This window comes from Dermacentor andersoni, chromosome 10 (genome assembly GCF_023375885.2).
Source record: "Dermacentor andersoni chromosome 10, qqDerAnde1_hic_scaffold, whole genome shotgun sequence".
NCBI classification, from domain to species: domain Eukaryota; kingdom Metazoa; phylum Arthropoda; class Arachnida; order Ixodida; family Ixodidae; genus Dermacentor; species Dermacentor andersoni.
In genome coordinates this window covers 60,293,635-60,364,426 of record NC_092823.1, presented here as the reverse complement: position 1 = coordinate 60,364,426, position 70,792 = coordinate 60,293,635, and the positions used below count along the sequence as shown (strand labels likewise).

General features: G+C 47.2%; 3 protein-coding genes and 1 pseudogene across 4 annotated transcripts; 2 read left to right on the top strand and 2 right to left on the bottom strand.

Annotated features, from left to right (window-relative positions):
* Nucleotides 1-30,901: 30,901 nt before the first annotated feature.
* On the bottom strand, nucleotides 30,902-32,433 carry LOC140213456 (putative nuclease HARBI1). Its single transcript, XM_072284692.1, has 3 exons — nucleotides 31,978-32,433; nucleotides 31,746-31,887; nucleotides 30,902-31,234 (listed from the first exon to the last, which is right to left on the bottom strand). Exons 1-3 carry the CDS (start codon nucleotides 32,431-32,433, stop codon nucleotides 31,152-31,154), a joined length of 681 nt encoding a protein of 226 aa, XP_072140793.1. The 3' UTR covers nucleotides 30,902-31,151.
* A 4,135-nt stretch (nucleotides 32,434-36,568) lies between these two features.
* Nucleotides 36,569-40,651, bottom strand: LOC129388301 (uncharacterized). Its single transcript, XM_055078448.2, has 2 exons — nucleotides 40,354-40,651; nucleotides 36,569-37,011 (listed from the first exon to the last, which is right to left on the bottom strand). The coding sequence occupies exons 1-2, from the start codon at nucleotides 40,618-40,620 to the stop codon at nucleotides 36,724-36,726; spliced, it is 555 nt and encodes a 184-aa protein (XP_054934423.1). The 5' UTR covers nucleotides 40,621-40,651; the 3' UTR covers nucleotides 36,569-36,723.
* A 438-nt stretch (nucleotides 40,652-41,089) lies between these two features.
* On the top strand, nucleotides 41,090-57,349 carry LOC126543848 (zinc finger Y-chromosomal protein 2-like). 2 transcript variants are annotated; one of them, XM_055062383.2, is made up of 5 exons: nucleotides 41,090-41,448; nucleotides 44,920-45,021; nucleotides 49,304-49,374; nucleotides 52,629-52,768; nucleotides 56,927-57,349. In XM_055062383.2, the coding sequence occupies exons 2-5, from the start codon at nucleotides 44,931-44,933 to the stop codon at nucleotides 57,228-57,230; spliced, it is 606 nt and encodes a 201-aa protein (XP_054918358.2). In that variant the 5' UTR covers nucleotides 41,090-41,448; nucleotides 44,920-44,930; the 3' UTR covers nucleotides 57,231-57,349. The 2 variants fall into 2 exon arrangements, with proteins under 2 accessions (XP_054918358.2, XP_054918357.2); XM_055062382.2 differs by having other exon boundaries at nucleotides 41,095-41,448; nucleotides 44,917-45,021.
* A 9,208-nt stretch (nucleotides 57,350-66,557) lies between these two features.
* On the top strand, nucleotides 66,558-66,737 carry LOC126546490 (U2 spliceosomal RNA; annotated as a pseudogene).
* Nucleotides 66,738-70,792: the final 4,055 nt, after the last annotated feature.

Below are 70,792 nucleotides of genomic sequence, written 5' to 3'. Positions count from 1 at the left end.
CGCACTGACATGAGACTTTTTACACTAAACGCAACGGCCCCATTTAGCTTTCCTTTAACGACATCTTGTAGGGATCCAGGCATGGTCTCACACTCTTCTCCGTAGCCCTAGCTTTATCTCTGATATAGCTGGTGGATCAGACTGGATCATACTAGATCAACTGGATCAGACTGGATCAAAAGACTGGATCATACATACAGTGTTCGTTCATGTTGCTCATGACGAGTTCCTACTCAACGTCTTATTCAATTCCTCAGATGACCCCACTGGGCTAGTACCTAGGATTTCCCGTTACAGCGTGACCCTGCCCGTATTTCCCGAACACATTGACCATCTAGAGGAATTCGAGCGTGCTCTTCTTGAAGAGCGTGTGGCTCCCGGTGTGGCCAAAGACACGTTCCACTTGGTTTGCGCTGCTACAATGAGGGAACCGGGTTCTAAGCCAATTCTAGGGCCTCCTCGGTCACGGTTGTGTGACATCAGCATATGTACTGCTCAGCAGTTAACCAGTTTTAAGCCAACTTGTTCCTCGGTATGTGCCACTAATGAGCCCCCTTTCAATGAACCTCATTCACCCCAACTTGGTTCACTGGATACGTGAAACTAGGCATGTGGCACACTTCAACAAATGTATTTCATGTCAATCTGTGTCACTGGGCATGTCCCACTTTTCAATAAACCTATTTCACGCCAACGGAGATCAATGGGTGTGTGTTATTTGGTATGTGCCACCCTTAAATGAACGTCTTTTATGGCGACTTTTGCCACTAGCGATGTGGTAGTGGTCATGCGGCGCTCTTCAAGAACGTTGTTTACGCCATTTTGGGTCACTAAGGATGTAACACTGCGTATGTGCCACTTTTCGGTCACAAAAAATTATTCAAATATTTTTAGTGGTGAGCGAGTCGAACCTGCGTCATATATATTAAGGTAATCTCATTTCAATATGTATTCACACACTCGCCACGTGGGGACGTTGCTTCGACGGTTGTAGACGGCACAACCTATCCAAAGGCTGCATACAGGTCTGATACGCGGCGCGCTTCGGCATTTGCAATACGGTGTGTCAATACCTTGCTTAATGATAATCGTAGTGACATAGATGTTCCTGATGAGCTGGGTTGTGTCAGAATTTTAATGCATTAGCAATCTTAGGGTACTTCACGCACTTTACCTGGGCTATCTATCTATCTGTGTATCTATCTTTTATTTCTTACTATCTATCTCTGTTTCTATCTAACTGTTTACCCGCATACCTGGGTCACCGGGTTGTTCGTGGTCGAATGGGTGCCCCATCGGTCTCCTGTGCTGAGGTAACGGCGTTATAAATCCACCATCTTACCAACTTAGGTCACTACTTATCTGGCAAGGTGTGCATACTTGTCGCCCTTAAACGGAATTCTTTCGCGTCGATATGGGTCACAGTGAGCATCGGGACTGGATAGGGCACTTCAACATTCAGCATACAGAACTAGAATGAAATGGCGCTATGTTGGGGAAGGCACGCAATTTTGAGGTCAGTGTGAATTTTTTTTTTTTTATGCAGGCACGGTCGTTGTCGGAAACAACAGTAAAACTATAATACAATGGCGCTCCGTGACGGTAAGCAGATGATTTTGAGGTCTGTATAGATTTTATTTCCCGTCTAGAGAAGAGCGTCGTCCGGAAGAACAGTACGACTACAATCCAATGGCGCTTACTTGTGGTAGGCACACGATCTCGAACCCAGTGTGGATTGTTCTTTGCCGTGAAGAGAACACCGGCGTCCGAAACAACAGCCCTCTGACTGCCGTTCAATACCATTGTGGTAAGTCTAAGTAGGGAGTATTGCCATGACAGAAGATCCTACGACATGGCGATGCGGTTATTTTTTGTGAAATAATTCCATAAGGCTAAGTTTACAATACCAGTTAGGCGAGCGTGGTAGAATGCACACTCACGATAATAATAACTGTACAAGCGTGAGGCGGCGGACTCCAAACAATATAAATGTACTTGTTCTCTTTAGTTGACGCCCATAAGCAAATACACAATTATTTAGATTTTGCCTCAAATGACCCCCCCCCCTATATTACTTCATTGGAGGGAAATTCGAATTTATATAGAAACTTACCACTTCAGCTGCCACAGGATGGGATAATGTTCAAGCCAAAATTATCAAAGCTACAAAACAAATTGCTGGTGAAATACTACAAATTATCTTAGCGCAATCTCCCGCTAGCAGCGCCGTTTCTAACGACTGCAGTCTAAGCAGAGTTGTTGCAGATTGAAAATCAGGAAACCAGTCTGACGTTTGAAATTACCGGCCTGCATCTGTGACGGGCATCGCTTGCAAATAACGGAGCACATAATGTACTGGCATCTACTGAGTCACCCTTGTCCTTCACTGTTTCTTTCCTCAAGTACAGCATGACATTTTCGCACGCCTGGCATTGCGCAACGCTGCTATTTAAATGGACTACGAACTGGCTTTTGAACTCGGATTCCCGTCTTCAGGCTGACATCCCATATTCTGACTGCTCGAAAGCCGGGGGTCGGGTTTCGCATTATCGTTTAATGAGTAAACCTATATGCCTTGCACTCAACGCCGCATCAAATAGTCGCGTTGCTTCTTTCGCAGTTCCGCATCTTCGATTCCTTTTCGACGCTTAGTTGAGGCTCCGCGCGCTCGTATACGATGTCTGACTGGCGGCAACGGCGTTTCTCCTCCACTTTACGTTGCATTCTCTCACCGGGGTTTTAAAACGTATGCTGCTCTGTGTGCTGTGTGGGTTATTTCAACAAATGTATGCACTATTTCGCTTCGCATTGCTGAGCGCTTGTAGCCTCAGCCGTACGGGGGGTCATAGTATTTTTTTCCTTACTTACGAGGGTATGAGCCATTGAGAAGGTCCCGTGGTATTTTCTTTTTTTTTTTTCATACCACTCGACTAGACGCCGCGTTTCTGTATACATTGTATGCGTGATTCCAATGAATGTATACGTCGTACGCTTCACTTTGCTGAGTGTTCGTAGCCTCTGCATTGAAATCAAAACACGCTTGACGTGTGTTGATTTGTCCTTGCCGAGGCACGGTTAGGTCGTGGGCGACAGCCGCGGACAAGGAACGCGGTGATAACACAGGATTCCGAGAGCGAGAGAGAGGGTGGCTTGGCGCCGGGCCGTGCTCCTACCTCCTATCCACCCGCTCTGCTCCACCGAGACCTGAGCCAGCAAGCGCGAGCAAGCGTCACGAGCGTGCGAGCTGGTCGCAGGTTATGGGAAATTTTGCTGCGAAAGACGCCGCCGGCTTTGTCTCTCGATGGGCCAGGTGACGCCTTCACATTGTCGAGAACCTCTTTCGGCCGACTTAGGTCAAACCCTTCTGGCGAGAGCTCTCAAAAAGGACAGAAAGTAGGGTACGTGCCATGCGTTGTTCTAGAAGCCGGCTACGCTGGTCTTCTTGGTCGGGCACATCGCGACGGGAACCCATCGGTTTTTGACAGCACCAAATATTTGGTATCCCCTGATCCTGTGCAAGCGCACTGATTGTCGAAAGCGCGGAATTATTATAGGGGAGTTTCTGCTTTGACACCTTGATGCAAACGGACGTCGTCGGTAGGTGATCGCCGTAAAAGGCAGGCCAGTGTAAACTACACATACCGACAAGTGCTGGAGGAGAGTCAAAAGATTTTATTGCAGAAGCGACCGCCACAACAATGTGTACACACAGTGGTTTATTGGAGAAATATGCTCACTATATGAATGCACAGAAAACTCCAACAATGTACGATACATATAGAAATGCATGTAACAAGTGCATAAGAGAGCTCAAACGTGTCAATCGTTGGTTCAAAAAACGGCGCATGTGGGCTGGGATTCCGTTTTTACAATAATGAAATTGTGCGCAGTTTGATTATTGGAAAAATGCAATCGTAACGCACATAGAGGAAGATTTTGAATTTGTGTGCCCCCAGAAAATTGTTTTTTTAGCGTGCATTAACCAACATTTAAAAAGGGATTAAAACGTAAAAAACTCCCGCGTGCTTGAAGCTGTCCAAACATTTAAATACGTAGTCTCAAGAGGACTTGATATTTGAAAACCTGATATCAGCATCACTTCACTTTAAGCACACAACAAAGAAAACAATAATAGTTTCATTATCCTTCCTCGGAAATAAACCAGAGTTCTAAAAGCAAACGTGCTTGAGAGACAAAAAGAAAACGTGCCACTTTCACCGAAAATTACATGTTTCACCTTGCACGACAGCTGGAAGAGTATTACGTGCAGCGGGTCTTTGATTTGTCCGGTATCGGTTGAAGCGAGTATTCTCAGGTGGGCGAGAACGTTATCCTCCCGTGAAAAAAAAGCAAAAGAAAGCTTTATTTAGTGCGGACTACAGTTGGACTCATCTTCGTTTATGGTGGTGGCGTTACATCGTGGGGGCGATACTTGCTTTTTGCGTCTCCTTCGTGTCCAACTTTTCATTTCCTGTCGCTCGCTTCGTTAAAAAAGACGAATATCGGGTTTTACGTGCCAAAATCACGATATGATTATGTGGCACGCCCTAGTGGTGGACTCCGGAAATAAGGACCACCTTGGGTTCTTTAACGCGCACCCTAATATATAAGTTCACGGGTGATCTCGCAGTTTGCCCCACCGAAATGCGACCACCGTAGTCGGGATTTGACCCCGCGACCTCATGCTAAGCAGCTCAACACCCAAGCCACTAAGCCACCGTGGCGGGTGTGGCTTCTTTCGTTGAAATTACACAAAGTCGGTCCAAGTTCAGGCTTAAGGGGCAAAGCGTGACTTGAACCCTTTTTTTCGCGAGTAGTAAAGAGGCCTTGCCCCATGTTCTTCTACGAAACTGTTCGTATTACTTCAATACGGATGGACAACTGAGAGGTAGCATCTTCTACACACTCTCTGAATGCGCTCTTGAAATACTCACGGGAATCTGTGACATCTTCTGCCATAAAACGTTTGCAAAGTACATTTGGCTAACATTGACGCATACTGGCAACATCGGCAGCCATCGAAATAACATTGATTGTTGATTTCTGAAAGACGTTAGTTTGAAAACACATCCCTTGGTTTTCATGCTCTATTTAATCTGCCCAGCAGAAACAGCAAAATTGCTTTGTTTTCCAGTTATCCACACTATAGCCACTACAAATTTTCAGAAACACTTTGGGATTAATTAGAGCTCCACCGAACGTGCATATAAAATGGGTCAGGATCCCAAAACAAAGCATAAGGTGTACTTGTGAATTCGTGGATGTTGCCTAAGCGGTCACATAGGCGCACGCTGTGGCAGTCTAATACTACTCAGTACATATTGCTATAGCAAACATTAGGTGCAAATATATGCATGATATTGATGTCGTTATGACATATTACGGCAGATTTCACACAATTAACACTAGAAAAATGATAGATAAACCACAAGAGAGCATATCTTTTCTCTAGTGCCTCATATATTCAAGCACTATGCGATACAGAGTTCGCGTTGTCAAAGAATGCTTTTTGTCTTAGCGGGCGAAGGTTACATTAGTTTGTTGGCAGCGTTAACTTCCTTACTTGTTATGAAGAAGGTCAGCCATGACATGGAGACAATACTCTAATGACAGGCCGCATTATGACTCCTCGGTCACTACAGCTGTCAGTTCCTACTATTATCCACTTTTTTAATGACAATTTCCAAAACACAAACAACTGCAGCGATAGCTAATAACGCCACGAACAGAACGAGAAAAGAGGCCAGCTCTTCAAAATGGAGTGGACTCAATTCAGGCAAAATTTCCTCATCATAATTAAGAAGGACAGCTTCTTTTAATATCCTTTCTGGTGGCCGCAACAACCCCCCTTCGATAACCCTTCTGACCAGCTCGCGCAGACCAGCTTGATGCGGGTAGTTCTTGCGAACCGCGAAGGTCCAAAAAACGCGACTGAGATGCTCCCGAGATTCCACAAGTCTCCGCTTGTAGGGATTATAGAACCACCAAGGGATCGAATATGCGTAGCAAATCCGGTCTTCTTTGAGAGAGCACTTTAGGCATCGCAACCACGTTGGTTTCACGAGATTGTCTCGGTCCTCATGCGTTTTAAATGCTAAGCTAAGCTTTTTCTGAATGCTGTACACTGAAATCTTTCCCGTTAAACGCTCGTGAAGGAACGTGTCTTTGACTACGCAGGGAGCCACTAGCTTGTCCTCCAGAGCGCGTTCGAATTCTTCGAGAGTGTCTATGTGCTCGGGAAATGCCCGTAGGGTCACTCGCGATGTGAGCTCCCCTCGGAAGTAAGTAGAAAAAGGATGCATTGCCGTGAGACTCAAGCCACAGGCGAACACGCCCACCTGCGGCCTATCCTAGGAATCAAATTAGACGTGTAGTAGAAAGAAGCCAGGAGGAACATGAACGAATTGGCGACCGCATTCATGCTGGAGTATCTGACGCTGTTGACGTCTACAAACACCAAGAGCAGTAGAGATAAAGCGAAAGCTATGGCGACCAGTGTGAGACAAAGTTTGGATTAATCCAAGATGTCCTTGAAAGACAGCATAGTCGCGCCTTGCCGTTTGGCGTAAAGGCTTTCATGCCAGTACGCTATGAGTGCCGGAATGTTGAAATGTTTCACACCCACCGGATGAGATGCGGCTAAATTTCGGTGAACGTCAACGAGACCATCAAACATGTCTCTTGCAAGGAGTGTCGGGTCGTCGTAAAACGTTTGAACTACTGTGGAGTTGTAAAATTTGATGGCATTAAATATGAGCTCAGTCTCCCAAGAATTGCAGTTCGGTGTGTTCCCGGCAGGTCTGAAATGTGGTATGTCGACGCAGCTGGCACGGATAACCGTATTCCTCAGCTCCGAGTGGTTACCGAATATCGGCATTTTTTCCTGATTGTCACAACCTCTCGAGAACAGCGACGGAGTCAACGTAGCGTTGAGATGACGCCTGCTATATATATATATGTGTGTGTGTGTGTGTTCAGAATCATATATCTCAAAAGTAATACGTAATCATCAGCTATTCTCATACATACCGCACTAGGACCCCATGTACACCTAAAGGGCGCATCGTTAAACTCATCGCAGGCATAACTATTCTAGGCTAGTAGCCACAAGATGTTCATGCAACGAAAACGGCGCGCCTTTTCCAGCGTGTATTCACGTAACACTTGTAAGTCCCATTTTAATAAAATATGGCTATGCTCAAACTTACAAGAGTCATCTTTTCTAGCAACACTAAAAAAACGTAATAATATTCAAAGGTAAGCGCAATACACAGCAAAGAGAGCAATATGAAACAACAAGAGCGCCCACCGCCCCGTGTATTACGCTAATTTCTTATGGACAGGGACAGAGAGAGAGAAAACATTTATTTGTAATGAGATTGGATGACTTCATTGTAGGGTGGAGCCCTTAGTTCAGGACTCCATTGGTTCGCGCGACCCCGCGTGCCCGCTGGATCAGCCGTCGCTGCTCTTGTGCGTCTGACCTGGTCAGCGCACTCTCCCGCAATCAAGAAAAAGAAATGGGCATGGGCAGGACATGTAATGAGGAGGGAAGATAACCGATGGTCATTAAGGGTTACGGACTGGATTCCCAGGGAAGGGAAGCGTAGCAGGGGGCGACAGAAAGTTAGGTGGGCAGATGAGATTAGGAAATTTGGAGGGTCAACATGGCCACGATTAGTACATGACCGGGGCAGTTGGAGAAGTATGGGAGAGGCCTTTTCCCTGCAGTGGGCGTAACCAGGCTGATAATGATGATGATGAACCCGGAGGGTGTGGGCACTCCCAGGTGCAATGAGATACTGTGGGCTTTGCTCCACAATAGGGACAGTATGAGGGATACATGAGGGAAGAGGTGAATATAAAAGAGGCAGGGAAATTAATTAGTTTGAAGCTGTCGCCACGAGACGGCATCTTCTAGGTTAAGGGAATTATGTGGTGGAGAGAAGTGTCTCCAGGTATCTCTGTAATATTGTAGAGTTTGAGTGTAGTTCAGTGGTACTGTCGGTACGTCGTCTGGGTTGGGCAGCTCTTCCAATGGCGCCCGGTTAGCGAGCTCTCGGTTTACCGCAAAAGCGCGTTCATTACTTTGGAGAGAGGCGTGTCCAGGTGTCAAGACGATACGCACCCTGTGTAGCGCTGTGGGGTGTAATGATGTAAGGATGCGGTGTGTGTAGGGTGTCACCCTCCCTTGTGCCAAAGTACTGCAGGCGGTCCGTGAATCCGTGACCACTGTTATGGGTCCATCCGGTGCCGGCATGGTTCAAGCGTGTACGATGGCTAGGGCGATAGCAGCCTCTTCCGCCGCGCCCCTGCCCACAGTGTTGAGCATGGCCGAAGACCTAAAAATGCCTGTACTGTCTAGTACGACTATACATAGGGCGCGCTTCTGTGGGCAGCGGGCCACGTCGGTGTATAGGACTGATGTGTTCGATGTGTCAACGCCAAAGAGTCGAGCCAGGGCCTGTGCTCTTGCCTTTCTTCGGCCTTTATGACGGTCAGGGTGCTTATTCCGGGGAATTGAGGCCACGTGAATTTTGTTGCGAATGCTACGCGCAAGAAGTTTGCATGCTACACCAACTGGCCTATACTTCGAGCGACTTGAAACGTAAGCACTATGCAGAAAGGTCAATAGAAATTCATAGATATACGGGAGTTGCGGAAACGATGCACCAAAAATATAATAAGGACGTTCTATCTCGCTAATCATTCTATCTGACGTTCTAATCATTCTTTAAATCGGTGCAGATCGGATGATTAGAACGAAAGAGAGAATGATAAGATAGATAGCTCGGTGCAGGTAGAATTATTTTGAAGGAGAAAAAAAATAATAAGACAACTGCACTCTGCGGTGAATATAAATTTATTTATTTGTTTATTTAGTTCAGCATACTGTCAACCCTTTGACAGGATTATTACAGGAGGGGGAGTACTAAAAGAGAAAGAGGAAGTAATTACACTGAAGCAGTTACAGTAAGCGTAATTCTCAGAGGCGAATTTGCTAAACAAGTACAAAATAAGAAAGAAGAAATATAGGTAAAATGGTGCGCCTAAATACGGATATTGAGAAGTATGCCAATAAAAAAGGAAATAATCATATCGAGAATACAAACAAATGCTATGATATCAGGCTTGATGAGTACGAATCAGGTGAGGTATGCAACACTTCGTGGAAATCATCAATTCTTCACTGTTCTATACAAGCCAGTCAAGACGATGCGGTTCTCAAATTAATGTAGGGAAAAAAGAATAATAGATCGTATTCTTGTTGCACGAATATTCTCGGAGTGTGAGATCATGTATGTGGCGCCGGTGCTTTGTCTTCTTTTTTTTGTTTTTTTTTAGTTTCGACGTATCTTGTGTGGTAAGTCTTTATGTTGTTCTGCAGTAGCATACATAAGAACTTCGGACGGTCAAATTGTAGCTCGACTTTCGAGTGAGGGTAAACCTGCACGCTGTAGCAATTCTGTCAGGGAATCAAGGCGTAGAAAGTGGTTGAAAAATAAATTCATTCCCTTTATGCTGCAGAAATAAGGTTATTGGCGACGAGGAATAAAGGCGGTAAAAGTGAAATTCTATTCCTGACACCGTAACTTTGCTCCTTTTCTTGACGTTGAATGCCACTGAGAGGTTCTTCGAGTTATGAGGTCCTCGTGGGCAACCCAGCGCGCCGAGACGCTCGGCGAGGGTTTATTTTACCTGGCCTAGGCACAGTTAGGACGTAGGCGAGAGCTTGCGCGGACAAGGAAAGCGCAGATAACACAGGATTCCGAGAGCGAGAGCGTATGTCACGTGGCGCCGCGGCCATGCCCCTTGCCCTCACGCAATTTTGCCGACTACAGGTTTCGCCCGTTCTTCTCCCTCCAGGCTCGAGCCAGCAAGCACGAGCCAGCGTCACATTGCGCCCTGGTGACGTGGCGTCGCACCTAATGGGAAGTATCGCTGCTATAGATTCCGCCAGTTATTTCGCTCAATGGGCCATTTGACGGCTTGACATTGTCGAGAACCTGCTTCGGCCGACTTGCCGTCGAACCCTTCTGGCGACAGCTCTGACATACGAACCATACATTGGAGGCCCAAGGAGGGCACGCGCAGTGTGTAGTTCTAGAAGCCGACTATGCTGCTCCTTCTGGTCGGGCACGGCGCGAAGACGGCCTCTCGGTCCTCGGCAACATAAATGTTTGGAATCCCCTCCTCCTATGCAAACGTCTAAACTACGGATTTCATATGGAGGAGTTTCCCGCTTGACACCTTGCTGGAAACGGCTGTCATCAGTGGCAATGGCCGTAAACATCAGGCCAGTATAAATAATGAACAGCGACAAGTGTTAGTGGAGGGTCCAACCATTTTATTGCAGAAATCACCACCACAGCAATGTGCACACACAGCAATGGATAGTTATGTTCACGGGATCACGACACAGAACACCAAGAATCTACGATACATATAGAAATACACGCAACAAGTGCGTTAGAAAGCTTAAACACGGAAATCCTTGCTTCAAAAAACTGTGCACGGTTTGAGTATTCTAAATGCACAATCACAGCACCCACAGATGGAATTTCTGAATTTGTCTGCTGCAAGAAAATTGTATTTTCTTGTCACGCGCTTCACTCAACATTCATGAAGTAACTAAAGCGTGAAAAGCTCCCCAGTGATCTGAATCTCTCTATCCACCTAAATACGTAGTCTCGCGGGGACTTGACATTTGTAAACCTGAGAGTAGCGTCAATTCAGTTCTAAACGCTAACATGTTCGGCAGACAGAAACAAATCTTGCAGTTTCACATATTATTGCATTTGCCCCTTACGAGCAAGCTGGAACAGCATTACGCGCAAGACGCCTTTGGTATGTGCGGTGTCGGTTGAAGCAAATATTTTCAGATGGGCGAGAAGACTCTCCTCTGGAGAAGAAGCAAAAGAAAACTTTATTCAGTGTCGACTACAGTAAGATTCGCGTTTGTTCGTGGTGGTGGCATACCATGGTTGTTTCAATTTGGAGGGATACTTGTGTTTTGCGCCTCTTTCGTATCCAACTTTTTTATTTCGTATCGATTCCTTCGTGCATATTACTCGGACTCGGTCCTTGGTTATCCTTAAATGGTGGAGCACCGCTTGAACAATCAATTTAGCCAGTGGTCAGGAGGCCTTACGCCAAGTTCTTCTAACAAATTATTCGCATTGCTGAAACATGGATGGACACTTGTGAGGTGGAATTTTCGACAAGTAATCTCTGGATGCGGCTTTGGAACGCTCCAGGGGAACTGCGATATTTTCTGTTATAAAATATTTGCAAAGCACATTCACATTACATTGACGCATACCGGCGTCATCGGCAGCCATGAAAATAATTTGTATAGTTAACTTACAAAAGACATTTCTTTGAAGACACTTCTCCTTGGTTTTTGGAATCAATTTAACGTGCACATCATAAATAGCAATATTCCATTGTTTTCATGTTATCCAGACCGTACCGCTACAATACCTTAGAAGCATCTTGGAATTTGTTAGAGCTTCACCGAAATTGCCCGTACAAAGGGTCAGAATCCCGAAAGAAGGAAAACATACTTGTACTTGTGAATTCATGGATGTTGCGTATAGGCTTATTTAGAAGCACGCAGTGGCAGTCTAATGCAACTCCGTAGAAATTTCTATAGCAGACATTTGGTGCAACTCTGTACAGCTCTTAAAGTATCACATTGATTCCGTTACGATATATTACGCCACGCTTCATTTAATTGATACTAAATATTACTGTAGAAAAAGTGCAAGAGCCTGTCGTTTCTCTAGTTCCTCATATATGCAAGCACAATGCAATGCTGAGTTCGCGTCGTCACAGAAGATTGTGAGTGCTAGCGAGAAAAAGTTTCCTTAGTTTGCTACTTCCGTTAAATTTGTGACTTGTTATCATAAGGAAAGGCCCGCCATGCCATGAAGACGATTCCGAGACAATACGCCAATGACAGGCTGCTTTATTACTTATCGGCCACTGCAGCTATCAATTCGTAGTATTCTCGATCTTGTTTATGACAATTTCCAAAACACAAACAGCTGCAGCGATAGCCAATAACGCCATGAACAGAAAGAAAAAAGAGGCCAGCTCTTCGAAATGGAGTGGACTCAATTCAAACAAAATTTGCTCATCATAATTTCCGAGGACACCTGGTTTTATTATTTTTTCTGGGGGCCGCATCAGCCCCCCTTCGATAATTCTTCTGACCAGCTCGCGCAGACCAGCTTGATGTGGGTAGTTCTTGCGAACAGCGAAAGTCAGAAAAACGGGACTGAGATGCTCCTGAGATTCCACGAGTCTCCGCTTGTAGGGATTAAGGAACCACCAAGGCAGCGAATAGGCGTAGCAGATCCGGTCTTCTTTGAGAGCGCACTTTAGACATTGCAACCACGATCGCTGCACGAGTTTGGCTCGGTCCTTCTGCGCTTGAAATGCCGAGCGAAGCTTTTTCTGAATGCTGTCGGCCGAAATCTTTCCCGTTAAACGCTCGTGAAGGAACGTGTCCTTGACTACGCAGGGAGCCACTAGCTTGTCGTCCAGCGCGCGTTCGAGTTCTTCGAGAGTGTCCATGTGCTCGGGAAATGCCCGTAGGGTCACTCGAGATGTGAGCTCCCCTCGAAAGTAGTTAGAAAACGGAAGCATTGCCACGAGCCACAAGCCGCATGTGAAGGCGCCCAAGCCAGTCCTGAGACCTACCCTAGGAACGGAATAAGACGTGGAGTAGAAAGACGCCAGGAGAAACATTAACGAATTGGCCACAGCATTCATGCTGTAGTGCCTTACGTGCTTTACGTCAGCGAACACCAAGAATAGTAGAGATACAGCGAGAGCTATTACGACCAGTGTTAGACAAAGCTTCGATTCGTCCAAGATGTCGCCGATAGAGAGCATCGTGGAACCTTGCCGTTTGGCGTAAAAGCTTTCATGCCAGTAGGCTATGAGTCCCGGAATGCTGACATCTTTCACACCTGCCGGATGAGCTGCGGCTAAATTTCGGTGGACGTCAACGAGGCCATCAAACATGTCTCTAGCAAGTTTTGTCGCGTTGTTGTAAAACTTCTGAACTACTGTAGAGTTGTAAGATTCCATAGCATTAAATATGAGATCAGTCTCCCAAGAATTACAGTTGGGTATGTTGTCTGCAGGTCTGAAATGTGGTATATCGATGCACCCGGCGTGAATAACCGTATTTCTTAGCTCGGAATGTTTCCCGACCATCGGCTTCTTATCCTGATTGGCACAACCTCTCGAGAACAGTGGCGGAGTCACAAAGGTTGACAATGCCGACATATTGCTTATGTAACGCCTGCTTACACTTAACTGACAGGTGAAATTTCGCAAAGGAGTCTGTGAAACATATCGACTGAGTGCTTCGCTGGATTTCGAGTTGGCCTCCAGTAGAATCCAGTCCACTGTGTAAACGAAAAGCTGGTCTTTAAATATTGGTGCTAGGCACCTTGAACTGTTGTCGCTGAGGCTCGGTACCAGGACATTTGTCTTGATAGTGGCATGCATGTTACTCGCTACATATCTTCTGAACTTTTCGTTCTCGAGCAGCTTCCACGTAGTCACCGCCCACGGCAGCCGTTTCAGCCAGAAATGGTCATTGGCATCCCAGTGCTACTTGCATGTCGCTAGCACAACTTGGTCATGTCGCCTTATGTGGGAACGCAAGCTACTTGTGACGTGGAAAGTGTTTTCTTCCCGCTGGGTCACGCCCGCCGTGATAACGTTAAGTAGTTGTATTACAATTACTACTGTTTCAGCCAAGTTAGGTATGTATTGGGGGTACCTCCTCATCGGCACTGTTATTATGCACGCAAAAACAGACGAGGGCAATAAAAGGAGCAACAATGCAGAGCGATTAACTATATTGTAGTTAGTCATTGCTTCCATGAAGTGAGAATGTCAGTTTCAAGAATGTCTCCTTACGTAAGCAGCGACTACGTAGCAAGCAAAATTAAAGCTCGTCTGCTTCCCAGGATACTATTTAGGCGAATTTCTCAAAACTTCTTGGCTACAGTAGCGTCTGCGGTTTAATATGTTAAGCTCACTAGAAGTTTGATTTTTATACGGTTAGTGCTAACTTGTTGAACTTTACAACAGCGATATATAGAATTTCAGAGCCAAAACAAGCCTAAACTATCCGTCCGTTGATCTGCGGCGATTAGTTTTGCTTCTTGTTTACTTGAGCACGGTGGTGACAAAACAAGGTACAGAATCAATTATAGCCTATGAAAAAGCTTTTTCTTCAGAGAGCAAAGTCCGTGCTTAACGCATTCATAAGTATTGCACACCTACACTTTAACATCTTTCACTGAACACATGGCCTACATGCAGTTGAACAAGCACAAGCACTTCCAAACGAACAAGTAGGTAAGCGTTACATGAAGTATCAAATTTACCATTCGCCATGAAATGATGTAGCCAAGACCAAATACGGCGGAGCCACTAAATGTACTCTAGGAATGCTATTATACAAAGGGCAAGATGCAGCCAAGCACTGCCACTAGCAATGTGAAGGCTGGTTTGTCTGACTGTCTCACAATACCAGTTACTTACGTTGAGTAACACGAAAACAGCAGCGAGTCATCCAGTATTAACAATAAATTTAAGTCACCTCCGGGCTCTTCAGCGAACGGGCACAGAAGTACGACTTCGGCAACGGTTTCTTTAGCTATTTGACGGGCAAGTAAACACCTGTTCAGTTTCTCCACACAAGATCTTGATGCTGGATTCACGTTCACCACGGGTGGATGAAATTTTCTATGTTTACGATCTTAAGGGTTGTGAATGTTCCGCAGTGGCGAGAAAGGCACTGGAGACGTCAGCATCGCCAGCAGTGCCACGACGCTCTTATTTATATTCGCCCTGCTCAGAGGAATTATAGCGCCTGCCTAAACAACTGTCCAGGATGTCGGTGTCGTAAAATGAAAGCGGACACGTTGTCCGGCTCTGAAACTTAACGCGTTAGACGAGCCTTCTTTTTCGCATAAGCTAAATTACAATAGCAGTTGAGCGAGTGGCAGCAAAGCGTAGCTGCGTTGAGCTTTAATTACAATAAAGAAGCACTAGGCTACGTGCGCTAAACAGAGGTAAATTTACATCTCATTTAAAACTCATGTCTAGCAGCGGACACAAACAATTTTAACTCTAAACAGTGGTAATCACTGCGTGTACGAATATTTTTTATGTAGGTGCGGGGCGTGCGATGAAAAACAGTCTCTGGAAAGTACACTGCAACTGCCACGGTTTGTTGTCAAGTCTGAAAGAGTGATGTGTTTTCGAGTTTCGCGGGCCGACTTTGAAATTTCAAACGGAACGAGCTTCGTACCTTTCTCGTCGCTTAAAAGTTTATTGTCGCACATCATTACAAGCATTTAATGGTTTTTTTACATATTTAACGTTTAAACAATATGATGTACCTTGCAATAACACTTTAACAATACGTCGTACAGAATGAGATGAAAGTCCCGTAATTATGCCTTCCTTGTTCTACAAAGCATGCCACCTTATTGTGTTGCCAAAGGCCTATGTGCGAAGCTTCACACAGAGCTAGCCAACACAGATCTGCTTCGTGTATTCGTCCGTGGCAGCCTCGAAAAAAAAGCAAGCTCCGTATGCCTGCGCGAGTTGCTATGTGTCACTCCTGTAACGCCGGTAGTCACAACAGTTGGCTACACCAGACTAGTTAATTAGAAAGTTTCCGATGTAAAAATAAGGGATAGAAAGAAAAGCTCATTTGTTTCCATCGAACATTTGGCTTACGTTTTATTCCTGAGGGTGCTAGCCACTGCACTAAAGAAAGCACCGTTGATACTCCCATAAAGGTGCCAAAATCTTTATAGCACGTTGAAAAAATATGCGTGTTACACGCGCTGTAGTACATTGAGGTGGTATATTGAAAAGAAAATAACAAAAACGAAACTGCGAAGGGATGACCAGGCTCCACCCTCATAGGGTGGAGCCTTTAGTTCAGGGCTCCATTGGATTGCGCCAATCAGCGTGCCCGTCTGATCTGCCGTCGCTGCTCTTGCGGGCCTAAGCTGGTTAGCGCAATCTCTCTGGAGCAAGGTGAACGAATAGAGTAGTAACCTAGAGGGTGTGCACATTCCCAGGTGCAATGATATGCTGTGGGCTTAGATCCATAGTAGGGGCAGTATAAGAGAAATTGTGGGGGGTATACGAGGTGAAGCTAAAAGAGACATGAAAATGAATTAGTTTGAAGCTGTCGCCACGCCACGGCACCTCCTCCGTTAAGGGAATTATGTGTTGTGGGGATTTTCCGCATCCACCGCCAAGGTTTGTGAGTGATGACGCTGGCTAACTCTCCCGGGTTACTTCTAGTGGCAATACATAAATACCTCGGAAAGTGGATGGAAAAACGGCGCCTCGGTAGCTGAATGGGTAGATCATCGCACGCGTAATGCGAAGATGTGGGATCGTTCCCCACCTGGGGAAAGTTTTTTCATCCACTTCCGTTTCCATTATTCTATCATTCGTTTAATTTAATTAGTAAGTACAAGTAATTCCCCCTGTGTTATTCTTCGTGTCATTGTCATCGTCCTATGATAGGATTAATGAATTCGGATCCTTCTGTTAACCCTTTTCTTGTTATGGGGGAAGTGTCTCTTGCTATCTCCGGACATGCCTTCTTCAAAGCCAATGGAGCAATGTGCGTTCTAATCATGTGTTTCATCAGTTCATAACATCGTGTAGGTTATTGCAAAGAGAACTGTGCACCATACCGAAGAAAAACGAGGTGTAAATTGTTTGCCCTAAGCACAATTTATTTCAATAATTTAGCATCTCTGCAATAAATCAGTTCATCTTTCGCCGTCCGTCTGCTGCTGGCACTTCTGACGCTTTGTTGTCGACGTAGCCTGCAAGGCCATCTGCTGAGAAATATAAACGTGCAGCTGCTGATGTGACAGTTGCTGATGTGACAGATATCAAAACAAATTATTACATGAATGAAAATGTGCAATATTGTCGACTTACAGTTTCTCGGCTTTTAGACATTGTTTTAGGCACAAAAGATAAGACACGGACACCAGAATAAAATACCCGGACAGGCACGTGTCTTTGATTCTGTTGTCCGTGTCTAATTTTTTGCCCCTAAAACCATTTGTAAAAGCCATGGACCAATGAGCCCGGTAGCAGACGTTAGTAAGAAGTCTTACAGTTTCAAAATCACGAAATGCAACAAAATATGGGGATGTTTTGCTGCACAGAAAGTGTCGGTCATGTGGTCAGCACACAACATTTAAGACAAAATAAGTAAGCAAGAATATTTAAGAATTATTTGGCTAGGTTTTTGACCATGCCCCTTTCCCTTATTAAGTGTGCACTTTTCGATCAAACCAGTGCGACATGTGCATCACAGTTTTCTACACCCTAATGGCACAGTGAATCGCTTGCTGTCAGACTCCCCTGGTATTTAGATAGTGGTAGCTTGTTACAGTCACCTTCCATTAATTCCACTCCTCTTAGTTTTGACATTTCAGTTAATTCGATCCCAATGAAGCCGGTACATTTATTGGCAGCAAACTTTCGTTATATTGTTCGTGAAATTAGCGCTCACCGGATAATTTGAACATGGCTGGTCATTAAGCACGCGCCTGGCCATAGTAGTGACTGCAATGGTGATGCCAATACTGACAGCATCCGTCTCGGCGGTGGTTATGGTACAGGGAATGCATCAAACAGGCATCATCTCCCTATGAATACACCTATTTTTGGCCTGACTCTTCAGTTGCCTGAAGCTAGTTGGAACAGGCAAATTTCTTATTACAGGAGGTAGCGGAGAATTCAGCAAACATATTGTGGCCCATTTTTTGTGTGGTATTCCTCACTGATTTTGTTGGTCAATTGGTCGCCGTAGGTAAACAAAACAGACGAACAGTCTACATCCGGTACAAAGCCCCAGTCACTTCAATGTACGGTCTAGTGGGGCCGACATACTAGTCTCCTGAGTGAATTATGGTGCTCTCCTAGGCACATGTTGAGGAACCGGCCGGTCTTGCCTATGTACATTTCACCATATGTAGACATCGTCACAGGAATAGACTGAATTACATTATGTGGTTTTACCTGGCAAAACCAGCACTTGATTATGAGGCGCACCGCAGTGCTATGAATAGGCTCGCCGCAGTGCTCGAATAATTTTGACCAGCTAGGGTTCTTTAACGTGCACCTAAATATAAGGGCATGGGTGTTTTTGCATTTTGCCTCCATCAAATGGAGCCACCGTGGCTAGGATTCGATCGCGCGACCTCATGCTTAGCAGCACTATACCAAAGCCACTGAGCAACCATGGTGGGTACAGGAATAGCGTACAATACACCTGAGAGGCATAAAACAAATTTAGTGGCATCTTTAAATAAGCAAGCCTTCCTTGCCAGGGTGCCTTCAATTCATATTGTCACAGACAAGGCCACAAAAAACCTTAGTCGATGCTATAGATCTTTTATAAAGCGGTCCTGGCACCTTCGTCGTTGTCTTCTTCTGGGAGCCACCCAACATGCCTAGCATGTGGCGCCGAATTGCACCGAGTGGCTGTCAGTTGTGTCAAGGTCGTGGCATTACCCCCCTCCCTAGGAGCATCGCCTTGATGCGGAACATTGGTGCACTGGAGAGTACCACGGTGATACTGTTAAGGAAGACGTAGCTGGTGAGAGAGGGGCAGAGCTTTGCAGTCAGCGGGAGTGGTGTAGCTTCAACCTAGAGACGTGAACGACACCGGGCAGACGTGGGCGTCAGGGACGGCGAGGTCGTTGAACGATCCTATAAGGTCCAAAGTAGTGGCACAAACGTTTCTCCGACTGACCACGCTCGCGGACCGGTGCCTACATCTATACTTTGTCACCGGGTTGATAAGTGACGTCGCGGTGACGAAGATTGTGTCAGTCGGCGTCGTTGTGTTGTTGGTAGCTGATACACATTCGTGCGAGCTGGCGCGCCTCTTTGGCGCATCGAGCGAATTCGGCAGCATCAGTGACAACATTACAACAGTGGGTGGGTAAAAGCATTGTATCCAACGTTGTGACAGCTTCCCGGCCATGCACCAAGTGAAAAGGGGTGAAGCCGGTAGGTTCTTGAACAGCAGTTTTATGTGCAAACGTAACATATGGGAAAGAAAGGCGTCAGGCAGGGAGATGCGATCTCTCCAATGGAATTCACAGCATGTTTACAGGAGGTATTTGGAGACCTGAATTGGGAAGAATTGAGGACAAGAGTTAATGGAGAATACCTTAGTAACTTGCGATTCTCTGATGATATTGTCTTGCTTAGTAACTCAGGGGACCAATTGCAATGCATGTTCACTGACCTGGACAGGGAAAGCAGAAGGGTGGGTCTAAAAATTAATCTGCTGAAAACTAAAGTAATGTTTAACAGTCTCGGAAGAGAACAGCAGTTTACGATAGTAGCGAGGAACTGGAAGTGGTAAGGGAATACATCTACTTAGGGCAGGTAGTGACCGCTGATCCGGATCATGAGACTGAAATAATCAGAATAAGAATGGGCTGGTGTTTCGGCAGGCATTCTCAGATCATGAACAGCAGGTTGCCATTATTCCTCAAAAGAAAAGTGTATAACAGCTGTGTCTTACCAGTACTCACGTACGGGGCAGAAACCTGGAGGCTTACGAAAAGGGTTCTCTTAAATTGAGGACGACGCAACCAGCTATGGGGAATGGGGAATGGTCCCAGCAAATCTATGCTAACCTGCTGAAAAGCGATCCGTGCAGGATCCATGGGATGGAGAAGTCCAGGGGGACGCACGGGTGGTGCCTTGCGTCTCTGGCAGTCGCAGCATGTGGTCACGTATTGCTTTACGTCATGGCGAAAGTTAGGCCAGAAGTACTTTTGGCCTATGCGTGAAAACGTCCGTGCAAATCCCAAGTGGCCCGAAGATGGCTCGTCGTAAGAGGCCCGCAGGATGTCGTCACGTGGTCAAGACAGCACTACAATGAGGCAGGCGGTTGCGGTCGAGTGAAAACCCGATTTGTAGATGACGCCATTGCGGAGAAAAAACGATGATAACTTGCGGACGAGCATACGAGGCGGCTCTGGTAAACGGCTCTCATTGTAGTCGATGAGAGGCCGGAGTACTGAATCGTCGCGCTGTTGCTTGCTGATATCTGATACTGTGATAATGGAAAGAAATGCTTCCTCTTCATCAACGTCGCATGGCGATGGTTGAAGTGCAGCGCGCGACAGGCAGTCGGCGTCGGTGTGTTTACGCGCGGACTTGAACACTATCGTCATATCGCATTCTTGCAAGCGAAGGCTCCAGCGTGCAAGACGGCCAGATGGATTCTTCACATTGGCGAGTCAGCACAATGAATGGTGATCTGTCACAACTCGAAACGATTGGCCGTACAAATATGGTCGGAACTTAGTCATTTCCCACACAACGGCCAAGCATTCCATCTCCGTAGTGGAATAGTTCCTTTCAGCTGGAGATAAAGTGCGGCTTGCGTACGCAATGACGAGCTCGGCTCCATCTTGCCACTGTTCGAGGAAGGCACCAAGGCCAACGTTGCTGGCATCCGTGTGCAACTCGGTGTCACTGTCGTCGTCAAAGTGTCCTAGAACTGTAGGTGTGTGCATACGTTTCTGGAGTTCACAGAAGGCCTCTTGTTGGTCCTGCTCCCAGACAAACGGAACATTATCCTTTGTTAACCGTTGCAAAGGTTCGGCAATCCGTGAAAAGTTAGCCACGAAGCGTCGATAATATGCGTAAATCCCTAGAAAACAGCGGAGTTCGTGTTTGTTCGAAGGCGTTGGAAACGAATCAACAGCAATGGTTTTGTCGTGGTCTGGTGGAATGCCTTCGTATCTGACGACTTGGCCTAAATATTTTAGTTCGTCATACCCGAAATGGCATTTCTCAGCCTTTAAAGACAGCCCAGCAGTACGAATTGCGTCGAGAACTGCTTGTAAGCGCTGGAGGTGCTGCTGAAAAGTTTCTGAAAACACAATGATATCACCTAAACAGACAAGGCATGACTGCCACTTGAGACCTGATAGAACCGCCTCCATCATGCGCTGAAAAGTAGCAGGCGCAGAGCACAATCCGAAAGGAAGGAGCTTGAATTCGTAGAATCCGTCAGGCGTAATAAATGCGGTTTTCTCACGGTCCCGGTCATCAACCTTTATTTGCAAGTAGCCGCTGCGAAGGTCCATCGATCAGAAGTATCGAGCATATCGAAGGCGGTCCAAAGATTCGTCGATGCCGGGAAGGGGATAAGCGTCCTTCTCGTAACGTTAAGCTTGCGACAGTCAACGCAAAAATGCAGTGTACCGTCTTTCTTTTTCACCAGAACCACAGGTGACGCCCATGGTCTGGTGGACGGCTGTATGATATCGTCGGTAAGCACTTGTTGGACTTGATTTTGGATGACGTCTTGCTCTTTACAAGAAACACGGTAGGCACATTGGCGCATGGGTCTTTCATTGGGATTTGTAATAATTCTGTCTTTCGCAATAGGCGTTTGGATGACCTTCGATGTTGAAGCAAAACAGTCCACAAAAGACTGTAAAAGGCTTCGAATGCTAGCTTGTTGTTCACCTGATAATTTAGAATTCACATCAATTTTGATGTTGGCTGGTATGTCACAGTTAAAATCTCCATCAGTGTGCCCTACAGTTCAACAAGGAGGAGAGTCATGACTGGCTCCAAATAGGTGATGGCAGTTCATGGGGTGACGTGCTGTTATTCACGACTGAAATTGGTCCCGAAGATCTGAGCAGTCCGTGACGACACCTGCAAGATGCCGCGGGCTACACAAACCTGTCGAGCCAACAAGACTGACGGATTCCCTTCAGCGATTCCGAGATGGGGAGGATTATTGTCTATTTCTACGGTGATCAACGCAGTACTCCGGGGTGGTAAAGTAGCGCAGTCACCCGAAACGCGTAACACCGTGGACTGTGGGTGTTAGTGGTCCGAATGAGTTGCGTGTTCCCTGGAAAAAGTGACAAGCAACTCGCGAAGGTTTATGATTGCGCCGTACTCCCGAAGAAAGTCCATGCCGAGTATGACCTGCCTAGAGTAATCTGCCAGTATAAAAAATGAACCGTATAAATGAATTTGTACCCTCGCAGTGCATTTGCCGATCGGCGTGAGAACATGACCGTTGGCTGTACGGAGCTGAGGTCCTGGCCGCGGTGTCGTCACCTTGCGAAGTGCAGTCACCAGTTCCCGCTCACCAGTTGTCCGCTCATGACAAAATATTCGGCACCAGTATCGACAAGAACGGTTACCGGGTGGTTATCTACAGAAACGGGTATATCGGCTGAAACATATTCACGGTTATCGAAGGAAGGTGCCGAACGTACGCAGTCGTCGTTGTCGTCGCCGTTATCGTCGTCGTCGTCGACGTCGTCATCGGGGTGTCGCAGCGGCGGATCTTTCAAAGTGCGTTGGACAGCGGCCCCACCCCCGGAGGTCACTGTTCTCAGTTTCCCCGACTTGGGCTCGTGGGCCGGTTACCCACGAACGCGCAGAATGCAGTGTAGCGGCTAGGTGACGCCGATGGTCCAGGAGGTGGTGATCGTGACTGCCGCCTGTGCTGAGACGGATATCGGGTCGTTGGCAGGGTCTGTTCAACCGGTGGGAACTGCGCGCACGGCGACGAAGGTTGACTGGCAAGATATTGCTGGATTTCTCTCGGGCGCTATCCCTCACGTGTGCGAAGAGCGCCGGGGTGATAGCCCTGGAGTCCAATTCTTCGGTAGTAGCAGGCACGGTACAAGTGGCCCGCTTCGCCAAAGTGGAAGCAGAGTGGCTGATAGTCAGGGGTACGCCACACGTCTGGCTTTCGCTTATTGATTCGGGGGCTCGTGGACCCGTACATATTTGTACGTGACGCTTGGCCCTGGAGGTGGCACAGCGGTTCTTCAGAAGAAGGCGGGTTACGATGGTTCCCGGGTTGCACAGGTAGCCTCACTGCTTGCACATAAGTCAGTACGGGGGTGGCTTCAGGTCGGGTTTGCACGAATGGCTGCGCCGCCTGGTGGACTTCTTCGCGGGCGATATCTGTGAGGGATGTTACGGTCGGTGGAAATCGCACTCCCTGTAGTCAATCGAGCTCCTCACGCACGACACTACTAACAAGCTCTCGAAGCACAGCGGAGTCACAGGGCAACGAGAGAGGAAATACTGATCCCAGGCTAATTTGGCGATCGTAAACCGAGAAGCGTTGCTGAAGGGCTCGCTCTATTGTTGTCGCCTCACTGACGAAGTCAGCTACTGTACCTGGAGGACTTCGCATCCGTCCAGCAAACAGCTGCTCTTTTACTGCACGCGTCAGCAGGCGGGCCTTCTTCGCTTCTGTCATGCCAGGGTCAGCACGCTTGAAAAGCCGCCACATGTCCTCTACGAACATGGCTACGCTTTCGTTCGGCTTTTGAACCCTTCTCTGAAGGGCTTCCTCTGCCCCAAACGCACCCCAGGCCATTCGTATTCTTCTGATTATTTCAGTCTCATGATCCGGATCCGCGGTCACTACCTGTCCTAAGTAGATGTATTCCCATACCACTTCCAGTGCCTCGCTACCTATCGTGAGCTGCTGTTCTCTTCCTAGACTATTAAACATTATAGTTTTCTCCAGATTAATTTTTAGACCCACCCTTCTGCTTTGCCTCTCCAGGTCAGTGAACATGCATTGCAATTGGTCCCCTGAGTTACTAAGCAAGGCAATATCATCAGCGAATGGCAAGTTACTAAGGTATTCTCCATTAACTCTTACCCCGAATTCTTCCCAATCCAGGTCTCTGAATACCTCCTGTAAACACGCTGTGAATAGCATTGGAGAGATCGCATCTCCCTGCCTGACGCCTTTCTTTATTGGGGCTTTGTTGCTTTCTTTGCGGAGGACTACGGTGGCTGTGGAGGCATTATAGATATCTTTCAGTATATTTACATATGGCTCGTCTACACGCTGACTTCGTAATGTCTCCATGACTGCTGAGGTTTCGACTAAATCAAACGCTTTCTCGTAATCAATGAAAGCTATATATAAGGGTTGGTTATATTCCGCACATTTCTCTATCGCCTGATTGATAGTGTGAATATGGTCAATTGTTGAGTTAGCCTTTACGGAATCCTGCCTGGTCCTTTCGTTGACAGACGTCTAAGGTGTTCCTGATTCTATTTGCGATTACCTTAGTAAATACTTTGTAGGCAACGGACAGTAAGCTGAACGGTCTATAATTTTTCAAGTCTTTGGCGTCCCCTTTCTTATGGATTGGGATTATGTTAGCGTTCTTCGAAGATTCTCTTACGCTTGAAGTCATGAGGCATTGCGTGTACAGGGTGGCCATATTTTCTAGAACAATGTGCCCACCATCCTTCAAGAAAGCTGCTGTTACCTCATCCTCCCCAGCTGCCTTCCCCCTTTGCATATCTCCCGAGGCTTTCTTTACTCCTTCCAGCGTTACTTGTGGGATTTCAAATTCCTCTAGACTATTCTAAGCCCCGGTCGCACAGGACGTGCCCGCTTTTTAGCACTGTATATGCTTCACTTGCCCTCCTAACTTCACTGAGCCCTATTGTATCCCATTTAATGCCCGCTAATTCCTCCAATAGCACAGCCAGATTCGCCTCACTAGCTAACATTCTAGCGTTAAACGTTGCCAGGTTCCGATTCCAATGGCGGCCTGTCCGGAACCAGGGATTCTTAGCACCCTCTGCTGCGTCGCAGGTCTGACCACCACCATGATCTTTTGCTTCGCAGCTGCTGGGGACTGAGGGGCCAGGGTTTTATTGTTGTATTCATATAGGAGGTTGTGGCCAAGTACTGCACCAGGGTGCCCAATCCTGCTCTGGTGAGGGAGTAGGTTACAGGTTCTGGTCACCGGGATCAGGCCGCATTCCAGGCTTGTTTATGCAATTTTTTCAACACGCGGATTTTTTTATTCAGGTGGAAAATTGCGCGGCACCGGGTTTCGAACCACGGTCCTCTTGCGCGCGAGGCGGAGGCTCTACCTCTACGCCACCACTGCATTCTGATAGGTTTAAGCGCTTACAAAACAAGGAGATTTTAACACGCAACTTCTGTTTATATAAGGCTCCATATCGGGGTTAGCTTTCACGTTGGCTGACTTGACACCGTGGTTCGTGAATCTAGCGACACTTGCCTATATTCCGCATGTTGTGCTTTTACTTGCGAAAATTTCGACTTTAGAAAAAAAACTTTTACCAGCGCACTTAACTACGCCGGTATGTAACACAAGCATCACCGACGCACCAACGAAGATACAAGAGCATAGTAACTGACGTAACCCTTTCACAGTGGAGCTGTTAGAGCCTCGCTGGGTTTCTCTTTACGTCCGGAGCTTCCCCGAGATGGGGGAGAGAGAGCTGAGCGAGAGTGAAAGCAGAGTATAAAAATAGCATCGCGCAGCATAGCGACGCAGCGAGGGTGAATGCAGCCTAGCGGGAGAGAAGGAGCGGCGCGCCCGCGAGCGAGGAAAGCGAGCGACCATAGGTAACCTTTCCGCTGTACCTTTCCTCGCACGCGAGCGAGGAAGGGTACAGCGGGGCGTGGCTTTTCTCGCGGCGCTCCGCGTTTCTGTGCAGGCGCGAGTAAGAACACATGCGAGAGAGAAAAATGTGGGGTCCTTTGCTCCTTGTATAGACGACCGCACGCCAAGTTTCATCCTAGACGCCAGGGGTGCGATTTTGTAGAAATGACTTTTTTCATGCCAATGCCTTCTCGCGTGACGTCACCGATTTTGGAAATTGTGTGTACGTAGGCACGACGTTTTCTTGGATCGTCCAATCAGAAGCTCCCTTCATTGGCCGGATGTTTCTTTCGTATTCTCTTCTCTTTTTCCGGGACTGTATAGCAAATTTGTTTTGTAAAACGGCACTTAATAAAAGCGGACTTCCATGCTGCGTAAAGCAAATTCATTTTGTTACAGTACAACGCAAAAGCTGCCGCAGTCCAAAGAAATGCAAACGCAAGTGCTCTATTTTTGAAGTCGTAGCCACATAGTAGTCGGATGTGCATCCAATCCATGCCGTTGAGCGCAAGCAAAATGGCAGCCTTTGTTTACCTGTGAACAGCTGACAGCCCCTAGCGTGTCTGTCTGAACAGCTGACAGCCCCTTGCGTGCCCGTAATTGCGGCCCCGCCCCCGTCAGATACTGATTGAGGTGAGTAATTATTGCTCGTGTAGTGCTTGCATTGTCGTGTGGTTTTCGCTGCATGTCTGACGTGTGATAATTTCTTCTTTAGGAAGAGCCAAGAAGAATTATCCGTAGCCCCCGAGGGGAAACTTTGCAACATAGTGGATCGAGAACTGTCAAGGCATTTTCCATAGGGCACCGCCATGACATAACGATAGCTTCCTTAAAGTTATCGCTGCATCGGTAATACTTCCTGCACTGATACGCTCCGAGAAAGAAGCTGCTACAACATTAAATGTGAGTAGTGACTTCACCTTTTTTTACATTAGTGGTATAAAAAGGCAGAAATAAGTCGTAGTGAGCACTTTATGCAGGCGCTTAGCTTAGACAGAATGTTTGCCTCTAAATTTCTTACTGTGCTGCGGGCCGGCTGAAATTCCCAATTTGACAAAGAGAAAATGGCAGCAAAAGGGCCGCGGGTGTCCAAAGAGCAGGCGGCTATTCTCGTGCAGTTCATCGAGCAGCACCCATACCTGGCGAGAGCTTCTACAGAGTTCTCGCCACGTATGACTGCTGCTCGAAAAAACGAACTGTGGGAGGAGGTGGCGGCGGTGCTTAACGCACAGGGGCCAGCCGTAAAGGCCACCAGCCGTTGGCGGAACCATTGGGCCAAGATGGCCCATAAAGCGAAAAAAGAAGCGGCCAGGGCCGCGAGCGAGAAGAGGTGAGCTTCTAATGATGCTGACAGTAACGTAGTTTCACGTTGTCGTTGCTGCCGTGTTTGCAGGGCTACTGGAGGTGGCAAAGTGGGTGGCGTGGACGGCCGCGTCCTCGACGTCCTTATGAGGACAGGAGGGGTCCTTGTTTCGCCCCCTGAGTACTTCCCCGATAGCGAGGTGCGTACATTGGATTTAAAAAAGTGTTGTTTGTGTGACCTGCTGTGACCTCACAAATTTTCAGCATTACATTGTAACACAATATTGCAAAATTTTTAAGCCCTTTTTTTTTGTGCAAGTGACAATATAGGTTATGTACTCTGAGCAGCAACTTGTGTACATGATGCGCATTGCACACACTGCTCGCAATGTCTGAACACTACTCTGATTGCAGGACGAGGCAAGTTCAGAGGAAGCTGCAGGGCCCAGCGGTTCCCGCAGAAATCTACCAGCGACAACTGCTTTCGTGGTGTCGGGCCCTGCAGCTGTTGCTGGGCCAAGTGGCCTTACACGTAAGGCAGTGACCTAGCTTTTGTAGTAGCATTGTTGTTTGCAGTTGCTGTATGATCTTGCTATGAAGTAAAGTACGTCACTCTGCTGTTATTACCGTTGTGTCGAACATCCAGCTCTCATTCATGGAGGAGAAATGCAACACTACAAATGACATCATGTTGTAATAGAGATTCCTTGTGCTTCTTAAGGGTTACTGCTACCAGCAACTTTCTGTGGCATCTTTTGCTCTAACTACCTGTTTTGTGAATCATTTTTGTAGCTATGCAGCTATAATGACATTTCAAAGTGACTGGTTAGGACAATCAATCTGTGTAGGTCGGATAACAGTGAATGAGCAGTCTTTGCTTTTGCTTTGCATGAAGAGCCACCGGCTACGCCCCAGGTGCTGCGGCCTACCACCCAGGTGCCTCAGCCAACCCCGCAGGTGCCGCAGCCAACCCCGCAGGTGCCGCAGCCAACCCCGCAGCTGCCGCAGCCAACCCCGCAGGTGCCGCAACCAACCCCGCAGGTGCCACAGCCTACCCCCCAGGTGCCGCAGCCTACCCCTCGAGAGCCACGGGCACCCCGTAGACAGCCCAGGCAGCAGGAACTTGATGGTGCTGTGATGACGGCTACTGCCGCATACGTTCGCCAGAGCCAGTTGGAGGAAGCCAGAGTTCAAGAGGACACTCGCTTCCGCCAACAACTGCTGGAGCAAAACCGGCAGGTATGTGCAAGGCCACAGATGTATATTTTTCTGCGTATGAAATTGATGAGCATATGACCTCTCTAGAAATTATATTAATCAGTGAACAAGCATAATGTATACGTGTAGTCCTGTGGTGATATCTTGTACACATTCGCGTGATATAACATGTGTAAATATCTACGCAATTATGTGGCAAAAAGAAAAAAGTGGCGTTGAATTCAAGGAAGCAGGTATAGCAATGTAACACATCTTAATGGAATGCGACGGCACAAGTTTGATGGGCCAGAAAGATATTTCCAGTGTTTGAATATACAATGACAAGACAATAGCCTGCAAATGGGGATGAATGCAACACACAAAGGCCCTGTTACTGAGCTTCTGTAATTAAACTAATTACACATCTTTGCTAACAGCACCACGAGGCCCACCTGCAGAGCCTGCGGCAGCACCACGAGGCCCACATGGAGAGCCTGCGGCACCTCGGGGAGGAGGTGGCGGCAATGCGGGAAGTGGAGTCTCAGCGCCTTGAAGTGCAGCGGCAACGCCTCGAAGTGGCGCGTCGGTCGCACGAGACCAACGAGCGCCTGCTTCAGCTGCTGCTGGCTGCACTGGGGCATGGTGGCAGCCAAGCCCCTCCCCCCTCTCAGGCCCCACATAATTAAAGGATGCAAAGGTAGCATAGGCAAGGAATTTGTAACTTATCTTAAAATTTGCTGATGTATTAATGATATGAAGGGCAAATATTGCTAGTTTGCAAATAAATAATTGCTGAAGTCACCCTTTAATGCAACCATAAGTAGCATAGCCGTTGCAGCATGAATTTTTTCTTCAAGGTTTACTTCAGCCATAAGAGCGTGCACACCATCAGGCTCACCTGCAAAAGTGCCTGTAGGCCTGGTGTGTGCGGGCATTCCGACTGTGGCGCTGCAATTTTGAGGTGCCTAGTTATTGTCATGTCAATTTAAGCACGACGCCACACTGCAAGTGTTCTACAATTTAATCCTTGTCATCGAATGGTGAAATTTTCAGGCCTTACTATAATGTCGAAAGCAACCTGTCAATATACACAGCAAAAAAGAAAAAAGTTATGAAAATTCCTTGCCTATGCTCCTTCTTTTTATTTGTAATGTTTATTTTTTGTTTGTTGCATATGCATATTTGTTTGTGTCACTACGTACTGAGCTGGAATGTCTCTTTTCTTGCACATCTGTCTCATTATCAAACAATTTGTTGTCATTCAGTAATCTTTCAGGTTGTGATACATTGTATTTTAGCCCTTGTGGTGCAATTTGTGTGTAATATTTATGCAGTTTGTCTTACTGAATATCATAATATGGTGCTATGGCTCTTTCAGTTTGAGCGCCACAACAGCATGCTCCTTTCACATGTAGTGATGTACCTATACATTTCGCTGTGATAAATATTCGGTTGGCATGTGATTTAAGCACCTGCTCATTTCTGTTTCTGGTGCAGTTTAAGCCAGTTGTTATTACTGTGTACTTGTGCAGTGTACAACAGTTTTCTTAAACGATGCATGCCGTTACCTGTGATATATTACGATGCAAGAACAATGTGATCCGATATTTATTCCAACGTGTCTGTGATATGTTGCATAATGTCTCTACTACTGAGTACTCATGATTCTCACACTTCTTCAATGTAGAGACTGTCGCATGTGATGTGTGCATAAACAAGTGTATGTTGAAAACTGAAATACAGAAAGGTGCAGTTTTCCTCTAGTGCTTTTATTTACACATCGCAACCACATTTCTAGTGCTAGCTTGCACTGTACAAATATTACTGATTAACATTGCTGAGTTCTGCTATATACAAGTGAGGTCACTTTGTTAAAATCTATCAACTGCTCGTGCGTGCACACACTTCACGGGAGCCACAGGGTTTGACATGTCGGATGACCAGTTGGACGGCATTTTCGTCACTCGAAAGGAACTTTGCCGTTGTTGCGAGACAAAATGGTGGAGGACCTAGAAGCTGCGCGTGCAACAGCACGTTCCATGGAGCGGAAGGTGTGACGTGCACTGTACATCTTGGCTTCTGTGAGCTTCTCTGTGCTAGTAGAAAGTGAGGAGGCAGGTGCTTATGTCCATCAATGCGTAAGGGGATACGAGTAAGAATCGGGCTACATGCATCTAGATGACGACAGCAGCAGCAAGCAAATTGTGGCAGACACTTTGAATATGCACTTATTTTTAGCTTGCTTTCAATCTCATATGTCACCTCTAACGATACTGTTTTACTTACTATAAGTGCAGGCTTTACATAACCCTTCACTACACAACTTTTATGTACCCACCGTGGTTGCTCAGTGGCTATGGTGTTAGGCTGCTGAGCACGAGGGATCGAATCCCGGCCACGGCGGCTGCATTGCGAAAACACCCGTGTACTTAGATTTAGGTGCACGTCAAAGAACCCCAGGTGGTCGAAATTTCCGGAGCCCTCCACTACGGCGTGCCTCATAATCGGAAAGTGGTTTTGGCACGTAAAACCCCATAATTTAATTTTTTTAACAACTTTTACATTTCTCAACAAATCATGAATGCTTTGCATTACGCAGACATCAACTACAACTTAGCACGGGAAATGTATCTGCAATTTCACAGCATGAAATGCACAATGCAATTACTTAAAACTGTGTGCATGCACCTAACGATGCTGACGCTGCTGTTGACGTCGCAGCTGCCGCCGCACGCTCCTCAAATAACGCATGTGCTGCGCACGGGTTGTTCCAAACATGCCAATGACATTGTCGCGAACAGCCCGCCCTCTCAAGTAATGCATTCTAGAGCCCGTGTTACGGGGCATACTGTGTGGCATGGGGTCGCCGTTATTGTCAAGCTCACTACTACTACTGCCGCTGCTGCTGTCGTCATCACTGTCATCGCCTGACTCGTCGCCTTCAGAAAGGCGAAGGTTGTGCAACACAGCACATGCCGCGACAATGTTGGCTGCACGTTCCGGCTCGTAGAGGAGGGTGCGATATCGCTGAAGACAGCGGAAACGGCTCTTTAAGAGCCCAATGCACCTCTCCACTACGGAACGCATGGCGGCATGTGCTGTGTTTTACTGCCCCTCGGCTGTGTGCACTGGAGGATGGCCAGGAACCGGGGTAAGGAGCCACGGCTCCAAGGGGTAGCCACTGTCACCTGCACAAAGATGGAAATAGTACATTGAGTACTCCGCTGACGAGAGGCAAGTTGTCAACTGAGGAAAGCTACAGCATCATTCAACAAAGGTAGACTTCAGGGTTGCAAGTCCCAAGTAAAAGCATGAGTTGAGCATGTCCATACCCGTCACAAACTCTTAACCAATTTACAAGTGTACGCGGTGCCTGCCACAAACAAGAAATCAACACTTGTTGGTGCTATCAATGACAGTAGTAGCAGTAATGTGTGTTCATTTCTTCTGCTTCTGGCAGCCACTGGGTGCAGAAAGCACTAATACGTGTTGCTTTCGTCAGCTCCTCGCAGACACATAATGTGCTTGTAACTTAACACTTCGAACATTGCCAATGGTGGCAGTCAATGTCTTAATTTTCTTTTTTTACTCCGGAATTACTGATGTTCTTGTGGTTTGGTTAAAAGTTTGGGTTGGAGCGGACACGGCGTTCTGCGCTGCTGAAGCGTGACTGCGCCAAAAAAAATGTTTTTTTCTCACCGAGGAGGTATTCCCCGGCATTCACGATGCGCCCCGCTTGGAACCGCCGGCGCAACCATGTCGTCCGCCAGACAAAAGCGTCGTGGTCCGACCCCGGTCGCATAGGGTCCAAGGCCAAGATTTTCATGTCCGCGTCGCAGATCTGAGGTAAAACGTAAACCAGAGAAAGTGCCCGTTGGCAAGAGCAACGTAACTTTCAAAAAGGATCGCAGAAAACGTGAGTTTTACTTACGAACATGCAGTTGAGGGCGTAGTATCCCTTGCGGCACATGAACACAGCCTTGCGCTCACCCTTGGGTGCGATGATGGCTATGAGGCTGCCGTCTACGCATCCGATGACGCCGGGGATAACGCCGCGCCGAAGGAAACCCTCCTTCACGGCTGCCTTTTCCTCGGCTGTCTTTGGAAAATGGACCCACTTGTTGCGGGCCCCTGCGTTCACGACAGCCTCTGCCACACGTCGCACGCACTCGCTCACCGTCGACTGCGACACACGGATCGTCTCCTCGCTCCCAACGGACGCTTGGAAGCTCCCGGTAGCAAAGAAGCGCAGCGCACACAACACTTTCCGCTCCACCGACAGTCCCGTCGCTCGCTCAGCTTCTAGTTCCCCCGCCAGTTCCTCGCACAACAACCGCACCGTTCCCTTCGAGAGGCGAAAACGCCGTTGAAAATGGTCATCCGGCATGTCAAACGCGTCGTCTGGCTCTCCCTGTTCACGTCGGCGACGGCGAAGAGCCACGGCCATAGCGATCAGAGGGGCGGCCATTTTTTTCATGCCTTCGGAAACGACCCTGCCTCTGGCCGTTCCAAAAATCCGTGCCTTTTGCTCCGCATAATGAGTGCCTCAACGTCACGATGACGATTACAGTTTTTGCGGGTTCCTGACGTCGCGTGATTGACAGACAAAATGGGCGCGGCCCGGTCATTTTCGACCAATGGCTGCTCAGTGATGGCGGCAAAAGGCATGGAAAAAGTAATAGAATTGCTACAAAATCGCACCCCAGCGCTCGTTTCTCCCCTGGCGGAACGATTTCACCTCCAACGGGGGTAGGTTTCCGCCGCCGCTTCCCTTCACGATCGCGCCCGCGTTCAGTTCGCGCTGCGGGCGAAACGTTTCTTGTTTGCGACGGCGCCTCTTCGGATGACCGGAAATTATTATTGTGTTGTTAACTGTCACGACAGCAATGCAAACATGAAAGGGTTGATGCCACCAGTGAAATTCTGCCGATTCACAAGAAAATCGTACGAAAAAAGCAGACGACAGACATGGATTACTGCGGTGCGCCGAGCGAAGTAAACAACTGGCAAACGAAGCGAGCTCGTTCATTGATCACTCCTAACTGTATGACGGTTTTAATATGTAACCCACATGAATTTAAGAATTACTCGGTACATAATCCTTTTATTCATATAAAAACGTTCAGTTGTTCGACGAGCGCTTGTCCTGTCTTCTTTCTCGCGTTTCGTTTGTGTGTGCGCTGCCCAAGAATGGAAACCACTTTTGTTGTATGCGCTAGCAGTGGCCGAAGTTCACGCGTGCCTAGGAATTGAATATGTGCACGATGCATTGAACATGACCGGAGTTCATTCCTGCTTCACCACTGCACCGATCGATCGAGTTACTGGACGATACACGCCCGCGTCTTGGTCGCGCCGGCATTGCTGAAGCGGGAATGATTACTAATACTTTCAACTTCCGCCTCTTGAGCACTGTTAAAAAATGGCCAAGCTGTCTACATTGCTGCCTCTATTCCATATTGTAGGGGACGTACTAGTTGAAGTTGTGTGCGCATGTCGTTTCCGCACAGTGTCGATGGAAATCCGTTGTCGCCATCAGAGCACGGATTTGTAGCAAACACATTGTGAGAAACTGCAAAAATGACTTTAGCTCGTATGTGCCGTATGCATGTGCCGCATCGTATGTGCTGACGATTTTTCCGGCGGCACATACGATGTCGTTTCCAATTACCTGCTCAGCGTCACTTAAATGTTTAAGCAGACGCTGCCCTTTCGCCGCATTGCAGCCATAAAAATAATCGTCAAGCGTACCGATCTTCCTAAAGGCAAATAGAAGCGTGTACAGTCTGTTTCACACTTAGGGGAAAACTCGGAACGTATTGCATTGCGATGCGGCAAGCAATGGAGTCGTGCGGCGGCAGCAGCTCGAGCAGGCGCAGGCGCTCGAGGGGCGGAGTCGTGATCTCCGTCGTCTGCTACGGCGGCGCGCGCTGGCCGCATTGTCGGGAAGCGTGCTACTGTCAGGGGCAGAGTACCGATTTCATCGGCACTGCGGGAGCTGAGCTGATATTGTTTACTAAAGGTTGTGTGGCGCCAAACTCTGAGCCTTCGTTAGCGATAATGGAGTTCCACAAACTTCTTTTAACAGCATGCTTCGTTTGTTCTTTCGAAAGGGTGGGGTACTGAGCGCGTGCACGTATATTTCTTCACTGTGTGTGCTACCGTAATAAGCAGCGACAAGACGCACCAAGATGTGCGCGCAACGTGCTCAGTCTTTGTTTGACTCGAAAGGAAAACAAAGCACTCAACAATGATTACTATGGGGGTCGAACACGATGAAACAAACGGGTACGATTAAAGGAATGCTTTAGGTTAAGACAATGAGCTGTAAGTGATTTTTCTCGACAATCAATCACTACACTAGACAGACCCTGCCCGCCGGCGGGGAATTGGACACGTCACGCTCGGAACTTCGGTTAGTATCTCGTCATGTCCCCAGCGGCAGCGATGACAGCGCTCATCCTGAAGGCAGTGAAGTGTAGAATGACTTGATCAGGGATGTGTTCATTCGCAGCACGTCTCAGTCGCTGACGATGGTGGACCGAAGCCTATCTTCGGGCGACTGATAGAGGGGATGGTGCGGCAGCGATACTTTCAACGAGCCCCAGACATTTTAAATGATGTTGGCGCCCACGGATTGAGGCGACCACCCCAAGAGAGTGACTGCGCGCTCTTCCAGCAGTTCTTGCACAACGCGAGCAGTGTGGATCGGCGACCTATCGCGTTAGAATATATAGTCGCCTTCCAGAAACGGGCCGTCAAGAATGTATGGATCAGTACGTCGTCTATTACTGCCCTGCAGCGATGAACTTGCCTTCGAGGCGTATCAGTGGGCGTCGCACAACGCTTAGTGAAGAATACCGGCTCATTTCACGCAGTAACGATGAGATGGGCGCCCTGCAACTGACAGTAGACGGTTTCCCGACAGTGCGGCCAGCGCGCGCCGCCGTAGCAGACGACGCCGTTCAAGATCCCGCCCCTCGAGCACCTGCGCGAGCTGCTGCCGTCGCCTGACTCAAGCGCTCGCTGCATCGCGATGCAATGCGCTCCGAGTTTCTCCCTAAATGTGAAACAGACTGTACATCGCTCTTCGAATGAAATGTCCACGCGCACACCCGTAGGCACACACCGCGCGCGGCACGAAACGTGCCCAAACACGCGCAGTGCAGGAGGCAATCAAGGCGGTGCGAACGAGAGATGGGAGAGGGGTACCACCCGCTAAAACAATTTTGCTTCGCATGCGGCGCTCTCAACGCCGGCGCAGCAGCGCCGCTCTCGGTGCCGTTCTTGTCTATATATGACTGGAGGAGGTTTCTTAGCGCGTGTTGTACGCGTTTGTCCCCTAGACATGCCGCATTGCGGTGTACGGTAGAGTTTGTTTACGCTCCGCCCCTGGCTGCCCGCGCGGTGAGGCAGTGGGCACGGACGCCCCATTTGGCGATCGCTGTGTCTGAAGGTGCAAGCTTCTGACTGGTGTTGTATAAGTCGCGGGTCGCTTTCTTCGTCGCGAAGATGGATTGCATATTTTACAACCACGGCTCCAGGAGGGCACATGTAACCGGCGAATGGAGGCCTCAGGAGAGCACCTGAGGTTATAATAAATCATGCGGCGCAGGTTCTCCAGGGCACCCAAGGGGTAGCGGGGGAGATCAAATCTGGAAGCAGGGCGGCCTGTCGGTTGAGGCCGCGGAGGCCGAAGCGTGCGAGGAAGTGTTCGCAGAAAAACTTGGCTGTCCGATCGCGGACAACCGGTCTTATACACCCCTGGCACGCGCAGGCCTCGGCGAGCCCCAACCCACGGACTAGTCCGGGTTCTAGCTTTGGTGTCCGGTTGCCGCTTTGGTGTCCTTAAGGCTCCACTAATATTGCGAAATATTGACACGTTGTTTCAATTAGTAAAATATACGATTGAATAAATATAATTAAGTCCAGCCGCCAACTTGCGACGCTAAGTTCAGTACTACCACGCCCCGCGACTTCTGCCGTCACGCATTTCCACATTTCCCACATTTCCTCTCTCGCACCCGCTCTTACTCGCGCATGCACGCAAACATCCGGTGTCTCCGCAAGTTCCACGCCCCGCTGTACCTACTAGCAATCGTAAATACGCGCCCGGGCGCGTGCCGATTCCTGTGGCGTGCGAGGCAGGGGGGTCATGTGAGGGAGGAGGGGCGTTCTTCTCCGGCGGCTGCTAGGGTGCCTCGATGTCCTCCTCGCCCACCGCTCCGCAGAGTGGAGACAACTGCGGCGTCCACTACGGCGCTGGCCACGCGAATCGTGGACGCCGTAGTAGACGCCTTTGGCGGATGCCGTAGGGACGCGATCTTGGTCGTGTGTCTGGGCTTTTGTGTCTTGTGTGCAGTTTGGCACTGCTTTACTGGTCTTCCACCAGCTCCACAAGTCTCTGGTATTTACGATAGCAGAGACACCCATAATCTTTTATAAGAGTGTGTTAAATGACAAGGGCATGGGGGCTATTCGCAGTATTCAACGAAATGCCGAAAAAACCTGCAAGCAAGGAATGGAGAAAGAACAATAATTATTGGTACGCACGTAATGCTGCTCTACAGAGCGGTCGCGCGCGAATAGCTCGGTTACACGAGCCAGCCTCGGTAACACAAATGGGCGTCATCAAGTAGGTGAGGGCATGTGGAACCCAAGTTCGATTCAATTGGTTTCAGCTGCTGTAGTCGTCGGTGCTGGCAGAGCCCCCACTGTTCTGCTCGCCGGCATCCGGTGTGTCGATCCCCGCGCCACCGTAATCGCTGTGGAGTTGCCCTTGCGAAATTGTGACGTTGTGGTCCACATACACAGCTGTCTGTTTCGGGGTCAGCTGAGTCGCTCTCGACGGTGACTCGGTTGCTTCGAAGTTTTGGTTGAGCGTGTATATAATCAGCGCTAGCGTGCCAACGACGGACAGCAATGCCATGGTCAGTATCACCAGTGGGTTGACGCCCTGGGGACGCTGCAAAAACAAGCGGAAGAAAGGTTTCGGTTTTGTATTTATTATTATTACATGATTATTCCTATTATTTTACATTTGAAACTCGATTTGTCGAAGTGATGACAACGCTCGAATTATTTCGTGAAATCGGGAAGTTTGTAAAATCCAGAAAGGAATCTTTCGGTCCTTCTAAATGTAATATTGTAACGTAGCAACACGCAAATGCTACCACGGCATTATATTTGCCGCTAATCCAGCCTTCTGTCGCATAAACCATGAAATAACGAAAGCAACCACCGCCCGTACCGAGGCGGTGTTCTGTTCCATGCATGGAAGTGGCGTGTAGCCTCGTCAAAATAAAGCTAGGGATGTGACCATGCGGCCTAGATGTTCGAACGTGATAGCTTTAGGGTGCACGCTCGAAGGAGAACCCATCTGTCTCATAAGTAGAAAGAAATCGCTGCTTTCTTTACTCATTTATTTCAGGAAAAACTTCTTCATATTGAGATCGGCCAAGCTTGTTTCGTTAACTCAGGTTGATGATAACATTGAACCATATGTATACCTGTTGAGGAATGCAAATTTCTTGGTTAGATCGGGAAAATCGTAAAATTGGGCCTCGTTTGATGGTGTTTTAACTGTGCATCGCAATAATGTGTATTTATAACAATATTATATCACGTATTATTATAAAGCGCTACTTGCTTTATTCCGGGCACAGTGCTGAATGTTTATTTCCCGTGTCACCTCAATTCAGGCGTTTTAAATGAATGAGCCCACTTGCATCCTATGGTGGGATCGAACCTCGGTGTACCAATTCGACAGCCCCGTAGCTCTATCCTCTAACCATTAGGCCACAATATCTTTCGTTTACTATAACAAACACACAGGGGACGTAGATATCCTTCTATGCGGTGCGATATATACGTGCCAACCATCTCAAACTTCTGAGGTGGCTTGCACGAACATTTAATAACGAAAAGAATATGCAAAGCATATCTTTGCATAACCGGAGCTAAGTTCAAACGCAAGACAGCCCAAGGTCACAGAGTTTGTCGCCGATAGGCGGGTACCCCCATACACCCCTATGCTCGCTGGTCGCTTAGAGTTACTGTGTATAGCACCCAGATATGACTCCCTGCGGGAGCCATATAGAGTAAACCAATATCCGCTATTCGTTTGGCGCCTCCTATCCTTGCTGCACTCAGCGGTACGGCTGTGCGCGCTACAAATAGACACGGCTCGGCAGCGCTACCTGAGTTAGATTATCGCAAGGAGCGTAATAGAGCAAACGTCCTGCAGAGACTGTAGAGGTTTGCGGAGGCGTACCGAAGTGGCAATGCCGGATGTGAAGTGACTGGCCGACGGGACACTCGCGTCTACCGAGCGGGAGCAAGAACAAACGCGACGCTGGGCCGAAGAACAGCGACACGCGAACATAAAGGCCGCTGAAATGTCTGCCGACCTAGGCGGCGCCGATCGGAGGGTCGCCGCTTGTGGGACACATAAGCGTACTTTCAAAACCACATTGTGGAAGACCAGTTTGGTGCGGCACGTAGCGTCTGCGACCGCCCCGGATTCCGATCGCACTTGGGTCAGGGTGTCGCGGCCCGGGCGATGTCGACGTCGCGGTCCTCGAGCGAGCGCTTCCCCGAGAGGGCGCGAGATCGTTTCGGGCTTGAAGCCACGTGCGTGGGACAAGTGCTTTGCATTGACTTATATAATCATCGATTATTGTTTCGGTCGCAATTCGTTTACCTCTCATATCCGTAATGCTTCTTTGTCACCTTTAGCTCTCTTTGTACGACTGCCACTGTGAAAGCTGACGAGGTCGTGCTGCAACACATCCTGCGTGGTTGCCGTCATTCTGAAGAGCCAACCGCGAACGCGCTCAACCAGCAGCGGCACCTGATGCTGCAACAGCAGTACTTCCAAAGGGTGTCACTCTCTTTGATGCATCGCTTGTCAAATTTGCATTTATCTATGAAGGGGCATGAAGGGTTCTTTCCTAATGCTGTTAGCACTTTTTGGTAGCTTCACGCACTTCTATGGGACTTTCTGCCTACGCGCGAATGTCTCTAACCATTTTGTCGCCAACATGACTCACTGTGTGGTCCATGATTTAATGTACACCGTCGTGTTGCTGTGCTGCGGGAACGGGGTTCAAACCCAACCGTCAGAGCTAATTAGGTCACTGGGTGCGTGATACTGAGCATGTGCGGCCCCTGAGTTTGATAAAAAATCCCTTAAAATTTATTCTGTGCTCGGTGGAAATGAAGCTCATTGATACGGTCTTGTCTGAATGCATATTGACGAAAGCGGCACGCATGGATTTTCCGGTGGCACTAATAGATGACGCAGCAGTTGGGGGGGGAAGTCCGAGAAAAGAAACAGCCGTACGTGACGCCTTTCTGTAGCGGCAGCACGCTGTGTCGCTACATTGCTTCAATCATCGCATTCTAGGTGACATTCATTGTGATATGCGTTCTTCCGTATTGTTATTTTATTGCAGTTAGCTTTGTTTTTGGTAGTTCATGCACTTTTCAGAGACTGTCTATGCCTGCTAGTTTTTTTTTTTCTGCCAACCAGGGTCACGGCTAGTCCGTGGTCGAACGGGTATAGCGCATCGGGCTGCTGCACTGTAAACACTTTTACGCCCCTAAGAGGAAGCTTTAGCTTGAGTGCTCCTATCTAAATACATGCAAAAGGTGAATTCGTTTTTCTTGGCAACCACTGCACCATATTTGACGAGGCTTGCTGCATTTAAAAGAAAACCTTAACATCTAGTGACTGCTGGTTTCGGATTTTTCAATTACGCCATCAATTTTTTATGAGAATGTGGCAAAAATCGCACATTTTTAGAAAACGAAACTATCAAGTTTGCAACTCCGTGACATAGCAATGACAAATGCTATCACAAGTCCGTGAGTTGCATATATTAGTACATCGAAAGCGGACAAAACTGATATGTCACACATGATTCTCGAAAAACATTTGTAATATGGAAATACAGCTTCTGCCGGACCCTTGTACACAACGTAACAAATTCATGTAAGATGTAAATTGACATATCGAATTTGTTCCCTTTGAATGATCTAATGAATGCCGTTTACAGAACCGCGATATCTATTCTTGATGCAGAGGTATTAATGTGTAAACTTCGTGCTTCTATATTTTTCGAACTTTCGAATTTTTGGAAACTCTTCCATTACAACAAAATTCAGGCCCTAAACCGAAATTCCGCTTCTAACAGTCGCTTCTAACAGCTTTGAGAAGTGAAACATTAGACTCGTACGAGGAATTCGCTCGATTACAGACGTCCCTGATTCGCTCCGTGTGAGCCACAGCCGGGAATTGACTTACCTGTGCTGGAGGCGGTGGTCGGAAGAGCTCCTCGACCTCGCCCTCGTCTTCCACGTAGACCTTGGCCGGTGGAATGTGCGCTGGTGGAATGTGCGCTGGCGCAGCGGCGGCCACAGGCGTTGCAGCGTCCAGCGGCGCTACGGAGGCACGACGAACGTCTGCGGGGTCGTCATCCACCGGCGCTACGGAGGCACGACGAAAATCTGCGGGGTTGTCATCCACCGGTGCTACAGAGGAACGACGAAAGTCTGCGGGGGCGTCCACCATCTTGCTGCTCTTCTTCTTTTCAGACGTGGCAGCATTGGTGATGTGGACTGTTTCCATTGTGACGCACACCGCCGAGGAAGACTGTCCACACAAGTAAAATTGAAATCCCTAGCAATATTTTCACATCTTCGTTTTTTGTTATATTTATACCTATAAGGATAATCGAAATATGTATGCGTATTTCGCCTAGTATTTTGCCACTAAGTTTGTTGCCTATTCCCCGCAGTGAGTTTGTGCCATTGTGCACGGAATAATCATTATCATCATCACCAACCGGTACTCTTCCTCCTAGAACGTAACAAACGCGAAAAACCATTTGACAGCTAGGCGCCCCCGTGCAGGTACACAGCAGAAGTTGCCCTGCGCGCTGCTTCGAGCCATGTCACACCCGTATATACTTACAGCACATCTGAGGGGTTCAAGCGTAATCTTAACCCTTGCTATTGCTGTCGATGCTTCGCCCTTCGGGCGAAGCTACCGCCTTTCTTTCTTCTTTTAGGTAGTGGAACAATTTCACGAAATGACGTTGCAGGCCGTGCGCAGAAGAAAAAGAAGACGACGGAAACGGTGCGGCGACTTGTCGAGCTTCGTGCTTTAACTGGCGTCCGCCCGCAGGGCCACGGAGTTCCAGAACCCTGGCCAACGGCCCGGAGACGCATTCCCGGGTGGAACGGACGCCATGGTCTTACCTGTGAGCATGGTTTTCGTCTACATCCTGTGAACGCCCAAGGGCGACTGCCAATATCAACGTTGGGTCCCACAGAGTCTCCATCTTCAGCTTTTAAAGCCTTCGGAACGTGCCTCCGACATCATAGCCACGACTAAAAGGTGAATTTCGCAACTTTTAAACTCGAAGTAAGATCGAGAGTGCCATCTGTAGTGATCCTTGCACTTGAACACTTGAACTTGCAAATCTCACAGTGGCGCTCCCATCCCCCACCTCCCGCCTCCCTCCCTCTATGTGAGATAGAAACATAAAAATGGCAACGTATTGCGGTTTGGAATAAAGTGCGGGACATATTCGTCGGTGAAGTAGGCGTCCACTATCTCGTTGGGCCTCTCCACGGAGATGGTATCAGAAATGTGTCAACTTCGTCGCCTGCAGTTTAGCTCACATAGAAGCATTTCGAAGTGCCCTTCAAGGGTACTTATTCCGCCAACAAATTACAAAACAGGTTAGAGTGCGCAAGTCAAGCAGCTTTTTCTCGCGCTTCTAACATTTGGTGTTGCACAGCCGATTTTTTTATATTAGATGTATGATTGCACGTGAGTTGAACGCTACGGCGTGACAAGACTACGATTTATTTATTTCCTTCCTTCATTTTTCCGTGGTTTTGGGGAGGCAAACTCCAAAACCCCAGCATGCTTAGTAACTTTCTCTTTAAGCCAAACCATTATGAAACAATAGGAACAAGTGAGCTAAGGGAATTGTCTTTCACATAGAGTCACAAAGCAATGGGGAATTGTGCTTTCTTTGGCGAGCTCGCTAGCTCTATCGCGCGAAATGTGTATTGCCTTGTATCTGTGCAAAAATGCATAATTCGTAAAGTTGAGACATTTAATCGCTATGATCGTGTAAATGTAGGTGATTGGTGGCTTCTTTAAGCGATAAGGAACAATTTAAAGCAAGATAGTATGAAGAGAATACCCATATGGATACATACAGCTCCTTAGAAAATGCATGGGCAAGCTGACAGTAGGGTTCGGCCAACTGAAATTGGGGGTTGGGTCAACATGAAATTTTGAGGTGGGCCAACCTAAATTTGGGTGTGTACTAACTTAAATTTCAATGTGAGCCAACTTGCAATTTGTGGGTGGGCCAGCTTGAACTTTGGGGGAGCACCAACTTTAAATGTAGGGTGGCCGTACTTAACTTAGAGGGTGGGCCAAGTTAAACATTGGTGGTGGGCCAACCTGAAATTTGGGCACGGGCCATATATATTTTTGAGGGTGGGCCAAGTTGAAATCTAGAGGCGGGAGCAACTAAAATTTGAGGGTGGGCCAAATAAGGGAGTGTGTCAACTTGAAATTTGAGGGTGGCCCAACTTCCATTTAGAGGTGCGCCAAGGGGAAAGTCGAACCTGGGCCAACTGAAGTTCGGGGGTAAGCCAACATAAATTTGGGTGTGGGCCAACTTAAGTTTGCGGGTGGACCAAATTCAAATTTGGGGGTAGGCCAACTTTATTTTCGGGATGGGCCAACTTTAAATTTTGGTGTGGGCCTTCTTGAACTTTTCGGGTGGCCCAATGCCCAACTGAACGCTGCTGAGCGTCTTTCGAGTTATGAAAACCTCGCAGGCATGCAAGCGCTTTGAGACGCTTGGCACGTTTTCATTGGGCCTTACCGAGGCGCAGTTATAACGCAAGCGAGAGCTTGCGTGGACAAGGAACACGCGCATAAACTAGGCTTATGAGAGCGACACAGCGTGACATGGCATCGCCGTATTGCACTGTCCCCTCACGTAACGCCTCATGTGTCACTGCGGTGTGCTCGTGCCTGGCCCTCCGGCTCAGTCGGTGCAATTCCATTGGAGGGGTCCGATTCAGCGAGAAAATCTGACAATTGTCTGCTAAAGCATAAGCACTCTTTGCCACCGAAAAGGCCATGGGTAGACGCGCAATAGCTAGGAAATGAAAGTAAGCGAAACTAAGCAAAAGTCACAGCCGAGCCAAACAATACTAGCGCTGTAGTAGGGAATTCTGAGAATTTGTGTAGCCTGTTACACCTGAATTGTCACTATGCTATTACTATGGGCTATCCGGATTGAATAGCACGCATTTCATTTGATTGTGACTGCAATTAAATAGATGCTGCCGAGGCAGAACAACATCACTGGCAGTACCGTCGTCGTCGCCGCCATTGTCGTGCATTCCCGTTAGATGGCGCATGCGCGCCTCGTGGGCGTAACGTCATAGGGCATCCAGAAACACCCGAAGCGAAGTGTGCAGCAGGTGTTTAGTGTACTCACCAGCAGCAGCGTACGCTTACACGCCTCAGTGTAAGTGTGCTTATACTGAGGCGTGTAAGCGTATGCTCATGCGTGTAAGCGTATGCTCATGCGTGTAAGCGTATGCTCAGTGTAAGCGTATGCTCAGTCCAGGCACCGCCTCGGAAGACCGAGCGGTGCCCAGGCACCGCTCGGCCTTCCGCGGCTGCTTAGCAACTGCTGGCGCCAAAGTTGTGCCGCGCAGCTGCTGTGCGCATGCACTTGCTATGAGCGGCGCAACAGGCAGTTAAGCGTCAAACTCACGTTATCTAATAGTTCACTCGGTGCTGATTCATAATACCAACACTTGCCAGTCGGGCTTGTTTCATGCATCGCCGAAGTGTGTAGCTTGCAACGCCATTGGCAGCGATGCTTATCACGTCCCAGTCCTGAGGCGCCTGGAAGCTGCCACAGGGTTGTTTGTTCTACCTGACACCAATAGTGAGCGCGAAAAAAAAAACACGTATAGCACAAAAGAAAAAAGGGGTGGACGCTGGACCGTTGACTGGACAAACACTATTCCCAACTTTATTGGAGAACTCCGTCATTAATTATATATACAAGATATGCGCATGCGCATATGCGTTCACCGGGAAAAAAAACAGAAATGACAAATTTTGATATGCGCGTCTATGAATCATTTTCTTTAGTGTCCAAAGAAAGAGAAGGCTCACTAACGCAGCTCTCCCACTTTTTTATGTGAAATCCTTCCAGAAACAAGTAGACTTTCTCGCGGCCGCTTTAGCCTACAATCTTTGCTTCCGCAAGCAATGACCTCACAGCCGCAGCGGTTCACGCGTTACGCCAGATGGGTGTCTTCAGTCTTTCTTACGTTCAAGGCGGTGCTCTGGGAACCGATATAACTCTGCCCACGGGACAATTGTATATTGCATACGACCATTCCCCAAGTGCACTTGTCGTATGCCTATCAGGAGTTGCCTCGCGTGCTGAATCACGCCAACATGTCGCTGTCAGTGCTTCGTCTTTAGGGCAAAACTACCAAATCTCTGCGTCGCGAGACAGCAAGACTGTCGTACGCTGGTCCTAGGCAGCCCGTCTTCCACCCGCTTTTAAACTTTCTCGCACTTTGGGCCGTTATCTAGACTTACCGCGCGCACCGAATTTTCGCTCACCTGCTTTAACAGCTAGTGAAGAGTAACGCGTATAGTAGGTAAGTTGATGGACGTTACAAAAATAACGAAACCCCAGACTTGAGTTTACACAACAATGAAAATAAGTTTTAAAAATAGCATATTCATGCTACCTTCCTGGAATAAAACTCTATTGCAAACTTTTCGCTTCATCTATAGAAGAATCCGGAAGAATGTCGTCCAATCCTTCCGAGCATCCGAGGCTGAACCAAAGCGAAGACGTCATCATGGACTGCTTGGATGCTTCGGGCAGCAGCCCCGTTGGTATGTAGACTACGCACTCCACACGCGTTATCACGTGGCTCATGATACGTTTACTGACCGACAGACAAATACACCTTCGATATTATTCACAACTGTACGGAGCGGAGGGGTATGCCAACCAACATTTCAAAGTGAAAGTTTGAACATTGGATATTATTTCTTTACTGCGTCGGTGAGGGTCAAATTTATATGTGATTGGTTAAGATAGCGGCGGGGGAAAAGCTGTGTTACAGCAACTTCATTGGCCCCACAACCCCTGTGCGTGAGTGCGTGATTCTATTAACGCGCTTAAATGCGGAGGAATGTGCTTTCAAATGAAGCCACTCATGAACCCTCTAGAATCACATGTAACGTAATGCTGTGATACCCTCAAGCATTTGTGTGATGCTATAACACCTACGACACGAGGCTATATTGTGCTTACATCGCGTCTTCGTTCCTCTGTCACAGAAGGTTGTGGGACCAAAAGTGGGTGCTGCAGAGACAAATTAGAATAGTTGTGCTCTTGAACTAAGCTGAAAGCAAAGGAGCATACAACTGCCAATGTCGCAACTTAGTTCTGCGGAAACCCGTAAGGTGGAGGCAAGCTCACGAAAGGGAAAATTTACATCCACGTTACTTATAGAACTATGCGCTTATAGAACTATGCGCTTATAGAACTAGGAAACGTATACGGGTTTCTCATAAAGAAAAGTTCACTGTTGAAGAACAATGCTGGACCACGACAAAAGTTTCTTCAACTACGAAGCATTTTTTCGGAGCCGCACGCACGCGTTTCCTTGGTAACTTCGTGGTTGAAATCACGTGCGCGTCAATTTCTCTTTTTTTTATTTTACCTGCATATGATGTGTTTCGCATAGCGCTAAGCAGTGAGTTTACGAAAGCGTTCATTGTAGCTCACCCGGTGCATGGACGAAGTCGAGGATGTGGGGCCCGTGGTTTCTGTGTATTTGCCTAAAGCATGGAATATATTCTTGATCACATACGAAATAATTCATATCGCAAACTTCGTTGTTTCTCAACGCTTGCACACATTTTGCATCAGTAAGATAGGGTAGGATTGGTCTTGTTGACGGCACAAGGAGGACACGTGAGGTCGAAAGGAATATGTAAGAGTCAGCTCGTTTCTCAGTTCAGACTCAAACGACAGATAGTTCGAAAACGAAACAGCCAGAACAGGGACCAGAGCTATTGCCTTAGACGTCTTAGCTTTACCTGCCTTACTGCATGAGAGACTAAATTCCTTCAAAGACAATAGTCTGAGTATGAATGCGGGCATGCACAGAAAGCTATGAAATTTATCTCGGTAAATTCGTTTCATTATTACCCGCGGATGAGGCCGTGCACAATAATGAGACTACACAGAGCTTTTCTTTTTGCATTTCTTGGTAAGCGGACGCACAAGACACAGTACGCATCTCAGCTTCCGCTCCAATACCGTATAGTTTTGAAGCGAATTTGATTACTTAAAGTAAGCGCTGATACTTTTCAGCATAGCGCCACTGAGTAACACAAATTCCTGTCCCGGTTTTCGTGTCGTTAGACTTGAGTTTGGCGCTTTGCATCAAGAAGGCACTAGCACTAGGGCGCCCGCCATCCAAAGCCACGCACATTATTCTCGTTATCGGAGCTCTTCGAGATAGACAAGCTCATCTAGAACTCTTGATGTACACTCGCACTATTAACTGCTCCGCAATACAACTTCAGTACCCGCCGTGGTTGTTTAGTGGCTATGGTGTTCGGCTGCTGAGCACAAGGTCGCGGGGTCGAATCTCGGCCACGGCGGCCGCATTTCGATGGGGGCGAAATGCGAAAACACCCGTGTACTTAGATTTAGGTGCACGATAAAGCACCCGAGGTAGTCGAAATTTCCGGAGTCCTCCACTACGGCGTGCCTCATAATCAGAAAGTGTTTGGCAAGTAAAACCCCAATATTTAATTTTAAGTTACAACTTCGAATTAGAAAAAGAAACGCCCACGTGATGGACGACAGAGAAATAGCGATAAGGGAGTCTTGAGCTTTGATAACGATCCAAAAAGAAAAAACAAATTTGATACTCATACCACCTTCTAGGAAGAGCACTTGTCTTCATACATTTTCGCATGTTTAATGACATATTTCGAATCGTACAAAAGGAATGTCGTGTAATCCGTCGGACTTTCCCGAGACTGCGCCACAGAGACGATGAGAACATGGATTAATAGGAATAAAATACACGGATCACAACATGGATTGCGTGGATGCTTCGCAGAGTAACGCCGTTGGCATTTAAACCAGGCAATCGACACTCATTATGACGTCATTCATGAAAATTTTATTCATGTACCGACAAGTGCAGATTCTGTCTTCACGGGTGTCTTGCGCACAGGAGCATACCAAGCATAATTATCACGCGAGAGGCAACTTCAGGGCCCTGTTGGGGCCTGAACTGAAAGCAGGAGAACCAAGTTTACTGCTCGGCAACACAGGGGTAGAAAACGACATCACAATTGTGTAAACTGCACCTATGGATTTGAATAAAGCGTAAAAAAAGCCATGCAATTATTATACGCCGTTCTCAAATATCCCACATTTTTCATTCGAATTTCGCAATACCGTTGTACAATTCTAAGAATTTCGCCTAAGCTATGGGATGATACATGTAATTTTTTTCTATTTAAATGCGCTACCAGATGCCGTTTCCAGAACTACAACAGTGCTATGCAGTTGTAAAACGTTGTTATTCGTTTTTTTTTTTTTTTTACCTGTTGGATTTTGGTTAACTTTTGCGAGAAATTAGGGGCTCCATATGGAATCTTTTCTTTCTGCAGTCAGTATATTGAGACGTGTTTGTTTATCGTTTTCGAGTGACCGCTGTTCAGGCAGCAACTTAGGGCCATACAACGTCAAACTATTCCAATATAGATAACCGTATAAATAGGGTGGTGCCGGCTACTACGATTCGTCCGCTTTTCCTTACTTAGCTTGCGGTGGCTGGTCGAAAGTTGTGGCGGTGTGCAACACCGCACACGAAGCCATCAGCTACGTCAGGTCGACTAGCCTTCGAACAGCAGATTGGCTGCAAGATAGAGCGCGCGCGACCGCGCGCAGCCACCGAAGCTGAAGTAGGAGAGGGGAAGCGCACCAACCTCCCCCTCCCCTCCTAACTCGCGCACATATCCGCACTGCCCCCATGCGCGTATCCCTCTCTGCCCCCTCCCTTGCGAGCGCGAGAAGACATCGCCGCATCAAGCCCAAATCAATCCTCGGCTCCCCCGCGCAAGCTATCGCTCACCCCTCAGGCTCAGAACCACCACTCGCACCGGCGCGCGGCTTCGATTTTAAGCACTCAGATTTTTATGGAACATCACGGCGACGCCAACGGCAGAAACAACACCGAAAATTCGCCTGGAGTGTTTATGTAATTGGTATCACAGTAATAACTACAATTGTTCGCCTGTAAAAGAATCGAAAAGATGCCACACGGCCAATGTAGTAACCAAACTTGATTGGATCTAGTTCTAATAAGCCGTCATCGCCAGTAAAAATGCGTTCCAGGTCGCCAGCATGCAATGTTGTGGCACCATCTGGTCGGTCTAAATCAAAACACTTACGCCGCTTACGGCGGCTCCTCAATCCTAACAGCATCAAAAGAAATAACTGATCTCAATACTAGCGGCAACAAAATCGCTGATACTTTGTCCTCAGTGAGAGATGACTGGAATCGATGGCTGGATTTACCATTTATTGCTTGATATCACGGTGGCAGGCAAGTAGGAAGGACTAATTCAGATCGAAGCGGGTGGACTGGTTGCTATTTTCGTGTTCTTGCGCAATCACGCTGTAACCGGCGGAAGCCGCATCGAGGACTTCCGGGCGACAAGTGAAGTTTTTTTTTTTTTTTTTTTTTTTGACCGGCGAAGAACCAGCGCCGCGCCAAGCGACTGCGGCAGATCGCCCTCCACGACTGCAAAACCTGTCGCCCGTCGCCGTCGCTTGAAAATCGCGTGAATGTGTTTGCGCCTTTAAGACGCGAATTTAGGAGAACATTGAATTCAGCGCGGCCAAAGGCTGGACATAGAGTAGGAACCGGGACAAGCACGCTGTGCACATGTTTCCTCTAACTTCTCTGTCTTTTTACTTTCAGTGCAATAATATGAGACTCGACTGCGAAAGAATTCATCTCAAACAACGCCGCTCGCTAATGCTTGCGAACGTTCATGCTAAATGACAGAGACAGAGGTGTGCAGTTACGAAGCTCAGAAGCATTATTTTTGTATAATTCTTCACTCCTTCTTTCAGTTACTGATGGCTGCCAGACACACAACCTTGAGTGCCCTGCGAAGGAAGAAACTAAAGTCATTGACGCATCGGTGCGTGGAACCTGATTTACGTCTGCTTCTTAGAACTGTCATAAAAGCGTGAACGGTTGACGGACGCATGCACGCACACACACAATATATATATATATATATATATATATATATATATATATATATATATATATATATATATATATATATATATATATGTATATGTATATGTATATATATATATATATGCACATATAGTGCAAGGAAAAGTGCTGTAGGTCCGGTGCATAGGTAGTTGAAGAAACGGAGCACACTTACGAAAATTGCATTTTTAATGGTTTAACGGTTCGGCCATGGCACGGCCTTCGTCAGAATAAACGGTTTATTCTGACGAAGGCCGTGCCACGGCCGAAACGTTACACCATTAAAAATGCAATTTTCGTAAGTGTGTTCCGTTTCTTCAACTATATATATATATATATATATATATATATATATATATATATATAGAGAGAGAGAGAGAGAGAGAGAGAGAGAGCTTGCTTGCTTGATCGCTTAGAGGATAGCAGCTATTGCTGCTGCTGATGGTTTTGTACCATTGGGCCGGACGACGCCTTTTCCTCAAGGCCAGCGGGGGTGTAGCCACTTCAGGCTATCGCCTTAAAAGTGGCCTGTTCATCCCTCTCGTAATGCAGAGGCTACAAGCACTCAGCAAAGTGAAGGGTACAGTGCATACATTCATTGTAGTCACGCATACAACGTACAGAAACACGGTGTGTAATCAAGTGGTTAAAAAAAAACACAACCTTCACAATGTCGCCGTCGTGAGCAATCGCTCATACTTCCGTAAGCAAGCAAACAATGCAATGGCTCATACCGCCGTAAGCGATCAGCAATGTGAAGCGAAGAGTGCAAACATTCATTGAAATTACACATACAACACACAGAAAAGCATACGTTTCAATCCGCCGCTGAGAGGCCGCAACGTAAAGTCGAGGAGAAACGTCGTTGGCACGAATTTGACCCCGCTATACGAGCGCGCGAAGCCACAGACGAAAAAAATCCGAGCAGCGAAAGCAACAATGCGACGAGGCAAGACGGCGCATTACCAAATTTGCAGCCGGCTTTCGCCTTCACGTGTTACAAGAGTGTAACAGTGCTGCCGAACTTTTTATTGTGTCTGCTGTTAATACCTTGTTAAATTTTAAACCTGTTATATATTATCTGATGGTACCACCATCGCTATGAGGCGCAGAGAGCAGCGGGCGCGCCAGAGGTCTGACGCTTTTCACGTCCATAAGAACGCGCACGAAATCGTAAGTCAGTCCTCCATCACTCTAAGACAGGGTGAATTCACCTTTTCACGTCACGTTTAATAGCATGTGATGTATGGGATGCTGTTGTACAAGGTGTTGGTTTTAGTTCTCTTCTCTTTTTTTTCGCTATAGTGCAATCCGCGTTACATATATTGGCCACGTGATTGAATTAAATCTTCCATTGATAGACAGCGCTCACGCTCGTCTCATCTTTTAGAGCGCATCTCTCTGGCACCCGTTCCCGCGTTTCGCGACGCCGTCGTCCCTCGCCGTAACCAGCTCCATAGCCGGCGTCAGCGCGCTGCTCTAGCTGCACGCACTCCTGGCGCCATCTCTCGCGCACGGCGCGAGCCTTACTCTCTTCCCTCCTCCTTCAATGGCACCCCTGTGCGACGGCAATCAGAGCGCCAGTGGCGGCTGATCTCTACCATGTGCTGCTACCCAAGCCGAAACGCATAGTCGCCGTCGTTCGCCACTGCGTGTCCACTTACCCCCCCCCCCCCCCCTACTCCGTGGCTGTGACCGCGCGAGGGCGCGCGGTGTTCTCCGGTTGCCGAAGCACCGGCTCGGTATCAGCAGATCACGGTGCGCGCTTCCCAAGCCGAAACGCAGATCCACCTCCAGTTGACTCGCTAGCATCGTGAGCGGCTTCAGTCAGTCGCTGCCGTCTCTCCGCGGCGCAACGTTCCTATGCGCCTGCGCACTGCCTCCCGCGATCTCCCGATAAGCGAGGCAGTTGCGCCAAGCTACGCTCCGTTTGCGGCTGCTGGTGCAAAATGTTCCACACGAGAGGGATTGTCGAAGGCTCACAGACGGCTTATATTGCAATATAATCGGTCTGCCTATATAAATAGTGTATTCTCAGCCAGTTCATTCTGAGCCATGAGCGAAGCAACCGGTAGAACTCCTTCCTCTGCCGCTGATTCGAAACGAGCTGCCCGAGCAGAGGCCCAGCGCCGTGGCCGCCAGAACCCAGAGGTGCGCTACGCCGAACCAGTCATTGGTGCAGCACGTCAAGCACATAATCATCTATTTCTCCGACCGCGAAGCTTCCTTCATGACAATTGAGATCTGGGAGTGGAGTGTTTTTCTGAAGATGAATACGTGCTAAGAATAAAACGTTGTCTGTAAATGTACATGCGTGTCTTGCTCGAATTCTTTGCCTCAGTATATAAAAAAGCCGAAACAGCTGAAGAGCTGCCCTCAAATTTCGCATTAGGGAGTAACGTAATGGTAGGCAATTTTTTTTCGTCTTTATCTAGTTCTCGCGCTGACAGATCGTCAACATATTCGAACTCGCCCAGTTATCTCTACTTGGGCTATAGTAGCGTGCGAAACCTATCTCTCAGCGACCCTTCTTACCTATCAATAAAGTTTATCTGATCAGCGCACACGTATTTCTCCTTACTGGTTGATGCTACCGTTTCCTCGTGGTACGTTTCTTGCAATACGCGAGTATGTAAATGGGGAGTGCGCTGTGTAGTGTCAAAAAAGTGCGTTGTCAGCATGGGTTCAAGGGACTGTTGTCCTAGGCTAGCGATCTGGCATAACGCAGCGCCAACGTTCCGAGCCCATTACCTCACGGAACCCCAATGCCAAACATATTCGTTTTCCTTTTTTTTTTTTCTTCCCAACTGTACCATCGGCGCGCCACTGTTCATCGGTCGGTTGCACAACGGCACAGACTTCACACTTTGTCATTGCGACAATATGAAATTTATTTGAGGCTCAGTTTAGCACAGCTCATTAAAATGCTCCTGGCGCGCTTACTCGTTGAAACGTTAACAAACATTAACAAAAGTTAAACATTCTTTTTCTTTCAACTACATAAACGATGTGTTTTTGTTGCGCACAACAGGAAATCATCCTCGTTGAGTGTGTATTGTCTCTGCCGAATGCTCTTGAGAAACCTGGAACAGTGAAGTCTTGGCACGACGAAGAAGTTACTTCCCTTTTCTGTTATCACTGTGGAATATATGCAATCTTGCTATCACGCAGAATGCAGTGTTCCGGTGCTTCTCGTGCGGGTACTGCTTCACTTCGCAACTCTACTTAGACAGGCACCGCAGAGCGAATCACATTGAAGAGCTGGAACTGAAGTACCGCTGTTCAAGCTGCCGCTTCTCGACAAATAAGAAGTAAGCAAGAAATGAGTTGCTTGTTATTTTACGGCAAAACAGTTATTCAAACTAGATGCAGTAGATGAGGAGCGCTCTATCAGTCTGCTCCAAATGTTGACAAAAGCGCAGTTAGGTAACCGCGCAGCTTTTCGTCAGTGAAATTTAAAGGGGATATTCCGTATACATAGAGTCGTGCGTAGTGTCAAATCTGTTTCGCATTGTATTAGGGTAGTGTGTTGGAAATACCTCAAGTTACCAAAAGTTTTGTTTGCTACTTGTTGTATTCGACAGGACCTGGATTGGTCCTGTTGAATGGCCACGTCCTCTGCTATAGGGGAATGCCACATAATAAGCATTGCGAAGGAGTATTCTTAGAGGGACACTAAAGGCAAACATTAAGTCAAGCTAAAGTGATAGATTAGTGCTTGAGAATCTCTAAGGCGTCGATATTATCGCGAACAGAGCCTCAATAATCGAGACTTCGAGATAAATGCAGGACATGATTAGAGACTCCCCAGGAACATTCAAGTACTTGCGCGACGACAAAACCCCTCCTTAGTGATATTCTGTCACTAGTACTCAACCACTCGTTGCACAAAACATCCTTGCATTGTATTATAAGACAAAATAAAATGCTACTTCTCCAGTTCTATTTTACTTTTAGAAAAGTAGAACTCATCGAAATAACCCTGCCAAGATGCGGGCGGTTGGAAGGTTTCGTTTTTGCTCGACTCCAGGCCGCCCAAGCTTTTGTGTGGTGCTGCGCTGGTTTTGCTGGCTCACGAAACTCGCTCCAACTGCAAGTAGCGAAGAATTCAACTTCGATGTGATCACGCAGAATGCCCGAACTGCCTGCGCCACTTGACCAAAAAGCTGCTGCATAGGCGAATCCGCCGCTCTGCCCTTGCTCGGTACCGCCGTCTGTCGGGTGCCGTTTCACACACCGACGGCAGCAAAACCCCTTAAATTTCGTAAAGTAGTGCCACGCTCTGAAGTATGCCGCCTCCTCCTCGCGCGCTCTGGCCGAGGCCGACGCCACGTCGCTATTGGTCTAATAGCATCACGTGGGCCCTCGCGCCTTGCATCAGCGCCATTTTTGCTCGAGAAGCGTCTACGGAGTGGTGAGGAACGCATTTTGGTACCGTTGCTACGCTCGAGCAGTGTAGGCGGCGCCATGGTGGAGGAGGGAGCGTGAAAGAGAGGAGAAACGAAAAGGAGTGAAAGCGGAGGAGGAGAGCGTCACTACTTTACGAAGTTTAAGGGGCTTTAGCAAAGGGTGGCGATGGCGTATGCAACGTCACCACTCGCCAGGCTCGGTGGCGGGAGATATGAATTTCCAAATAGGTATTCGGACGCTTCAGATGCAATTTTGTCGTAAACTAAGTCTTTTCTTGGCACAAAACAAGCGTTGCGAGGTTTCTGGAATGGTATTTAAACAGTCCACGTCGACTTCGTATTTCCCTTAAGTGTCCCTTTAATTCAAAAGACGTAACGGGCAACATGGACGAATTCTACAGAATTAGTGAGAGGGTAGCAGTAGTCGTAATAAAACTTAAAATGAGGTATACGTTAAACCGAGTACAAGCCTATGCACCAACCTCAACTCATGATGATGATGAAGTAGATCAGTTTTATGAACATGCTGAATTAGCGATAAGTGCAAACTCAGTATACTGTAGTAATGGGCGCCTTCAATGCAAAAGTAGGGAAAAAGCAGGCTGGTTAATGAGCAATGGGCCACTACGTACGGCGTCGATTTTAAAACACTAGAGGAGAGATGTTGGTAGAATTCCCGAAAAGAAATAAGCTGCGAATAATGAGCACCTTCCACAGAAAGCGTAGCAACAAAAATTGGACTTGTAAAAGCCCTAATGCTCAAACAAGAAATGAAATTGATTTCATACTTGCCAATCCCAACACAGTGCAGAATGTAGAAGTGTTAGGTAGGGTAAAGTGTAGTAGTCATCGGTTAGTGAGGTATAGGATTCACCTCAATTTGAAAAGAGAAAGAGCAAAATTGGTCAGAAAGAAACAGGCCAACAGATGTAGTAACGGTAAAAGCAGACCAATTCAGGTTGTTCTTACAAATACGCAGCCTTAGAACAGCGAGATGAAGATGACTTAGTGGTAATGAATGAAACCGTAACTAGGCTAGCTTCAGAATCAGCAATCGAAGTGTGAGGTAAGGAATCAAGGCAACCGGTAGATACGCCCTCCCAAGTAACAAAGGGACGAATACAGAAACGACAAAGAATGAAAGTGTCCAACTCAAAAGATCAGATAGAATTCGCGGAACTGTCAAAACTGATCAACAAGGACAAAGGAAGGGATATCCGAAATTATAACCTCAGAAAGACTGAGGAAGAAGCAAATAATGGATGCAGCATGAAATCAGTGAGAAGAAAACTTGGCATAGGACAAACCAAGACGTATGCACGGGAAGATAAGCAGGGTACTATCATCAGCAATCTCAATGATATAGTAGAAGCACAGGAAGAATTTTGTACTGACCTGTATAATACCCAGAGCAGACACGATATCTCCATTCGAAGTAGCAATGAACAGATTACAGAGGCACCTTGTATAACTAGCGGGGAACTTAGAAAGGCCTTGCAAAACATGAAACGAGGAAAAGCGGCAGGAGAAGATGGAATAACGGTCGGTTTCGTCAAAGATGGGAGAGACATCATGCTTGAAAACCTCGTGGTTCTTCACAAGAAATGTCCCACAACTTGAAGGGTCTCACAGAACTGGAAAAATGCCAAAATTATACTAATCCGCACAAAGGGAGGTGTTAAAGTATTGAACATTATAGGCCCATTATCTTACTTCTAGTATTGTATAAAATGTTAACCAAAGTAATTTCCAATAGAATAATGGAAACACTTGACTTCAGCCAACCAAGAGAACAGGCTGGCTTCAGGAAGGCCTACTGTACGATTGATCACATCCATGTCATCAATCCGGTAATCGAGAAATCTGCAGAATGCAATCAGTCTCTGTATGGATTTCATAGATTATGAAAAGGCGCGTGATTCAGTAGAGATACCAACAGTCACAGAGGAATTACAGAATCAAGGAGTACAGGAGGAACACTTGAATATCTTGGAAAATATCTAGAGATTCCACAGCTACCTTTATTCTCCACAAGAAAAGTAGAAAGATACCTATATAGAAAAGGGTCAGACAGGGAGAAACAATCTCTTCAATCCTATTTACTGCATGCCTGAAAGAAGTATTCACGCTATTAAACTGGGAAGGCTCAGGAGTAAGGATCAAAGGCGAATATCTCAGCAACCTTCGGTTTGCAGATAACATTGTCCTGCTTAGCAAGTCTGAGGAAGTGTTACAACAAATGACTGAGGACCTTAACAGAGAGAATGTAAGAATGGGGTTGAAGATTAATATGCAGAAAACAAAGATAATGATCAATAGCCTGGCAAGGGAACAAGAGTTCGGGATCGCCAGTCAGACTCTAGAGTCTGTGAAGTACGTTTACCTAGGTCAATTACTCACAGGGGACCCTAATCATGAGAAGGAAATTTTCAGAAGAATAAAAGTGGGTTGGAGCGCATACGGCAGACATTATCAGATCCTTACTGGAAGCTTAACATTATCATTAAAATAAAGGTGTACAATCAAGTGCATTCCACCGATTCTAACAGACAGAAACCTGGAGACTGACAAAGAAGCTCCAGAACAAGTTGAATATCGCGCAAAGAGCGATGGAACGAATAATGTTGCGTAACGTTAAGAGACAGGAAAAGAGTAGTGTGGATCAGAGAGCAAACAAGGAATATTGGATATTCTAATTGACATTAAGGGAAAGAAATGAAGCTGGGCAGGTCATGTAATTCATAGGTTAGATAACCGGTGGACCATTAGGGTTACAGATTGGGTGCCAAGAGAAGGGAAGCGCAGTCGAGGACGGCAGAAGAGTAGGTGCGGCGATGAAACTGAGAAATTCGCGGCGCTATAGGTTGGAATCGGTTGGCGCAGGACAGGGGTAATTGGAGATGGCAGGGAGAGACCTTCGTCCTGCAGTGGACATAAACATAAGGTGATGATGACGAACGTCTTCGCGATTACCCGTGAAAGTTCATTTCTGACGTCCCGGGACATACGAGTCGCTCGCGCATCTAATAAACCAAGAGTTTTCTTGCCTTCGACTGACAGGTTCAACATGACCGAACACGAAAAGCTTCACATGGGCGAGAGGCCGTTCGCCTGCGACGTCTGCCACAGGAACTTCCCTCGGCTCAGGGACCTGCGCGCTCACTCCGCGTGCCACGCGAATGGGAAAACCTTCGCTTGTTCAGCCTGCGGCAAGCGGTTCGCCTGGCCGTCGTCGATGTACCGCCACCGCCAGACGCAGCACCGTGACGGTCCGAAACCTCACGTGTGCCCCGAATGCGGGAAGCTGTTCGCCCGCAAGGATACCGTCAGGAAGCACCTTCTCAGGCACAACGACAAGACCTGAAGAATCCCTGAGCGCGGCGGGCATTGGTGAACACGTTGCGCGCAAAATTCTTCCTTCGAAATATTGCAATTCCCGGCCTCGCTAAATATCAGATAATAAACGTGTCTGCGAGGCCTTAATTACTGGGCATTCAGTATGGCTAGTGCAGTGTACCGTGATAGCGATTTGACAGAGTTGGAATGGCGAGTGCAATGGTCGCCATTACTGTGCGAAGAACACAAACCTCATCGGTCATGAAAGAAACGTAGACGCAGCAATTTGTGGCCATATATGTTTCATTCGTCGTTCATGGACCCGTGTGTATATTTTGTGCTAATTTGTTAAGTTGAAGTCTGAACCAGTCGCAAACGCTTAGTCGCCAACGTACAGCGCAATAACTATAGTAAAGCAGGAAAACACAGTACCAATACAGGAAAAATGATCAAGTAATTCTTTCACAGCAAATTTATCCTACAGTTGCAAGCAAGCGCTTTCTCTCTCGCGCCGGGTGAGTGCTGTCTTGTGCTGTTTTCAGGCCATCTATCAGCAAGTCTATGCTAATTACCTACCACAGAATGGCCATACACCTGAAGGGAAGCAGGTTAGGAAAACAGACTTCTATCACATAGAAGACGAACTCAACATAGGCGCCGGCAGATGGTAAGACATTCTAGGACAGCACTTTCTTTAAAAAGTCTAAGATGCCTCAGATGGTCTCACGGACACTTCGATAACTGAACTTATCTTGTAAAAGGAGGCGGTTCATTCGTTGGCGTGTTTAGGTTGCTAGTGAAGTGACGTCACTTGGTGTCGCTGGAAGCGGCGGCTGGTAGCTACCAGCGCCTCCTCGCAACGTCACTCCACTAACCAATTAAACCTAACAAGTCACGGCACCTAAGGCCGCCTCGGACAGATGTAAGTTACACCTGTCTAAACGTCGGCCAGCTGTCCCATAAATGCAGTTCAAATGTCGCCTCCCATTCACGAAATAGCACCTCATGGATTCCGTTAGCCAGCAGTGTTGACGCTGAACGCATTCCCAAATCACCCATTGCTTGGGTTTCGATCTAACATATAAGCAAGGCGCCAGTTAGTGTCAACACAAGATATAATTTGTTGTATTACTGCGGATGTTGATGATAAAGATTTCCTAACGCTAACACGAAAGAATTATTTCCAGCAGTTTATATTTTTGCATGCGTAAATGCATTAAACAGGTCTTTAAACAGGTGTTTACCTTAAACTGGTCTTTAAACAGTGCTCTCTACTCGACAGAAGAGATTATTTGCAAACGTTTCATCGTGTTTTATTGGTGCTGGCAAACCAACAATATGTGTTTACCGTAATTCATTTGCAGACATGATATGTAGTTATAAACTACCTTTACAGGTTCGATAACTCTCGTGACATTCCATCTATCACAATGAATGAAGTACATTTCAAAGGCGGAATGAAAAACGACAAGAATAAATAGGGTCACCAATGCGAAATGCCCCTTATAAGTGGATGATGAAGGGCACAATCCAACAACATATAAACACTTAACACCTTCCGAAAGATCGCAGTATCCGATGGCTCTTCTACCGCGTTTGCTTTCAGACGAGTTTTATCGTGCAAATGGGATTGCGGGATATGTTTTCTCTTGGCTCATTGGAGAATTATCCCAAACGCTTCCCGAATTTAGTTTTGCGCTCGAACACCCCTGATGTTGAATTCGATAAATGCTTGTGGACGTTGAAGAGTTCTCTCTCCTCTCGGCTTTTCTGCATGCGCGCGCCGACAAGAATTTTTCATAAAACTGCGAGTTTCAATTTTTTTTTTTTTCACCTGCATCACTTGGCAGTCAATTCGACCTTCGTGCGAGCATCTCTATGAAATGTTCATATATTTCCAACAGACCTCTATTCACAAATGCCGGTAACTCACGCAGGCATTCAATGTGCGCTACTCATAATCGTGCATCTTCGCTGCAGCACAAAAGCTGCGGAGGAAACAATGACAGACCGTAATTCAACGCCGTGCGCATCCCAAAGGAGATTTACACCTGGGCATTGTGAAGAGATACTTTGCTAGTAGCCACCAGCTTCCGGAGACAAAACAAGATATTTTACGAAAAAATGGCATCTACACTGAAATAGCGAGTAAAAGATGCCAAGCATGAATCACAAACGTCAAAGTCGTTCCTTTTGTATCACGTGAGGTAAAGTGCCGTCGGCACGATTGTGGCAACTGTTTCGGTTCTCACTTGAGCGAGTCCGCGGGACGTCCGGAGCTTGTTCGAGCCCGCATCGCCTAGCCGGCACTACTTTTCTTGCCTGTGCAGGATGTTCCGGTGATCAGAAAGGCCGGTAGTCCCAGGTGGTGTCGCCATTGCACTGCGGCCTGGTGCCACCTGCCTCTGCCTAAATAAGTGCAGAGACGAGCACCGAATTTTTTGCAGGACGCGCCAGACGGCCGTCCTAAATTGCACTTCAAAAAACAGACTTGTGACGGCAGCTGTTACCGGAGCATGGCCCAGTCCCGGTTAATCCATTTTGTGCGAATGGCCTTGCATGATACTTCCGATTCATTCATCGCCAAACTTGGAGAAGTACTAAATACAGTACACATTGCTGCACGGGCACCCTAGTTAGATTTTATAATGCTAAGTATTTGCTTATAGAAGGTGACAATAATGTGAAAGCTTAATGAGGAGGAGGAGGAGGAAAAGCATTTATTAAAAGAAGAAAGGATAAGCAGGTGTCTTTCTGCTTGTGTGGGAGGCGCCCTAGTCCAGGGCTCCGGCGGCTCTTGCTGTCCCCTTGCCCGCCGCACCAGTTGCTGCTGGTTACGAGGGTCCGAACTAGTCAGCACGGCCTCCCACTGCTCGGGTGTGGGGTTGGGTATTTGCGGGGCTGCCTTGACGTTGGGGCACACACATGTGGTGTGATATAGGGAGGCGTAGTCGTTACAAATGGGGCATTTGTATGAGTATAGTGTAGGGTGTATTGCGTTTAGTCTGCTTAAATGGGGGTATATACTGGTTTGTAATTGCCGCCTTGTTACGGCGTCTTCACGTGAGAGGGTCTCGTGTGGAGGTGGGTATTATCGTCTGTTCAATCTGTGATGTCGTAGAATGACGTTGTATTGTCAAGGTACGCGCTCCATAGATGCGGCCGTATCCCTCTCTTGTGGCGCCCGGAAGGCATCAGCTCGGGCTACAGCGTGCGCACGCTGATTTTCATGGAGGGACTCGTGTCCTGGAGTCCATACTAATTCAACGTCCGGGAATTGGGAGGCTTGTTTGAGGAGTCGGTGGGCGATCGAAGAAATGCCGTAAATGATTAATATATGATATTTTATATGATGTAAATTCTTATGGCGTCGCAAGTCAATGTAGGCAGGCGTGTTTATAAAGTGCGCACGCCTGGCTTTTGTGAATGCTTGAAAGGTTTCCGTGTTGTCAAAAGACATATGATTGTTTTCTTGCCCGTATTCCATCAAAATACGTGTTTTTATTTTGGCTGGATAAACTTTTGATTCCGTTGTAGGTGAAAACTACAATAAGCAACTCATCAAAATTGTCATTATCCCCCCAGCTTTCTTTATTTCTCTCGACAAAGATGGTGATCTCATGCATTCACTGACAATAAAATATCCGACAATATCACAGTAAATTTAATAAACACAAAATTAGATATGTTTTATCTTGCCCTTTCATAAAAGTTATTTATGTATGATTTTATTCTAAATAGCAAAATCAGTGGCAGAAAAAATTGCTGGCTCTCCCGTAATTGAGAATAGATGTAAGCATGAAATGGCAACCCGCAAAGTGTCATCTCCCAACCAACCCGCCAAGCGGATTGGTTGGGAGATGACACTAGCAACAATCTTAAAATGTGTGTAATGCCTTTTCGCAATGGAACACCCCACCACACCACACATACCACACCGCACCACGTCATACTGCGCACTGGTCCATATGGACACTGTCCAGCTGGACGAAGAAAACCGGCTGATGCAGGCACGACAGGCAGCGAAAGAAGCCGGAAAGACCTAGCGCACTGCCCAGCCCCAAGAAGAGAAGCGCCTGAAGGAGGCGCGACCAAACGACTCAGCAAATCTCGATTCCTGTTCCATGATCACGACGCAAGAGGTCACGCGCTGGGCCACCACTGAGCAAAGGGCTGGCTTCAGGGAGCGTTCGCTTGCCAAGGCTGGCTGCGTGCCGCAATGCTCTCTCCTAACTTCCTCCTTCCTCCACTAAGGCGAAACAGCAATCGCACGCTTCCGGCGCCTACGCCGCGTTGCAGCTCGGCGAGCGTCGTACATCAAAGACAAAGCATAGGGAGCCTGCAAGCCAGTTCTGTGCAGTGCTTGCATGCAGGCTCCCTAGCAAAGCAGCGCTTCAAGAGGCGTCCAGCGCCACGCCACACATAGCAGCTTCGCGAGCGCAGTAGATCCGCAGCAAATTGCATTTCCCAGGATTGTAGCGTATGGTGCCCTGTGTCTGCCTTTTGAACGTCGCCATTTGAAGTCACAAATAAGGCTTCAGCGTAGTGCAACTTACAGCCTGAATAATATTGTGAACAAATGTGACGAAGAACTCGGAAGCAATATTTTTTCTAACCTATTTGGAAATAACTAGCGTATGCAATGCAGTCATGTAGAAAGGGTGGAGGATCTCGTTTTGTTCTCGCAACTTCCCGCGATGTTCTCGTTCGTGTACGCGGATAACGGCTCTGGCTAATCGCTCAAGGTCGCTTGAAGGTCACCGACAACAAGAGCGAAAAGCATTTTCTTGTTGAAAAAGAACTAAATCACATAGATAATGTGTATCTTTCTCTATGAGCGAGATGAGTTATAAGGCAATAAGAGAAAGATAATTAACCTTCACTCGGAAAAAGGGGCACTCTCCATCTTATGATACGCCAGAAAAGTCCAGCAAGAATCTGTTCATTTGATCTTCACGAAGGCAAAGCACACAACATGACTGTAGTGCAAAAAATTGACAATCATTGGTGGAGACCACCAGTCACGGAGAACGTTTCTTCGTCCATTAACAAATTCTGAGTGTGCTAGCACTTTATGCCTGCATTCAGTATAAAGTATTGTATATTAATCTGGGTCAAATAAATTTTTAGCGCAGCGTGCTTGTCTGTAAGTAACACATATATCCTTCCCCATTACCTGCCTCAGTCACATGTCACATCAACTGAACCTGAAGAGTGCCAAACAAATTAAAGCACAATTACCAATAAAATGTTAATTTCGCTACGAGAAAGCCAACTGGACAACTCAGAACTCCGTAAAACGAAATGCATATGCGTTTAGTTTCAGGGTGTTCCGAGATGTAAAATACGTTCGAGGAGCTGCATCATCTTTGCTTCCATGAAGGCCCAGCGTACCTTATACATAACACCATGATAGTTTTTCAAGGAATAAAGCAAAATTCCTGAAGCTTTCTGATGCACTAACAGCATAAGATGCCATTAGGTACCAAACATAAATCAAATGTGACTTAGCAGTACTTCTTCCAGCGATTGTTGATGGATATTCAGTAAATACAGGGTGTTTCAGCAAATACTTTCAAAATATTTTAAGCGTTTCCTGTGACAGATAACACAATTATGGTTCATGAGCTGGTCTACTCGAAGAGGCGGACATGTACAAAGAATTGAAATTCATAATCGGCTAATTAAAAAAGATCACCAGTTATATTTTTACCTAAATACCTTATGGCCCATACTGCAATTCACAAATTCTAGCCGTCGAGTTCGCAAGGTGGGTCCGTTTCGAACGAATTCTCAGGATGACACCAGTTTCGGCATATTAATTCTCGAACTTCGCGTAGAAATGCATTGGTGTTCAAGTTACATTAGTGCTTTAATAGCTAAAACAACGTTTTGTTACGAACGTAACTGGAACCAATGCGTTTAGCAGCGTGAAGGAGCGACTAGTCGTGCCTCGCCTTCCATTTATATGCATACGGCATTTGATTCACGGCAATGGACAGTTCGCCATTAAGGGGCCTACAGACACAGCTTCGCTGGTCACCCACCTTCACACGTGGAAATGGCATTGAATTTTTTGTTGTAAAAGAAGATTGCTTTTGGATACACATGGACACGCCCCAACGCAGTCTACTTTTGTATCTGTCCTTGTATCCATACACCAGTATGCTACCTTTACAACGACGATGAACAACCAACTAGGCCCCCAGACTATCTCCTCGGCAATCATTTTATTTGTTCTGTTATCCGCTAAGCTGGCGCATACGTCCCTTGCCATGGACTCATTTTTAACGCAATGGCGTTAAGGGCCCCATCTAGCGAAAAATCCAGCGTGGGCGTTCCGCGCCCCGTGTCGACCGTCATTGAGTGAAGAAATGATTCCGAACCACCCATACCCAACCGCGCAGGCCCTCCATATAGCGCGAAGACGTTGCTGTACTAATTGCGTGTCTGAAAGTAAAATTCGTCATGAAACTTGTAGAACACGGCATACATACAGCCGACACGCACGATAGGGTTGGATTACGATTTTAATATGCGAGAAAACATATTGTTACGCGGAAACTCAAACACAACCCCCTTTTCCAGAGTTTCTAGCATTCATAGGGCGGCGCGGAGAGCTCGGTTAGTTGCAACAAGACTGTACAGATGGCGCTCGCCTCCGCGCTTTCGCGGCCCACGCAACAGGCCGCATTTCTACCATAAAGCACACCTTCGTGCATAGCGTTCACCTGCAGTGTTTCCGGATAAACATTACGGTTAGATAAGCTGCAGTTGCCGCGAAGCATCAGAAGCAGCCAGGGATCTTTGAATGCTATCGCGTTCAACTCTTAAGGGCGAGGCTTGAGCGTTCTCATAATTTTGCATGCATTCTGCTTTTCTGTGCCTGCCTGATTAAAATCAGTAAAAGTTCTCTGGGAACCGGGACATAAGGGATTATTCATGAATGAAATGGCAGAGAACCTGGAGAGAACGGCCTTCAGTGGCTAAGTTTTCTTTGTAGCTCTAGTGGCAGCATACGTTACTGCCATTAGATTCAGGTCATGTGCGGTCACGCTTCATTTCTTGAACGTAACTATAACTAATCTTGCTCAGTATCGACACCTACTATTCTCTTGGCACAGACATTTCTTTCAAACTCGTAGACCTGTAGTTTCATTCGATTGCGGTGTAGAAGTCAAATTTTTATTACCACACGACTGGCCCTCCAAGCTGTGCTGTTCTGTGGTGAAGCTGAGACAACTTACTGTTACTTCTTTTGTAGATATTTTACACGTACAAGCAAAACTACCTTAGAAAGAACGTTTAAAAAAAGTTCTAGCAAAATGTAGAAATTTATGAAATTCTTTCTCTCGGAGCCTCCATTCTTGGGCTAAGTCACCAGGATGTTTGCTCAGCCGTTGGAGTTTAAATTGTTTCAAAAAAAAATTTTTTTCTTGATAAATGTGTTACTTTCTATTCTCTTGATTCTCTTCCAATTAACTCAGTTGTTTCTGCTCAAATTTCAAACCAGCTTCTAATTCCATCCGCATGGTGGCCAGTACCCCAAAGCGAGTATGAGCCTATGAGAGAGGGCGAAGACACACACAAACAATGGTAGATTCTTGACCCATCCCCCATTGTGGGTACGTGCCATGTTTTGAAGGCGCGACAACAATAACATGGCGTCTGCAGTGAAAAGCTCGCAGGAAGAGTCGACAACAACGAGTTTGTCAACTACGACGCCGGAAGGCAGTGTCGAACATAGGAGCGTCAGCGGTGCTGCCGCTGTCACCAGCGATCGGCAGCAGTGGATAGGGGACGAGGCTGAACGCGACGTAATCATACCGAGTGGAGCTGGTACCGGTGCCGCCTTTACACCTGACCAAACGAGGCCTGCCCTTGCAGCTGTACAACCCCTTCAACAGCTGCAGCCCGTTCCTGCATCGGTGAAAAGTAAGCTTTGGGTCGTGAAATAAAAATGTTGAGGACGCTTAAGCTTCGCCTCTAAGAGTTGAGTGCCACAGCACTAAAAAAATACCTGACAGCTTCTCACGCTTCCCGGCAACTGCAGCTTATGCAACCGTAATGTTTATCGGCAAACGCTATGCACGAAGGCGAGCTTTCTGGCAGAAACGCGGCCTCTTGCCTGGGCCGTGAATGCGCGGAGGCTAGCGCCGTCTGTACAGTGTTTTAGCAAGGAACCGAGCTCGGTGCGCCGCCCTACGAATGGTAGAAACGCTGGAGAAGAGGTTTATGTTTGAGTTTCCGCGTAACAATATGTTTTCTCGCATATTCAGATTACAATCCGACCCTATCGTGTGCTTAGGTTGTGTGTTCGTCGTACTTTACAATTTTTATGAGGCATTTTACTTTCAGCAATGCAATTAGTTCAGCAACGTCATTGTGCTACACGGAGGGCGTGCGCGGTTGGGTATGCTTGGCTCGGGATGATTTCTTCGCTCGATGACGGTCGACGCGGGGCGTGGAGCGCCGACGCCGGATTTTTCGCTAGATGGGGCCCTTAACGGTTAAAAATTAGTTCATGACAAGGGACGTATGCGCCAGCATAGCGGTTGCCAGAACAAATAAAAATGACTGCTGAGGAGATAGTTCGGGGGCCTAGTAGGTTGTCCATCGTTGTTGTAAAGGTAGCATACTCATGTATGGATACAAGGACAAATACCAAAACAGACTGCTTTGGTGCTTGTCCATGTGTATACGAAAGTACGCTTCTTTTACAGCAAAAAAATCAGTGCCATTCCAATCTGTGAAGGTGGGTGACCAGCGAAGCTGTGTCTGTGGGCCCCTTGATGGCGAACTGTCCATTGCCGTGCGTCAAACGCCGTGTGCACATAAATGGAAGGCGAGGCCCGACTAGTCGCTCCTCCACGATGCTGAGCCTCGAAAGGTGACGAGGTACAAGGGGGTATACATACCCATGTATTGCTGCAAAACGCGGCGCGACACCTTTTACTAACGAATCCCGACACGTAGAGCAGACACACACCTCACCGCACTCCGAGGGCACACACTGCTTCACCGCATCCAAGGCGACCGTGCGTTGGTCGACGTCACGCAGTGTAATAAACGTTGTGAGGTCACTGTGAAAGCACGAGCGGTCACACACAATGCAGGCCACACAAAATTGGTTCCCCACAAACTCGCTCTGAAACCTGACCGGTGCTTCGGTGAATCGTTCCGAGTACTAGAAAATTGGGGCCGCGTGCACGGTTCGCCTTTCTTTCCGCATTGCGGTCCTGGTGGGCAGCGCGCTTATGGGACCACCACCACGTCAGCTTTCCGCGGAAGGAAAGAAAAGGAGATATGCAAGCGCTTGGAACGCCGACAAAGAGAGGGTGGTGTGAACGTAGACATGGCCAACGTGGGTCAAAGTGTAGTATCTTTTCTTATCAGGTTATTATCTGGTACGGGTTGTATTTGGACCTAAAATATTAAACTTATTTTTGCAAGTTGGCGAAGTGCTTAAAGCCTGCTTCACCTCCGCCGCGGGTCGTCCCGGTATTTCACTATGTTCGGGATAGGCCCACGTATGGGCAGAAATTCTCCATCTACACGGCTCGATGGCCGCATCCAATTTTTTCCAGAACCTAGCCACATAAAGCTTCACTGTAAAATAACGAAAATGAGTGCATGACTATCAGCAGCCTGAAATTATAGTGAACAGCTGTTGTGCCACCACAGCCATCAATGAAACGAACGTTTACTATACTGTCACGTATGTTTGGTGGCTTGTTCGTGATCCTGTGTCGACGCCGCCTTCCACGAAATGACAAGAAAATTTGCGCACTTGTTGCGGCGTTCTTTTAATGGCATCTTCAACCGGGCAAAACGGGAAACTTTGGAGAATGGCACCAACAATCATTGCCGGGCATCAGATTAATGGTAGCTGTGTACGTCACCACTTGACCACGTACGTTACATACTATTAGGAGTGTAATTTTCTCATATCCGACCAGTGATTGTGATTGCATCTGCTAAATGAAAGTTGCTCGCTCTCAGCGATATCTAGGTTATTTATGTCGCAAGCATCTCCCCGGACGCATTGCTGTCCGTTTTCTGACTCTATCAGCCACTAGAGGCCGTCAAAGGCGGCCTGGGCATCCTGAGGATGACAATGCTGCCTCTGACGAAGATAGACTCACCTATGCAAACGTAGGCCAGCCTTTCAGAAGCACGTTATCCCTGTTTTGTAACTTTTACACCAAAATGTGTTACTCCATCTGTCGGCTCCATTCTTGATTGCCGATCCACCACCACTTTTCTGCATCGGTCGGGAACGTTAGTGGCCAGCCTCTTTCGTAGGCCAATCCCAAGGATAGCGTTGCCTAAAAATAAGAGCAATCTTATGACGGTGATGAGAATTATTACCTTTGCTTTATTGTGATTGTGATGATGGTTATGATGATGACGGTAACTCGTAAGAACAAGTTGGAAGGCGATTCAACCTTTTTTGACCCTGATAAAACGTCGACGCTTAACCACGGCTCTCAATATAAATTTTATGGCCCATGCACCCCATTCTCACTCTCAACTCGCCCTGAAGGACATTGTCTTTCCTCGACTTAAACTAGACATCGAATCGCGTTTCAACATTTTTAACAAGATATGTCGAAGCTGACACTGGTAGTCGTAAATGGATCACGCTCCTGTGATCAAAGTTGAAAACGAATCCCTATCATTTCGTTCTACAGGAGCTATGCTAAGTGAAACAATTTTAGAATTTTGTTCTACTTTACTACACAAAACTTATACTCAACAAGTGCATTTGAACAGACAAAGATCTTCCTTCCGCTGAGCTACCATATCACTTTCACTCTATGTGACGCTTACTGCCGTTCCACGTGTTTCACTTATGAACGAAACAATCTTAACCACAGACCACGTAGGTTCTAAAACCTAAGTGTAACACATGGGCAGAACTGTTTGACTTACTAAACGGAACTTGTGTGCAGCGAGAATAGGAGTTTAAGTCTGTCCAGTCGGGGAAAACTTACACGCACTTGAAAATCTAGAGCAACGCTTAGGGCTTTTTATTTTGAGGCTTGTGCAGTGGCCTACTTCCTCACTCTAACATTGCAAGAATGGGAATGAAAAAAAGGGAGACATTATGCAAGCCTAGGTCGCTTTATTCCTACTTGCTTTCCGATTCAGATGCGAAGCTACTGCTCGGCTACGCAGGCGGCAATGCGAGTGGTTGCGACGTCGGGGCCGAGGAAGCGGAGCTCGACAAGCGCACAATCTTCGGCGTGTCACCGAGCACGTACGCGCTGATCTCGGCAATCCTCGTAGTCGTGGCGGCGGTCCTCACGTACGCCATTGCCGTGTCCAGCTTGCGACGGCGTCCCACGGATGCCAGGGCCGCCGCCGTTCGATCGGCGAACGACTCGGCGCCCGTGTTCACATTTATTTAACGTCCACCGAACACGGGGGGACGTTATTCTCAAGATTTAGGCTTGAAAATGTGGTGCAGTTAAACTCGGGGGAAATCCTACCATTCTCTTTTGACACTCTTCGATCAGTTTTTCTGATGCCACTTGAAGACGAACTAACGGCGAAATTAACCTGAGCTGTAGTAGTAATGTGCCCATCGGGAATATTTTTAAAAGAAAGCTACTCTTACCTTGAAGAGCAGCCGTCGTATTCCAGAAAAGAAGCACGAAGATGGTTGACTTTCAGGTTCCCGCACCAACATGCCGTGACGTCATAAATTTTTGACTTTATAAACGACGCTTGCTCAGGCCTGAAAGATACTGTAATAATAATGAACTACATTGTACCCACACACAAGAAAGTTGAGATGTTTCAAAAACTTTTACTGAGCTAGAACAATTGAAATACGAAATTATGCATTGAAATGTATTATGTCACACTAAATTATTAGCGCTGTTGTAAGTTTAGGAGCGAAAAACCAAAAATGTACACCTTAGAGCTTCCTTTTTCTTCTCAAAGTCACCATATTACCGCGCCATTTGCGATAGATTTTTAAACGAATACGTATTTCAGTCTAAATTTGCTCAGCGTCGAACTCACTATAATTTTGATTGTTTCATCGGCGCTGCCATGTAGACCATTTTTGCGGCTTGGCAAAATCATTATTAAGTTACCAGTACGAGCGGCGTGGACCAGAGTATTGACAACATTTGTTAGAACATTTACATATATTGCAGGGCTCCGCTGTTCAGGTAAATGATGTTACTGTTAAGCTTTTTATGTCCCCCTCACTCCGGTATAAATGCACTAAACTTAGTTATTGTTCTTGTTAACCTGCCTGCCTCACTTTTCTTTCGTCTGTTTACAGCCCGTGCCCCTAAGAAATTTCAAGGTCAAATAGAATAGTGCAAGAATTTAATGCAACAACAAATATATTTCTAATATAATGCCCAATAAAATCCCTTGAAACACAGTACAGCACGCGCATTAGTACAGTGTCTTCAAGAATTGGGAATATATAAAAGTTATTACACTAAATTATTGTAATTTGATCACGACTGTGTACTCGTCGAAATCATTCATGTTTTGAACCTTTACATAAATAGGTGTTTCGCCTATTCGCTCACATTATCATGTTCCTGTCGTTCTTCCGTATGTGTTTGTGTTGGTTTTCTTTTCCACCAACGAGGACCACCATGCGTACATCAACATGAACACTCGAACGCTTGTAAACTGATAAGAAACAAGTGTTTTTGTTGTTTATGTGTGAATTTTAGGACTTTTTTTATTGTAGTCTTTTCGTTGTAGTTTGTTGCTCATGACCCACTGCGGCGTCTCTCATAGCTAGCACGTGTGGGTCTGGACATTGAACTTTACTATTTCACCAAACGATACTTGGTCGCATCCAAACTACGAAAGAACTAATCACTACTTCCCAGCCTAAGACTCTAAAATAACTCAGTATTCCTTCAAAACCGTTGAAGCTGTAGTGCGAGGTTCTTGCACAGAAGCTAAAAAAATAGTTGCAGCATTTCATGTTTTCCAACATTAGCACAATTACACATACAACTTTGCTTGCACTTCACAGAACCGTATTTGAAACACAAATCATAGCCGAAATCAGCGGCAGCACAATTCTCAAACACGCTTTTTGTCTCATCTGCGTACGCACACTCTTCGTTGAGTACGGAGGCCAAGGCGCCCAAGATAACCGTTCTACTGACTGGAGCGCCTTTTTTGCATCATGGCGCGGAGAAGTGGTGAACTACGCTCGGTCGCCACACCTACTCCTCTAGCCGCCATAACAGGATTGTTGCCGATGGATTGTCTTGGCTAGGGTACGTTAGGCTTCTAACGTCTCTTTTATTGTGTGCCCTGCCCTTGCGTTCCGGTAAACTAGACAATTTTAGTACAACGTATATCAGCAAACACAAGGAGTTCAGCGTTTTCGTTAGCGTTGCGTGCTCCATCCACACTGCGCATGCGTTGTACGTAAATGGTGCTGCATCTCTTACGTAAGTACGCTATTTAGGATTTAGCGCTGAACGCGAACGCACGCGAGGGGAGCCTTACGTTCGGCAACATGGCCGCGCCAGTCGAAGCGAGAACTGCCCGCTTCCAATCTATCGAGACGTGGGTCGGCACTGTTCGGCTCAT

Bases quoted from the DNA above. Each gene is read 5' to 3' on its own strand.
- LOC140213456 (XM_072284692.1), bottom strand. From the start codon at position 32,433: ATGCCGGATGACCATTTTCAACGGCGTTTTCGCCTCTCGAAGGGAACG. The intron at 31,888-31,977 runs GTAAGTAAAACT...GTTTTACCTCAG, and splicing joins ACGCCCTCAACTGCATGTTC to ATCTGCGACGCGGACATGAA. The intron at 31,235-31,745 runs GTGAGAAAAAAA...ATCTTTGTGCAG, and splicing joins TGCCGGGGAATACCTCCTCG to GTGACAGTGGCTACCCCTTG.
- LOC129388301 (XM_055078448.2), bottom strand. From the start codon at position 40,620: ATGGTGGACGCCCCCGCAGACTTTCGTCGTTCCTCTGTAGCACCGGTG. The intron at 37,012-40,353 runs GTAAGTCAATTC...TTGTTTTTGCAG, and splicing joins GACCACCGCCTCCAGCACAG to CGTCCCCAGGGCGTCAACCC.
- LOC126543848 (XM_055062383.2), top strand. From the start codon at position 44,931: ATGTCGTCCAATCCTTCCGAGCATCCGAGGCTGAACCAAAGCGAAGAC. The intron at 45,022-49,303 runs GTATGTAGACTA...TCCTTCTTTCAG, and splicing joins TTCGGGCAGCAGCCCCGTTG to TTACTGATGGCTGCCAGACA. The intron at 52,769-56,926 runs GTAAGCAAGAAA...TTCGACTGACAG, and splicing joins CGCTTCTCGACAAATAAGAA to GTTCAACATGACCGAACACG.